Source organism: Protopterus annectens, chromosome 1.part0 (genome assembly GCF_019279795.1).
Source record: "Protopterus annectens isolate FY-2018-M chromosome 1.part0, PAN1.0, whole genome shotgun sequence".
In the NCBI taxonomy this organism is placed as follows: Eukaryota; Metazoa; Chordata; order Ceratodontiformes; family Protopteridae; genus Protopterus; species Protopterus annectens.
In genome coordinates, this window is record NC_056725.1 from 1,997,680,760 (window position 1) to 1,997,752,848 (window position 72,089).

Below are 72,089 nucleotides of genomic sequence, written 5' to 3' on the forward strand. Positions count from 1 at the left end.
CATGTCAGGTATGTCTGTTGACAAAGGTCAGTTTAAGGTGAAGTTGGATTCCAGTTTAACAGTTCTGGATAGGTTACACACAGGTATTTGGAGTAGGTATTTGGGGCAGTTTAGTTATTCCATATCTGTGTGGTACAGTTGAGGGGAATAGTGAAAGGGTAGGTAGGTAGTGGGGGTGACAATGTAACTGTATAGTAGCCTGTTGGAATAAGTGGATGGGGAGCAATACGGAAGGTTTGTCGGATGTTGGGATTTGTATGCTAGGCAGGACAGGAGGTGTCAGTTCCACTAGTTGATGTAGTGGTATAGAGTGTAAGTTGGGGGGGGACTATACAAGGTGGTGAGCCTGTGCTGATCCAAGTGTGCTTGTGGTGTTCCTTCATGTGTTATTTACATGTGTCCTGTGGGACAGCTGAAGTAATACATGTGGGTTGGTGGTTCCAGATTCTGTCAATATAGTTGGGGAAGAGAGTGTCATCTATGTGTAACGTTAAACATTAATAGAAATGGAACAGAGATTGATAGGTAAGTGGTGTTCATGGGGCACAAAGGGGGGAATTATCCATGGATGTGCAGGAAGGCTGCAGGGAAGGTCCACAGCTGGCCATGTCTTCTACAGCAACAGCTGTGCAAATACACTGCAGTTGGAGTTTGCGTTGGACACTCACAATCCTGGGTGGGGGTGAGGACTACAAAAATATATTGTGATGCCACTTAGATCGGCTTACATACCTACAGTGGTGTGTTGCGACCATGTGTTCTTTGGTGCTATGTAGTGGGTTTTGCAACAACACATATGGTTATACCGTACTTTGCCATATAAAATAGACTGTGCTGCAGTGGGACCCGTACCGGGAATGGCTGCTTGTTAGGTGAAGGCCCTGTCCAATTCGCACTATTGATTACATCCCCAGGGTGGTCCAAATAGAACCACACCAGCCAACACCTGCATGCCTAGGCCCATAATTGCTTACCCATAGTTCCCCCACCTGCCCCTCCTCTACAGCACTCATCCTTACTGTGGGTGCAGGTTGGGTCTAACCACACCACTACACACTGCCCACTCTCCACATCTCAGGACCCATGTGGTGCATTGTTTCGACCAATGGGTCATCAGGCTTGTCCAACCTGTGTACGTACTTTGCCTGCATAGATAAATCATTACAGGGATCGACTCCGATCATCATCAATTTTTGGGGTGTCCCGCAAGGGACGCTCTGGTCCCTGTTGCAAGATTAGACTTGGCGGGTCCACAGTGTTCCCCCCACTGGTTGTGTCCTGCCTGTGGTTTGAGGAGCAGTAGATCGTTTACATTGTTTGTGTGTTTGTTTGTATGTTTCCCCTGTCTGGCTGGAGGGGGGGATGCTACGTGTTATACGTTTGTTGATTGGGCCCCTCACCCCCATTGGCACGGCCTGTGAAAATATGTCATTCCTAAGTGCTGTATCATATCATAGCTATATATCTGTGTGTGTATATATATATATATATATATATATATATATATATATATACACACACACACACACACATATATATATATATATATATATATATATATTGCTGTATATATCTCTGACGATGTGTGACTGTACGGGTGTTTGCATATGTATATATCTGTATGTGGGTATTTATATATATGTCTGCCTACGTATGTATACATTTGTACTACAGAGAGGAAGAGATATATATATATATATATATATATATATATATATATATATATATATATATATATATATTTAGTTATAGGTAGATATACACATACACATACCTGTACGTGTTTAACTACATATCCTGTAATGTAGACTTGTATTGCTGGATACTGTGTTTTGTGTGCATGACAGACGACCTTGTGTACCACGTATGCTTTGTGATACCTACAACTACATCTGTTAGTGTAATCTATGTCATGCGTGAAATCTATTGTTAGTACCAGGGTAACAATTCGGCCCATGCAGGACAACCCAATCATTGGGTATTCAACTGTCGCCTACACCCAGAGTTACAAAGGTACGCATGGCTATGTGCATGGACTACAGCATGTGCCATACCTAGGATACTTAGGTCGGGACAACATACGGGATGGGTCCTGGGAGGTGGAGTGGAGGGAGGGCAATGTGTGGTGGTGTGGTAGCTACGGGCTGGTAACCAGGGTAGGGATGTTGGCTGCGTGTATGCAGTGGGTGGGGGGGAAGTGGAACTGTGGGTAATGAATGTATGGGTCGGGGATGGCCTTGGTTGGATGGGCCTGTACTGCTTGGCCCACCTAGTGGATGGGGGAGAGGGGGATGTGATGTCAACATGTGAAACATGATTGGGGGGGGGGCTCATTTAAATCCTTATTTCAATGACACACGTACAATTCAATGAGCTTGATAGTGTATTGCAGGGCGGACATGTTTGGCTGGGCGGGGGGATTGCAAATTTGTACATGACGTATATTGTTTGGGGCCTCTCAGGTCCATTCATAGTGCATGTGGACATATATGTGTCTGTTAATCTACCATTGCTATCTACAGATGTCTGGCCATATATATACCTTTGTGGGTATATATATCTGCTGACATATTTCTAACTATGTCCGTATATACCTACGGAGACATATATCTGCGTACATATATGTGACTTACTGTGTATATGTTGACATATATATGTGTAGTTGTCGGCATTTGCATGTAAATCTGTTCATATATTTGTGTGTGTGTGTATATATATATATATATATATATATATATATATATCTGGATATTTCTGATATATATATATATATATATATATATCTGTGACTACATCTATAGATATGTTGTATCTGTTTAGATAGTAATATATTTGCACACACACGCCCATCTAGCTGTAGGTATACATTCTCTGTGCTGTTGCATGACTGGACTGGATGATATGCTTCTGACAACATTTATGTAATTTGGATGTGTCATGGCTTAGAGGTAAACCCCTTTGTCTATGGTGTGCAGGGTCTTGGGTTTGAGCCTTGCAGAGGCAGGTTATTTTGTTGCTGGGCCGTTGGATACTGAGTGATTAAGGCACTTTAAAGCAGTTGTAAGAGGGTCTGAGCGGCTTTGCATGGAGCTAAGCAATGCTAACCTCCGGTTACAGTTTCTTGCACTCAGTTAGCTTCTACTTTGCTTAATCTGTGTAGGCAATGCTTACCTCCACAGAAACGCACTTAAACATGCTTACTAGTGCTTATATATCCTTACTATTGCTTATTTCTGCTTAGACCTACTTACTAGTGCCTTATTTATTATGACACTGACACTTCACATGTGCATTTAATACAGTACTCTAGTTCACATTTAAATGTTATTTAGTAGGTTAAACATCAAAAAACTGTAAGGAAATGTTCATATACAGATTTCACATGGAAAATAGTATGTGCTGCAGTGGGACTCGAACTGGAAATGCCTGCTTGTGAGGCAGATGCTCTGACCACTACACTATTGCTGTGCTGCTTCAGTTGCATATATCTTCCTTGTTATCCCCTTCAGCCTTTTAAGCTGCTTTAACCATAGCTAAGCAATGGGCACACCCACGCACCTATGATTAGCTGTACTCGGGAGTTTTAAAAAAAATAAAGAGATTTCTTCTTTTTATTTTTATGTCCTGTTGCTGTTGTACACATGGGGGACTGTTGGTGGGGATATGCAGACACCTTTGAGTGGTCTCGTTCATTTATTTACACTTTCTGCTGTTCTACTTTGCAGGGGCATGTTTATTCTGAGAGCTCTGCTCTCAAACACACCCTCTGCACTCATCCACACTCCGTGTATGATTAGGAATTCAGGCAACGCGCCTTCATTAATATGCATGGAGCACTGCCGTCCTCCTCCTAAATGGCCATTTCTGTGCAGGACTACACTAGTCCTGCACGGAAGATTAGTGAATCTGGGGGATTGTTTTTCTTTTTGTTGTAATGTTTATTTGTTGGCAGGCCATCAGGATGGCCTGTTTTTGAACTTCCCATTGCATTTTGTTCAGACTGGAACATCCAACTCTGTGCATTTATCTAAGTGGATGTAGAAGTCTTTTGTGAAGCTTCCTTTTAGGTCAACATTGGAGCTGGTGCTAGCATAAATGAATTTTGAAACATTGGCACAGGCCAACTAGGCAATTGCCTTGGGTGCTGCTGTAGCAGGGGCAGTTTTCCAGTAATCTGGATTGTGTAGGTGGACCAGGATGGGGGCATCGAGTGATGTTGGGGGGGCGCTGTGGAGATTGCCTAGGGCAGCAGTTGACCTAAGGCTGGCCCTGCTTGGCATGGAATTGTATGACGGTAATACATTTAAAATGCTTGATTTTAAGGATATTTGCTTTAACAGCTTTAGAGACTATGAAGATGAATGTCATTAGTTTAAGGTCTTATGTAAATGGGGATGGGGATACTGGAGAACAGTGCATGGACAACATAATGTCCTCTGGTAGGTTTAACTATCTGTTTCATGGAGTTCTTTTTAATTAAGTGTAAGGACTTCTGGGCTCACCCTGTGCTGAAGATATATGTGCTCCACTTTATTGACAGGTAGTTAAAGTAACCCAGTATAAAAGAATTTATGTAAATAGGGAGTTCTTGACTACATTTAGGAATCTTGCGTGAACATCAGGGGGCAAGGATGGTGTCCTGTATCAGGCTATAAGTTAATAGCGTGTCCTTTAAAGGATAATCTGGCAGTCTGAGTTCAGTTTGTGAGTCTCTGGGGATCTGCCTTGATGTGGTTGACAAAAATGGTGACATCATCACAGTTTCTATCTGGCCTGAGGGCATGGTAGACACAAAACCTAGGCATGGAGTTAGTGCTCCTTGCATTTAAACCAAGTCTTAGTAATTATGAAATCTGAGTGTTTTCCAAATACAAGACAGCTTCAAGATAGGACAACATATTGTTGAGTCTTCTAGCATTGAGAAAAGCCACCTTATTGTGATTCAGTTTTGGGTTAGATATTTTTGTTATGTCGGAATGTCTATTAACTGAACTTTGTTTTACAAATATATATATAATCATATAGTAGTCTATATCCATTTAAATATACATTTACTCATTAGGTTCATAAGCAGTTAGTGGGTATGTAGTCAAAGAGGCTATTGAGTCAACTGTCTTAGTGTCCCAAAATCCCCAGAGCACTGTCATATTAGGTGACCTGATCAGAATCACATAGTAGGCAGATAAAGGCTGAGGGGATCAAACCCTGGAAAAAAAAAACATCTTGTCAACAGTACATTTATTATTTATTTTACATTTGTTGACTGGGTTTGTCCGACTGAGCTAAAGAGTCCTTTTTCAGTGGAGGCCCAGGGAGAAAAGCTCCAACATATTATACAATTTTTATTATAAATTAGCATTAAACAGCAATGTTACAGGATTATTACAAGGCATTAAGCAGCAATACACTGTTATATAGTGTCAATAATCAGGAGTATAACAAAGCTCTTTCAGGATGTATAAAAAGAAATAATATGTCATTAAGGTGAATATAGTTTTTGGGGTAAGTTGTTACAAAAACCCAGTTTTATCATAATGTAGTTGCATGAAGGCAAGACAGTTACAATAAAATGTATGTCTGAGGTGATTTGTTTAATAGGTTTTAGAAGACAGTAGAAAGAGTAGTCAAGGAAGATTAGAGAGAGCTAGTGAGAAGAGTGAGTTAAGGGCAGAAAGTAGATTAAGGTATGAGAAGTAGGGGATGTTTAAGGAGGGAGAGTGCAGTGGAAGGACCAGTGACTTTTAAAGTGCTCTTTGGTGGCTGTCTTAAATTGTTTAGGATGTGTAAGGGTCCTGATTTCTAGTGGGAGCCTATTCCAGGCAATAGTGGGGTGATAGCTGTACATGTTGAGTCCAAATTTAGACTTGGGTTTGTAGATTTGTAGCAGGTCTTGGTTAGAGCTTCGGAGAGGTCTGGAGGGAGAATAATGGGAGATGAAAGGGATAGTGCTGGGCAGTAGTAAGGCTGGTATAGGATAGAATGAATTATCTGGAGCTGAGAGAGAAGAAGCTGGTGGGTAATTCAAGCCAGTTTAGGTGTTTCAGAGAGAGTGATGGGATTTGTAGGTTTGTTGGGCAGCAAATCTAGCTACCTTGTTGTAGGTAGATTCAGGTTTGGTCAGGAGTGCTGAGTTAAGATTTGTGAGAATTTGAGAAATGTACATCAGACTGGGTAGAAGGTAGGTAAGAGAGGGAGTAATCTTGGCTTCAGAGGTAAGGAATTTCTTGTTATGGTAAAGGAGCCCTAGTTCTGAATGAGTCTTTTCGATACAGTTATTAACATGCAAGTCAAATTTAAGCTGATCGTCAATGGTTACACCTAAGAGCTTAGTGCTGGACTCTACCTGAATGGGAGTGTTATTAAGGGACTGTATGGAGAAGAAAGGTTTAATATTGTTGAATTTTTTAGGTAGGAAGAGTAGCAGCTTTGTTTTTTTAGGATTAAGGATGAGCTGGTTGTTGGAGAGCCATGTTTAGACTAAGTTAAAAGATGCCTAAGTAGCTGAGAAGAGCTTAGAGGGAGAGTTGGCTATGGTGATGACTGCAGAGTCATCTGCGTATTGCACTAAAGATGACTGAGGACAAGAGCTATAGAGCTGATTAGTAAAGATATTAAAAATTAAAGGCCCTAGGTTAGACCCTTGAGGTACACCCATTCTGACAGGGAGAGGAGGGGAGATTGCAGAGTGCCATATCACTGATTGAGATCTATCAATGAGGTAGCTGGAGAACCATGCAACAGTATCAGAGGAGAAGTTGAGGTCATGCAGTTTGTGCAGCAGAAGTGTGTGTGAGACAGTATTGAAAGCTTTAAAGCTTTTGAGAGGTCCATGAATAGGCAAGAAATAAGTTTATGGTCAGGCATGGCTTTAGAGACAGTGTTGAGGAAGGATAATAGAGCTGTAGTGGGGATATATTTGGGTCTGAAGCCGTGTTGAGTGGGTGTAAGCAGATTTTCCTGTATTAGATACTGCATAACTTGTTTATGAATACATTTTTCTAGTACTTTAGAGAAAGAGGAGAGGATAGCAATAGGTCTAAAGTTGGAGATATCAGAGGAGTTTCCTCCTTTGTGTATAGGTAGAGTGTAGCATTATTTCCAGATGGAAAGGACTTTAGATTCAGAGATAGAGTGATTAATTAGGATAGATACAGGGAGAACAAGAGAGTCAGCTGCTAGTAGAAAAAAAGTGGAAGGAATATTGTCAGCTGATGCTGAGCATGGCTTTAATTTATAGAGTAGAGTTTTGATGTAGCTAGAAGGTACATGTTTGAGGGAGAAGGTATTTGAGGAGATAGAACTAGAAGTAGGTCCAGAAAGGTTGGAGATGTTAGTAGTAGAGGAGTTAGGTTAGGGTTGAGTAACTTAGATACAGAATCAATAAAATATGTATTGAAGATAGTGGCAGTTTCTTCAGATGTTGCGTCTGGGCATGGATTGGGGGAGCTAAGATTACCAGGATGTAATATTTGATTTGTAGAGTTCCAAAAAATTTTTAGAATTAGATCTTAGGGCTGTGGAGGGTTTGACGTAAAATTCCTTTTTATCTTTGTTTATGTTTTTTTTGTCAGATTTCTGAGTTCTTTATATTTTTGCAAGTCTGTAGGGAGCCTAGTTTGTGACCATTTTTTCCATAATTTGTCTCTAGTTATCATAAGGGTATGAATGGCTTTTGAAAGCCATGGAGATATGTTGGACTTAATTCAGACTTTGCGAGGGGGAGTAAGTGAGTCTAAAATACTAGGGAAGGTGGAGTTGAAAGGTAGGACTGCTTCTTCTAGTGGGAGCTGGGTAAGGCATTTCCAGTTTACTTTAGAGAGGAGGGCATTAAAACTTTCTGAATGGAAGTTAGAGAGTTTGTGACAAATAATAAATCTAGGAAGTTTTGAGAAGTAAGGAGTGAACCTAAGCACTTTTATAGGGGACTGATTGCTCAGGGTGTTTGGTAGGGTTTCAGGGTTATGATATTTGGAAGGATTAAATACAAGTACCCAGTCAATAAGAGTATTAGATGTGTGAGAGTTGTTTGTATGAGTAGTTTGGGAGATTAGCTGTGTAAAGCCATATCAATTAATATGAGTATTAGACTGTGGATTACTGAGAGTTAACCAGTTAATGTTGACATTCCCAAGGAGGATAGTTTCATTGGGGATGTACTGAGAAAAGTATGAAAGAATATTTTCGAGCAGAGGAATGTTGTCTTCTGGAGGAATATAGATGGCTGCTACTGTGATAGTGGTCTGGTCATTGATTTAAGGTTAGCTGTAAGTAGTTCAGCAGGAGAAAAGGATGGGATCATTTTTATAATACTTGTAAGAGTGAGGTGGTTGGAGTAAAGGATGGCTACCCCACCCCCCTTTTTTGTTTTGGCGATCTATGTGGATACATAGTTACTATACTATACATAGTGTTCCAATCCACTGCATTAACTGCCAGGCTTCAAACTTTCCCCAAATCTCACATTGTCATCTAACTAAAGAGTGTTCAAGCTCTATAAGTAAAGCCATACACCACTTGGTCTGACATCCAGAGGTATTACCAACCATTACTTATGTTAACCTCAGATACATTTATAACAATCATTTAATGACATACATTTTTCAAACTTCTTAGCTTCTTTTATGTCTGTTGTATAAAAAACTAATAAACCTTCATTCTTTCATCATATATTTGGTCTAAATAAAAATGCATTATAAACCACTATGAGCATGTGTTTAACATAATTTCAAATGAAGTATCCAAACATATAACCACTGTTATCATTTTTGTATTATACTATCCCTATAAGTTGTCTGAATATATTATTTCAGTCTAAATATGTTGTTATACCAGATCATAAATAATGCATATGTTAGACTGGTTAATCGTACCTGGTAATAACTATGCACTCTTTTGTTTCTGTATAACCATTCCCTACACTTCTGTTTTAAATGTCCCCATATTCTATAATAGTCACTATAATATATGAAAGATTTCAGTAATAACTATATCTAAATGTTTAAAGTATAGAATTTCTTGTTTTAATGTATGTGTGCTAATGATATTATGCAGCTAAAAAACACACATATTATTAAAATGCAGAGCCTAAGAAGTAACCTGGATATAAAATATTAAGGTTGCTGCCACTGGAGTCAGCAGAAATCTGAGAACACTTTTGATCCTCCTAAGTGGCTGCTAATGGCCACATTTCACACCTCCCAGGTTACCAGTTAAAATAAATGTTTATTCTGAAAACAAAATTAAAATGCAAATAAGGCTTTCATGTCTGTCAAGAAAAAAAATCCTAACAAGTGGCAACCACTTCTGGTTTTCCCACCAAGCAGCATTATAATAACTGGTTTGTTAGCTGTTTATAACATTCTTTAGAGTCTCCTTGCTGATTTTCTGTTGTTTTAAATGTTTTTTTTTTTTTTTGGTATCTCATTGCTATTTTTCTGCTGCACTAAAACATTTTCTAGTGGTTCCCACTGAAACTAGGGTAGCTAGAAGATGTGGCATAATCCAGATATAGGTTTGGTGTATCTAGGTCTGTTTCTAGTGGCTGTTTGTTCTGAGCATGTTTTTCAGGCCATATTGGATTGGAAGGGGCCTTTCTGAACTCTACTGAGAGGATTGTGTTGATTGGAACACATTTGGCCTCCAGTGGTTGGTCTAAGGCTTGGAATAAGCTTTCTCATTGGTCCTTTTGAAACGTTTGAAAATTTTTTCAAGTTTTTACCTTCTGGTATTTAAGCCCAGCACTTGGGCAGGTTTCTGCTTGTTTGCATGTCATGCAGCATCATGCACTGCCAAGCAACTATGTGCCATAGCCAACCGATTAATTCAACAGTTTTTCCCTTAGTTACATCTGTAGCACATTAGTGTAGCCCACATCCATAGTACTTTCACAGTCAAAGAAATACTGCTAGTGAGCTGAAATCTATTAAATTGCCAAAAAAAGGCGGAAATATCCATCCACTGAGCTGTTCCTTGATCAATCCTGAAAAGCCCCCTAGTGACAAGAGTCTTCAACCTAACATTATAGACAGGTGGACCACCTTTGTTTCTCCTGCCAACCTTGTTGACTTGGGTCTCTTGATGAAATGTAGCAATTGCCTCATGTACACTGACAGCCCTCTACTAATAGCTCACTCTAGTACAGAGTGTGATAAATGTATCTACATCAAGAATCTTGAATCCTTGCTCTCTCGCACTCAAAACAGTAACACAGAAGAGGCCCGCAACCCACCTACCACTACACATACACATACTACCACTACGCATACAAATAGTATGCATCCAGCACAAAAATCAACATATACGGAGGTTCTGTCAAAAAAACATACCGAGACACCAGAGACCTCCAAAACACGACTGCTACAACTAACACAGTCCCACAGCACCCATGACACATAACACCAGTGTCTCACCTACCAAGTCCATAAGGCATAACACTCAAAAAACTAATTTTCTAGTCATTGGCGACTCAATAGTGAGACACACAGATGTCCCACTCACCAGGATGGACAAGGAGAAAGTCAAAGTCAGCTGTGTGTCTGGTGTCAGGATTTATCAGATAATGCATGCACTCAGGTCTCTCAGCAACAAGTACTGTTATGACTCTGTCATAGTTCATGTTGGAGTGAACGACCTGAGACATTACTTCACTGGACTATAGGAAGAGAAACATGACTTAGCTCTCTGAGTACATGTCCCTAGCCTCCAGCAGCATACTACCCTCACCTAGAATGATGCCACAGTATAAATAGAAAAAATGACTGATTTCAATAATTGGCTTAGTTTTTGGTGTCATTCAAAGGGGATCCAGTTCCTGTTAGAGTGGGAAGCCATGGTCAACAAACCTCACTGCTTTGCCAGAGAAGGTTTGCACCTGGCACCTCTAGACTTTCAGCTGCTAGCAAAAGCTCTTGCCTCCCCCATAGTGCCTTTTTTAGGCAAAGTCTCGAAAACAAACTCACCAACGTGAAATTTGCCAATTATAACAAAATACGGGTCATGCTACTAAATGCTAGAAGCTTAAACCAAAAACTGCGCACCCTGGAAGCACTTCTATCACTGGAAGATTTAGATGTCTGTGCAGTCACAGAAACCTGGTTCAAGGCCTAAGACAGTACCCTAGCCTTGCAAGGCTACAATGTCTTCCACACCTTCAGACCACAAAATGAACATGTGAAAACCAAAAGAGACAGTATTTCTACCTATATTAGAGATAAATTCACCTCCCGTCTGGTTAGACTGGACAACTCCATGGAATCACTCCAAATTCAGGTTATGGTTGGAAAGGCCCACATTCATGTCATAGCAAGTTATAGATCCCTCTCCATGGGTCATGACACGCATGAAGCCTACTTGACCAAACTATAGACAATCCAAATATTACTGAACACTCTGGTTATGGGTGATTTTAATTATCCCACCATCAACTGGGAAAATTACTCTAGGCCAAACCTGCTAACAGAAAAGTTCCTTGACTTTGTTAACTCAAATGCCCTGGAACAAATTGTTCATACTCTCACAAGAGTAAAAAACATACTAGATCTGTTCCTCACTAACATGTCAAATGGATGCACTACCACAACTGTCAGACCCTCATTAGTTAAATCTGACCACAAATCAGTCACCTTTGAGCTGACACTAACACCAGAACTCATAAAGGGTGAAATCAGACTAAAAAACTTCACCAAGGCAAACTATACCCTCCTAGGTGAAGGTATGAATGCATTTTGAGCCCCACCCTGATCTATAAGTGGTAACTACACCAAGGCTTGCACTAAAGCCCTGTACAATCACTTGCATAAGTGTATAGACTTGGCTGTACCAGAAAGAATCAAAGCCAGAGCCCCAAGTAAAACAAGCTGCCATGGTGAACATCCAGCATCAACAAACTTTACAATAAATACAAAAAGTTCCTGTCCGTGAAAACAAAGGCGATACCCCAACAATGGAAAAGCATCATCCTCAACATCAACAGGCAAATGAGACAACTTGATAAATCCTCTAAGGACCTCTTTGAAAAATATTTATCTAGCACAGCCAAGGATAACCATAAGGCCTTTTAAAGCTACATACATAGCCTAAAAGGTAGGACCCAAGCATGTGCAGAAGTAGTTGCCAATGGTATTGCACACACTGACCCCACAGAGATAGTAAACATGCTAGCAGATAGGTTTGGTGAAAATTTCACCTCCCCATCCTCTCCAAATCTATCATAAACCTTGCCATAAGCTTTCCCCCCACCTGACATATATGAAAAACAAGTCATCAAAGCCTTGTCCAAGGCAAAAAACACAGCATGTGTGGGACCAGACAGCATCCCAGACTGTCTTCTAAACAGGCTAAAACATTACTTAGCATCACCATTAAATACCCTTTTCAATCATAGTCTAACCACAGGTTTTATTCCTGTGGAATAGAGAACAGCAACAGTTATTCCCCTCCACAAAGGTGGCCTAGCAACAGACCCTGGGAATTACAGACCCATATGCCTGACCAGCCTCATTTGTAAGGTCGTGGAACATATAATTATAGACCTCATAAATAAAGACATAGGCGACCCCCAAACCGTGGATCCTACCCAATTTGGCTTCGAGTGCAGATCCTGCCTGTTAAATCTTGTGGATTTTTTTCAAAAATGTAACCAGGGCCATTGATGAGGACAAATCTGCGCACACAGCATACCTTGACTTGGCAAAGGCTTTCAACACAATCCCACACTCAGACATTACTGATAAACTTAGCAAACTGAATGTAGACCCCTTCATTGAAAGATGGGTTGCTAACTGGCTCAAAAACTAGACACACACTATCAAAGTGGGTGACCCCACATCAACCATCAGATTTTTTACCAGCAGGGTGCCACAGGATCGCTGCTGGGCTCCCTACTGTTTGGTATATATATCTCAGACATTCAGGTCAAAAGTAAGGGGTTGCAGCTGACCAAGTTTGCAGATGATTGCAAACTGGGGGCAGTTATTAAAACCCCAAATGGTGTTAGTAGGTCTTACATAGGTCTTACATAGACCAACGACTGGCATCTTAATCATGGTCTCAAACTGAATACAAAGAAGTGCATCATCATTCTCTTCACCACAAACAATGTCTCTTCAAATTATCAACTCAAAAATAATACCCTAAGTAACCACAAAGTGATAAGGGACTTGGGTTCACAAGTTGACCACGACATTAACTTCGACTACCATGTGCCTGGTGTAGGAAGGAAGGCTTTCTACATAGCACACTTGATTAGTAAAGGCATCACCTTGGCAGCAAAACAGGTTATAACCCCTCTAAACCTGGCACTAATCTGGCTCATAATTGAGTATAACACTCCATTTGGCACTTACTGTACAAAACACCTGCAGCAATTGGAGAGACATCAGAGACTTCTAACAAAGAAGATCAAGGGACTCCAGCATGGACCATACACAGACAGATGTCCCTGTCACTTTACTCTGTATCATATAGACTTCTTAGGGGAGACTTATGCCTGGCTTACAGAGCAATCCAAGGCCCAAACCTAATGAACTTGCTGTATATCCATAAATAAAATGTGACCAGGGCTTCCCATTCCAGGGACCTAAATATAACATCTGACTTAAATAGGACATGCTGGAGGGACAGATTTATCTCCTAGTGGCTGCCACATCTTTGGAATAGGCTACCTATTCATGTAAAACAGAGCACCTCTATGACACTGTTCGAAAGGAATCTGGACGAGTGGATGGGGCACCATAAAGTCTTACCAGAAGTAGTGCCCACAACCCTCCTGAACATAGGCAGTCATTACTAAATGCATTCTCATTTCTATGATCCTATGAATATATATATATATATATATATATATATATATATATATATACACATATATATATATATATATATATATAAAATCATAGAATTTAACATTGTGAAAAAAGAAGAGCAAAATGAAGTGAATAGTTGTGTATAAAGATACTGACACATATGAGCATTCGAAAACAGTTGCACATACCTGTAATAGCAACATATATCCTAAATATTATATAATATCATATAAATACATCTTTAGCCATTATAATTCAATTAGCATATTCTGTAATTTGTATGAGACTATTAATGCTCATATCTTGCTTCATCAGAAAAAATGTGTTCAGCTCTTTTTATCTCACATAGCTGTAACTGTTTGAATATGTTTCTGCTACTTCACACTATGCTGTTTAATATTCCAGTGAGTAACCTATTTCTACAACAAATTCTAAACATATTTGAAAATACAAATATATACATATTTTATGACATTTAATGACTTCACTTTAATAAAATGAGCAACTAAATCAGCTAAACTCATTATTTTCTTTCTCTGCTTAATTCTTCACCAAACAGGAAGTTCAAGTCTGGAAGCTTCTCCTATGTATTTATCTTTTGTTAACAAGGTTTGTCCTATTAGGCTACTAACCAGTTTTCAGGGAAGACCCAAGCTGGTATTTATACTGCTAGGGGAAATTTTTCCAGGGCTTCAGGGAACTTCCCCTACTCTTGGTAGTCAGGGGTAGGCTTTGTGTGTGTTACACATCCTGACTTCTTGTTTCCTGTCCAGGTGCAGAGGCAGCCAGGAAGAACAGGGAGAAAACATGCCTAATTCAGCTTCTGCTGAAACTGGAGTGAGATTTGCTGAAAATGTAGTTGAAATAGTAGAATCTCTGCCAGAAGTTTTTTTTTCTGATGATGTCGGTGCAGAAAAAACAGTGACACTGGAGGAAAAGTAGCTGTAACATAGATGGATTCAGAGGAAATCTTTCCAAGGAGATTGTTTGAAGGAGAGACAGTTACCTCTGAAAACTGCATAATTGCAACCCTCCAATTGGGGGGAGGGTTGCGGGATGATTATTTGGAAGAAATGGTAAACCAAAGTGAGCCAGAAAGTGGAGCAGCAATTTCATGGAGTGACATCATGGAAATAATAGAAGAAGAAAAAGGAAAAGAAGAGACTGTGCCAGAAAAAGTACCAGAGACAAAACATATGCACAAGCTGTTGGAGAAGGAACAAAGAAGAAATAAAAGAAACAAAAAAGAACTATACAGTACATGTGAGCAGTAAAAAAGAAAAAAAAGTTTAGAGAGGTATGATGTTTGGGACTCTGTCATAGCACCTCTGGGTGTCAAAGCAAAAGATGTAAGAGCATTTATTTTAATTAATAAAAAGACTTTTGTGACTTGATATTTGAGACTGGGCAGGCCATGGAAATTTTTTTGTGTCCATATGAGCAAAAGAAAAATATTTATCCATGGTCAGAATACTTGGTGCAAGCTTTTTACAGACAAAAAAAAAGAATAATAATCTAGTTTAGAACTGAAAGTGAAGCAAAAGAACTGACAGAAAATGTGCTAACTATATGTAAAAAAGTAATGGATACTACAAAAATATATGATGAAAGAGGAATATGGACTGGGGGATGGGAATGTGGAGTAATACTGAAAATGGAAAATGATAATGTTATGTGCATACCTAGTATTATTAACGTTAATGGTAATAGAGGTTTTGTGAAATACAGGGAGTCAACCAAAAACTTCTTATTTTTGTGGAAAAAGTGATCATTTAATCAATGAATGTGATAAAAAATATATTATTTATGTGGTAAAACAGGGCATAATGCAAAAATGTGATTTAAAGTACAAAGAAATGTGGCAATACTGACCATTCATGGCTAGAATGTGAAATGAATGTGAAAGAAAATGAAAATGAAGTTATACAGGAGAAAGAGAAGAATGTGTTATACAAGAAAATGTACAAAAGATGTGACTTATAAAGAGGTTATACATGAAGTTAAAGAAGTGAACAAGGAAAAAGAAACAGATGAGACAAGTGAGGAAGAAGCTGAATTTGATAGGGAAAAGAGTTAAAGAAAGGAAAAGAAAATTCAAAAACATAATGCTTAGTGAAAATAAGAAAGGAAAGGGATAAACATTTTATTATACTAACTGTTCTTAAAAGCTGAAATATTAGCTTTAAATGTGAACAGTATGAAAAATCTTAAAAGGAGAATAGATATATTACAATGGTGTGCTGCAGTAGATGCACATATTATTGTTTTAGAAGATATCAGATTATTAACAGAGGAAGAAAGAACACAAACTTAAAAGCTGTGGACTGGTGTGGTAGTTTGGGACATGAGGAAAGAAACATGCAAGGGAATATGTATATTATGTCAGGAAAACATTAAAATATTAGATGTATCTGTAGTGGAACTAGTACGAATTACAGTAATAGATGTGAGATGGAAAAATATATGTATAGAATTATAGCTTTATATGCATAAGAAACAAAAAAGAGAGAGAAATGATGTTTAAAAATATTCTTGAATATGTTTGTGTAAATATAGACATTATAGTGGTGGGTGATTTTAATTGTAAGCTAATGAAAAATAAGACCAACTGTGATGTTAAAAGGTTAAAGAAATTTTGAGAAGTGGAAAGTTAAATGTATGGGCGAATAACCACTGGACCTATAAAAGGAATGAAATTAGGATAGAAATTGATTAGTTTTCAAATATATGATAGTTTAAAAGATATTAAAAAAGGAATTAAATATGCTGGATTTTCAGATCATGTGGCTATATGGGTTAAAGTACAGGAAAATGAAAAATATATAAGAATAGGAAAACGAATAAAGAGAATTAATGAAAATGAATTAGATTTATAAGAGAAAAAAGAAATTATGTAATTATGGAAAAATCATATGAATATGAGAGAGTTTTATGAGAACTGGACTGTTTGGCGGCTTAATTTTAAAGAGAAATATAAAAAATAGAATGTATATGGAAGAAAATAAGAAAATAAAAACAGAGATATAAGATATTAAGTCAAGAGACATTTAGAGACTTATTAGAAAAAAATTCCTTTTATGAAAAAGAAAGAAAAATATATAAAATGAATCAAATTAAAATTAACAACTTATTATATGTTGTTTACAAGGAAAGAAAGAAGAAGTAGCACCATATTTGAGTAAAATAATAAAATAAAGAGAAATAATAAGAGAATTAAAAAAATAAGGAAGGTAAGCAGATAAGGCAGCAAGAAGGAATATATGAAATAATTAAAAAATGTATTGGAATTATTTGTTAGAAGAAAACATAGAACACATTTATAAAGGTGAAAAATTAAATAATGAAGATAATGAGTATTTAGAACAAAAAAAAAACTATGAAAGAATTGAATGAAATTCTAAAAGATATTATAGTGAATTCTGCAACAGGACTGGATGGAATTGAATATGGTATGTATAAAGAAATGAAAGAGTGGCAAAAAGTAATTTTTATAAAAGGTATAAATGAATGGTTAGAAACTGGAATTAAAGGGAAAAAGATATGTACAGGAGTTATAAAATTTATATTTAAACAAGTAAATAAAGAGGAGATAAAAATGGAGACCTATAACACTGAATAATACGGAATATATACTTTTTTATGAGAATAACAAAATGTTTACAAAAAATGGATAGAATATATGACCAAATATATTTGGAAGAAAAGAAAAAGGAAGTCAAAAGTTATTATGGATAATAAGAAAAATAATGAATGATATCATAAATAAAAATGTAGAAGTGAAGGTTATGATTGGAGATATAAGTAAAGCCTATGATAATATTCAATATAAATCATTATGGGGAATCTTGCAGGCATATAAAGTAATAAAAAATACAAGTAATAAAATCTGTTTATGAAAGGAACTATGTGAAACTGAATTTAAATGGCTGGATTGGGGAAGAAATAAAAATAAAATGTGAAATAAAACACAGCTGCCCAGCTAGTAGTGTAATTTTCTCATTAGTTATGAATGTAATAGTAAAGAAAATTGATAAAATGTGAAGTAGTGGTGGGTACAAAATGATGAAGGAAGTACAATTGCCAATAATATATAATTATGTAGATGATATTGTATTAATTGTTAAAAAATAAAGTATGGCTGGAAAAAATAAATGAAAAATTGGTAATTCTATTTAATTTGAATGTTAATGAGTAAAGTGGGCAATAACTATTATTACATGCTTATGGTATGCACTCTGTAACATCAACTGTACCACATGTATATATCTTATCTTTTTTCGCATATTTTGTGAACAAATATTTAATAAAAAGAAATTTGATAAAAAAAATAAATGAAAAATTAAGTATAAATTTAAAAAATTGTTTAAGTATAAATAAAAAATAAAAGTAAAGGATTTGATTCTGAAGGTATGAAAGGTGGTTCTGAGGCCAATGAAAAATATATAGATATATTGGGAATAACATTTAGAAGGAATAAATACAGATAACGACAATGGGATAATGTACTCAACGAAGTAAAGGATATGCTAATTTGTGGAAATCATATATATTTTCATACAGAAAAAAGCACATTTGTTGAACACCATGGTAATAGCAAAAAATGCTTATGTTGCTAACATCTATATGATCCCTATTAAGTATGGAAAGGAACTAATGATGATTATATTTTCTTTTATATGGGATTCTAGACTGAATCCAGTCAACAGAGAGATTCTATATATGAAAGGAGAACAAGGAGGTCTATCTTTAATAAACCCAATACTACATGCAGCATTTTTAATTTTATATAAGGTAGTAAAATGATCTATGAAAGAAAGTAAAAGCTTGATAGAGGTGATACTATATTATAAATACAAATAATTGTGGGAAGGAATGGAAGTTAAAAGATGAAGTAAAAACATTGTGAATGAAGAAATGAAAGAGTACCAAAACAAAATTGTGATATGGAAAATAAAAAAGAATATATATGAAAAAATAGAAAGGAATGGTACTTAAGTATTATGAAAACATTTTATTGCATTGATCCATGGAAAGATTTATAAATAGATAAAAAGTCATAATGATGAGCTATAATAACTATAAAAAGATTAAAGAATGTAATGGTTTTCTATGGAGATTGTATATTAGAAAATTGTCGGTAAAGGCAAATATGCCATACAAAAAAAAAAACAAATAAAAAAAACAGAATGTGTAATAAATGCAGAGAGTTTGAGATGACTGAGCATGTGTTTTTGAAATGTGAAAAAGTTAATAATTTGTGGAAAGAAATATGTAAAGATAATAGGGTGAAAAGGTTATTAAATTTTGAACAAATAAATATAGACATAGAATTTGGTTATTATGGTGCACAAAAACAGGAAGAAGTGAAGAAAATGGACAGAGTAATATTTTATGCTTCATGGACTATATGGAACGAGAGACTAAATTAAATTCAATGGAAAATGGACTTTGACAAAGATTTTGGAAAAAATAATGTTTTGGTTGTGGATAAAAGGAGGATGATTAACTTGAAGTTTATAATTTATGGAGATTTGTAAATATGTAAATAATATGCAATGTATATATCAATAAAAAAACTCCTACTCTTTTTGATAGATGCCATGGGATCATTTATACCCGCCTAAGCTATCGGCAACTCAAGCAAATGGGGCCTTAATTTACTATCTCATCCATAGCATGGCACATTCAGGAGTGCAGCATTATGTTGCACTGTAGTCTCAGTGATTGATCTACCTGATGTAGGAATAAAACCTAAAGCCTTTTGCATCAAAGGTGAGTGTGCTACCAGTTGTACCGCTGACGCTGCTTTTGTGTATTGAAAGGTAAGAGAATGAGTCCACAACTTATTCCAAGACTTATTTTTTCTTTTATCTAGAACTTTTAAAATATTCTAAACTGGTATCTATGTTTTTAAACAAGTGAGGCAGCTTGAGCATTGTCTGAAAAAAATTACATTAACAGAAATTCAACAAAATTGCACAAAAACAAATATTGAGACAATTTAAAATTATTTTGAATATTCAAATTACTTAAAGCAATGGTATGACAACAGTAACATTGTATTTTTGAAAGAAAATAACTGTAAATTACTATAAAACAGTATATTTATATGTTACAGAATATGATAAAATGTTAAGAATGTTTTACACAAAAAGTGGCATATACTTGTAAACTAAACTTTATATATGCAAATAAAACATGTTAAAATATGGTAGAATTTTTGCCCTGGGGCAGAGCTTAACATATACAGTCATTGTCCTAAAGAATAAAGGACACAATTTGAATTGCTGTATTGCATTTAAGGTAATCAGTTAAAGGAATGATATACATTCTCAAGACCTGTATTTTAAATCCTCACAGAAAATGGATAATAATGTAAGTCTGAAATCTATAAATCTATATAGTTTTATATGAATTTTCTATATCTGCATCACTCCTTAGACAAACAGTATACTTTATTTAGATTAATGCACAAGCCCACTGCATTAATGTTTCATTTTCATGAATCTTTTTTTATATTTTGTTAGAGCAAATAGTCTTCCATCAAGATCTCTCTGCTTCTCTCTTTGGTTTTGTATGGTTCCATTTCATTTCTTACTGAAGATTCATGATCATTTTAGATTTAAGAAAGGAAAGGTCATCTTCGAAAAAATCAAAAGTACTTGCTCCTTCTGAAAGAAAGATTTTGAATCTTACTGTAAATAAAATGCGGCAAATATTATCACATTTTCATTAGATTTACCAATGGTAAACATGTCTTCCCTTTTTCCATAGATTTCTGTGAATAATCATGATCAAATCTGATAACAGAACTACAAAGTTTTAGAAGGGGATTTGCCAAGCAGTTTTAATAATAATCCAGAATGGAGATGAGTCTGATAATTTTAGACCTAAGCTGGAGGTGCTGTGAGAGATTTATGGGCTCTTTCTACACCATATAATAAACCTGTCTGAATATTTAACACTTTTGGAATCCCACTGGTGAGGAAATTACAAACATATTTCCGACTTCCGCTTTCTCATGTATACTAAATATATTTACATTATTTCTTCTTTCCTATAAGTTTGCTAAGTCATCCACCTTATCCACTAGCCAGTTATTTTGGTTTTGCAAGCTTCCAGTGTAGTTTTCTTGGTAATCCAGTTTTCCCTCAATTTTATTTTAAGCTTCTTTTCTGTATTGTTTGTATGAGCATTTTGTTGCTTGATCATAGTTTCTAGATGTTCAATGTGTCTGTTTACCATTTTCTTGTGTATGGTATTGTCTGTTTCAAGAATAATACTTGTATTGGTGACACTATCTTCTGGAAATCCTTATTAGTAGAGATGGTGTCTTGCTAGTAGTTTTGGAAACTGACAACTTTGTAGTGTTGTTTTGATATAGTTTTGAAAACTGACATGTTTAAAGTGATGTTTTGATATATAATATGAAAGGATTTTTGTAATTATTAATTTTTGACTGGTATAATTTGATCCTGAGACAAAACGCACATTTTCTTTGACTTGCAGTACTGACTAGATCAAATTTGATAATAAATTCCTGTTAAAAACTTTCCGGTACTACAGAGCAGCTAACATCACACTCAAGCCACCATCTTGCTCATCAATACTGCAATTTGGACATTAAGATCACATTATTTCTAAAAGATGCTATAAGACCTTGTACCTGTTTCTAAGATTTCACTAAGGCATTTCACCTTTAAACCAAAGTTTTTTCTTCATAAACTTAACAAAAACTTGTTTAGTAGCATTGCCATTATATGCTTTTCCAGCTATTAAAGATGGGTCCTCATTTCAAGCTTTTCCATTTATTGCTAGGTGTCCTTCACTGTTTCATATTTGTACCGCTCCTATATTCTGTTTATATCAAAAGCACTAACACCAAACTTCTCCTATATGATTTATATAAATTTCTATGTAAACTTCTCTTATGCAGAGTGTAACTCCTACAAATTCATAAATTAATACATGCACACACACACACACACACACACATATATATATATAATATATATATATATATATATATTATATAAAACATACATACATCTCTCTCTCTCTCTCTTTTGGCTTTTCCCAGTTAAGGGTCACCATAGCGAATCACCTTGTCTGCTCAAAAAATGTATAAAAGACATTAACATTAGATCACAATCCCAAATACAAATAATAGCCACTCACTGACCCATCAGACCTCCCTCAAAAATCTCAGCTGAAACAGCTTGCCAATTTAAATATTTCATGCCTCTGGAAGACCAATGCCTTGTAAGCATCAAATAGAAATAAAATGATTGAAAGTTAACTCACTGTCCTTGGTATGAAAAATGTACTCTTTCTAACACCTTTAGTGAGTAGCTTCCAACATAAAATGCATACTTCTAGCAAATTTTGATTATGGACTGTCAGGTTTTGCCTAGGCCATCCCCAAAATTCTTACAGAGTGTATGCAACAAATTGTGCAGTTTTATCACTTTCACCTCCAACCTACAGCGAATTACACTTTGCAGCAATGGAAAACGCAGATGGTTTGGCCCATCAAATAACAATTATCTCCTCTATAAATATTCAGGTTATGCAAATTACACTAATTTCTTTACTTGGTTGCTAAATTGTCACACTATTCACTACATCCTGCTGTCATGCAGTAATGATACACATGTGCTGAGATGCTCACAAAGCAAATTAAACTGTGGTGAACAGTCTCTCTCTCAGTATTAGGCCCTATCTCCTGGGATAACCTCCCTGCTGAACAAATAGGCCGAATAGATTAGACTGTATGGAGCTCAAAGAATGGCCATAGTACTGTTATTTCATCCACACTTGCATAAGCTGTGCAGACCCTACCTTTCTTTCAGCAGAATCATTATACTTCTGGCCCATTTTACACTCCACATATTTTCTTTTACTTGTAATAAAATCTGATGTTCCCAAAGTTTTAGGTATGTAACTTTAAAATCTTTACCACAGTTCACCCAATTAGCTATATCCTAAATTACAAAAATGGTTAAAATGATCTGCATTATAATTCTACCCTTCTCACTTATGAGCCTATCTGCAAAACAGCCTATTTGATAGTGCTGATAGATGCATACAGAAAAGAATGTATATACCTGTGTGATTCAGAGAATTGCTTTGAGTACTTAAAATGGCATGGCTAAAATGTTGCATTCAACCATTACATCTTTTGGAGAAGACTGCATTGCAGGTAAAATGAAGAGAGTTTAGCAGAGAGTTAGTGGCTGAGATATTTGAGTATGTGTATGGCATCATGTGTGCATGTCTGAAACAGTATGAGTGGTCTCATTTGAATGTGTGTGTGTGTGTGTGTGTGTGTGTGTGTGTGTGTGTGTGTGCATGCACACGCATGCGCATGTGTGATATATGGTGAATGGGTACCTGTGAGTATGTGCAGGCAAAAGAGTGAGTGAGGGGTTATGGTCATGGGAATTCAGGGACAGGAAAAATTAATGGAAGACACAATGACTGAAAATCAGGGGCAACTTTTAAATGTTAGTTATTTACTTTAAAAGGTAATCAAATAATTTTTGTACAACACATTCTTTGAACAATAAGAAATTCCAAACTCTAATGTATGGCATTACTGACTAGGTGTAATTGTCTGAATTTTTTTGAGTGACTCAACAAATATAAGAGGCAAAATCACCAGCATTCTATATAATCAGGTATAACTTAAAGGTATGAGGTCATGTTTGTGTGAATGTGAGCATGTGTGCACGAGTGTGTAGGTGTGTGTGTTTGAATATACACATGTGTGTGGGAAAGTGAAAGAGGGCATGATGCAATGGCCACCAATGGTTACGGTCTTCCTGGAAATGAAGAAGCAATTGTCTCTTCTCCTAAACTTGTATTATGATAAACATGCATAAAACAGTTTTACATTCTTGCTCCCACTGTACAAATATACCTGGCCAAAACTATTTGCACTTCACAATTAACAAGAAAGACTTGTATATTCTTGTCAACAGTACATTCCCTAATAATTTGACATTATTATTTTATCAGACTTAGGCATGAAGCTTTGTATTCAAGTAACACTCTTCTTAAATGAAAGACACATCAGTCTTTATTTCCTTGAAATTTCTGTTCTGAACAAATCTTTATAATTATTATTCAAAGCATTTGCATCTCAGGCTAAACCTTAGTACATTGTTTAAACTCCTATGTCTCTTTTCAGTCATAGACAATTGCAAAATTGCTCAGTTAACTCTCATTCTTCATAAAACAAATCTTCTTACTTCTCTAGCAAAAATAAATGTCTTAGCACTCAAGCAGTATGCATTTTTTTCTTTACTTTTCACGGTTATTTCTTTAATCCCAACAGTATTTTTGATTTATTGGCAGTGTTTTGTGCTGTATCGTCTTGAATATACTCTCTCATGGTTTATAACCAGTTTCCATTAGCAATCTTTTCCCATAAAAATAAACACAGAATATTTCATGATCATGTACTATAGCTAGCACCTTCTTCTCCATTTGAGAATATAGTTTATAAATCTCAGTAAAGGCAATGGACCTATATGCTTAACATTCTGCAGATTCACTGCACCAGTTCCATTTTAGCTTTCGTCTACATGTAACGGAACTGCCTTATTCACATTCTTGTAGACATTCAAAGGCTAGAGCTATGATCCCCGATGTGTAAATTTCTGACAAGCATGACAAAAAAAATAAATAAAGGTAAAAAAAAAAAAACAAGGCTGCTCATATCCCAGGGCATGCAATTAATCTTTGATTACTGATACAGTATAATACACATAAGTAAGTAATATGACCACTTTCATTTGTAGAAGAGATGTGTAAATGAATAGATAGATAGATAGATAGATAGATAGATAGATAGATAGATAGATAGATAGATAGATAGATACTACAGATGCAGTACCTCGGAGAATCCTACCTACTTTTTTATACAGCAATGTCAGAGTGGGTATATATAATAAGCAGTGAGGCTAGCAGGAGACAAAACATCATTGCAAAATTGATTTAAGGCCATTATTGTGAGTTTCAAAATTTGATACATTTTATTTAGATTCACAGAAGATTTTGTGAAGCATAGGGAATCACAATTAATGGGTTTCTTACTTCTAATAGGAAGTGGGAAAAGTCACATCCATTTTTTTCACTGTGAGCTCTTTTGTCATTACCTGTTTGAGCAACATAAAACTATTCTTTTTCTCTTTCCCTTCTAGTACCATTTCACATCTTTTTCCTGTAAGTTCCTTAATGGTACATTTATTTCTGATATATTCAGAATAAACTTTGAAAGATGCTACATCATACCAATAATTCTTCTGAGAGCTTTTTGTTTCAAGGAGGTACTTGCGCTACTTCACTGACTTTCTCATTATCTGGTTTCAAGCTTTCTGTTGTTAAAATATTAGCCATATATACTGACTTCATAACTGATTTTAGAGTTTTTTCAGATTAATGCTGTACAGTTTCAAGATCGTCAGTATTTCACCCAATATTTTATCGCATTTCTTTTGTCTAACCCTAAAGCAGCTCATCACAGAAACATATGAAACACCTAAAACCCCCACAATCAACATTGAAACACATTAGGTACTGAAGAAATGCAAAATGAAATTTGAGAAATCTTTTCCTCCCACCAACAAATTAAAATTACACAATTTAGAACTTTCCTCAGCAAGCTTAATTTGCCCAAAGCCCTGATTAACATCCATTAAAGAGAACCACTTCATCGTTGGCATACGTTACACTACTACTTCATTTTCTAGGATGGATAGAAGTACAGTTGTAACGTCAGTAAGTGCCTTCAGATCCATACAGACGCAATGTTTAGCCGGTTTTAAACCCTTACCATTTTCTTCACTTCCGCCAGGTCAGATATTCCTACTGCTAGCAACAGTCCCCAGCTTATCCTGTATGTTATCAAGGTATTCCCAGACAAGGTGAAATGTATAATATCTCCAGCATGATTTGGGTCTGCTGCAGGATTTCTCCCACTGGATCATGAGGAAAGCATCTAGGGGCCATCTACACTATGTCTACGACTCCTCACAACTTGATGAAGTGGCTGTTGATTACCAAGGTTCTCCTGAATTAATAACCTTTCACACTGTCACAGTGATCCCATCCAGGAGCTCTGCAAAGGAATCACATTTGTGTAAAAATTAGCTGCCATCTCATAATTTCATTCACTATCCAAAGTCAGTGGCCATAGAAGAAGATGTGGACAATAACTGTCTGGAAAAATGAAAGCTTTGTCCTATAGCTCCACCGCCTCTTCATCTCCATAGTCAAGTACAGCACCTGCTGCACTGCTCTGACTGAATTGTTGATCAGGTTTCTGATCCTCCTCCTCGGTCACTGCATATGAACATGACCAAAAAAAACAACTCCTCCACATGGGATAGCCGCATACCTCTCACAAGTAGAGAGCACTCTATGCTTTTCTGTGAAGGAATCTGCTCTTCAAAGGATTTAGCCTTCTTGGAGATTGTGGAAATGTTGGTTAACAAGATACCACCATATGACTCTGTAGTTCTGCTTGGAGCTACCAACCTTCCTGTGGCAAATGATGTGGATACCTGAAGTATCATGAATGCAAGGAATAGTTTTCATGATCTAAATGCAAATAGCAAATTACTATTGGACTTTTCTGCTGATCATGAATCATGCATAATGAATTCTTTGTTCATAGGTGTTTACTAGGCTAATGACAACAAGGGCCTTTTTAAGCCTAGCCATGCATCTCAAATCTCTGACAAGTTCTGATACCCTTGATAAGTATAAGCAGGGGCTTGGCAGATGAAACCTTTACAAGTAGGGGCCTGGGAGATGAACCATTTACAGGCTGCCTGTGTCCATTAGAGACATGGTGCCAAACCGGGGATGGATTTCCTGTTCCCCATCCAACTGTCCAAGTTACACTTGAATTCGGTTAAGGAGGAACTCTGCTTCACATGAAAGGTGAGCCTGTTCCAGAGAAGGGCTGGTCTCTGGGATACATGCCTGTATCGCCAGCAGGTCCTATTTATATCACAGACAAGGTTTTAAGTCTTTAGAATGGGTAATTCTGGTGCTGTCTGTTTTGCAGATATGCAGGAAATTCATCAGATCAGAGTGGAGTCGGACAATGCCTTCTATGCCAGGCATAGATTTCTACTCAACAGGCCTGTAGGAGACAGAATGCAGGAATAGGGCCTTGAGGTGGTCTGCATAAGACATGTTACTTACACCCTGTCTTCTTTTACCGAAGAACCTCCATGGATGTTCCAGTTGTTGGATATGCCTAGTTAGGTACATAACAAAGGGGGCACTATACTCAATGACAGGTCTGATGAATGCTAAATAGAGTGGCACAATGACTTTCTTGGACCTAGATGCCATACCTTTATTTATAAGTTGCACAACATAGGAGGATTTCTTCACAACTGTAGGCACATGATGAGCAAAGGCTAGATTACTGTCTATGTTTGTTCCCAAGTCCCTTACTACTTGATTAGCTCTTAGGGGTGTGTTGTCAATATGAGAGTTACAATGAGTGGATGACTTCCCGAAGGATACTATTATGCATTTCTTGGCATTTAGTTTTAGTCCACAGCTCTGGCACCAGTTGTTTGGCTATGTCAGCCCTACGTGGAGAATATTTGTGTCCGTGGGTGATTCAATGGCAGCTCCTAATTTGCAGTCATCTGCAAATTTAGTCATCCAGAGGCCACTGACATTGGCCATGACTTCAGAGAAGTAAATGTCAAAAAGGAAAGGTCCCAGGACTGATCTCTGAAGGACTCTGCTTGTGACAGTCTGTGAGCCAACTGGCTATCCACCAGGTGACATACAGGCATGTACCTAATCTCTTAAGTTTGTAAACAATGCCCGAGTGGGGAATTGTGTCAAATGCCTTGGCCAGGTCAAGGTAGGCAGTGTGAACCATTTTGCCCTCATCCATTGCTTTGGTGCCCTTCTCAAAGAAGTCCTCCGGATTCAGTAAGCATGACCTGCCATTGATGAAACCATATTCAGTTGAGTCCAGTGTCTGGAAGTTGACCATCTCCATGATAATTATTTCCATGGCTTTGCATACGAGACTAATGAGACTTATGGGTCTGTGTTTCACAAGGTCTGTAGATGGCCCATCATTGTGCAGAGAGATGACTGTTGCTGTTCTCCATTCATAAGGCATGAATCCTGTTTGGAGGCTATTATTAAATGACAATTTCAGGAGGCCTGATAGATCATGTTTTGTGCTATTTAGAAGGCATTCTGAGATATTGTCTGGGCCCATTGATGCAGTTATTTTGGCCTTAGAGAGAGCATTAAGGACATGTTCCCTTGTGATAGCAGGGGGAGTTATATTTAATTGTATTTCCTCAGCAAAGGTTGATGGGGAGAGAGAGGTAAAGTTAGAGCTGAATTCGTGAGTCCATAGGTTTGCTATATCTTCTGGTTCAATATTGGTGGCTCCATTTACAATGATCTCTGCACACAATTGCATTTGTCTTTGAAGTTGCTGACATAGCTAAAGCATGCCTTGTGCTTTCCTTGGTCTGGGAGTCCAAATTTACCTCACATTTGGCTTTGGTAGACTTTATTTGTCCTCTGAGTTGTTTGTTTAGTTTGATGAGAGTGCTTTTATCCTGCTGGGTTCTGCACATCCTAATTTTTATCAAGATTTACTTCCTTCAGTTATACAGCCTACTGATGCTGTGATCCCACCAGGGTGACTTGTTTTTTGAGTTAGTTCTGTACTTCTTCCTGGTGGGTACAGCTACCTCTAAGCAGCTATTAACTTGGTTACTATAACATATGGTTTCTGTGAACAGTTCTGTACACAGCAGTGTTCTCAGGGTTTATGTGGGCTTGAAATTTTGCCAGGTTATGCTTAATAGTAGGAAGTTAGCCTTAGAATAGCTCCTGAATATTTCAAGATTAGCTGGGGCTCCAGCTTTTATTTTTAATTCAAAGGAGACCATTTTGTGGTCTGACCTTGCCAGAGACGACATTACACAAGGGGGGTATGCAGCACTCTCCCATATTAGTGAGGACCAGATCCAGTATGGTTGTACCCCTTGTTGGTGCATTGACAATCTGGTGCAGGGAGTTTGCATTTACACAATCCAGGCATCTATGTGCCTGTACGTTTGGTGTTATATATAATTCCCAGTTAATAGTGTGGTCATTAAAGTCACCCATGAATATGGTATTGGGTTGGATGGTGAGTGTTTCCAATAAGTTTAAATACATGGTATATTCCTGGATCATAGAGGGGGACCTATTGCTTGCAAGGGAGTGGTATTGCATTTTTCCTGTGGTGATATGAACGTGGAGAAGCTCAAGTGCACTGTCCTGTTTGACAACCCTTGAGGTATATTTATTTTGATGTATATCGAGACACCTCCACCTTTATTCCCTGTCTGTGTAGTAGCTGGTCTAAATGTGTGGAAGACATTATGCCCTTGTACTGTCAATGTACTCTCTGAGGCTTTAAACCATGTCTAAGTGACTGCATAGACATCAGCATTCTCTCGGGTGAATGGACCTTCTAGGGAGTGGAGTTTTTTATTTAGAATCCTAGAATTGAGCAGTAGCACCTTCAGATTTTCTTGGTTTTGACTTGCCGTATTGGCAGTACTTTCAGTTTGGCATTGTCTAAAAGGGGGACTATGGTGTAGGATAGTGTTTTAGCTAATATTCAAAAGCCTAGAGGAGAGAGGTGCAAACCATCCCTGGCAAAGCAGCATGGTCTGTTGACCATCTGCTTCCATGCTGAAAAATATTGCACCCCCTTAGAATGACACTAGAAATGAAGCCAAATATTAAAATGAGTCATCTTTTGTTCATATTGTGGCATCATTCTTGGAAAAGGTAAAAGGCTGCTTAATGCTAGGGTCATACCAGCCTGGGACACATATTCAGAGAGCTCCATGATGCCTTTCTTCATATAGTCTAGGAAGGTATGTATCAGGTCATTTACACCCACATGGACTATGACTGAGTCAAACTGGTATTTGTGGTCCAATGACCCGAGTGCATGCATAATGTGGTGGATCCTAGGTCTGATAAGCGACTGACCATGACTTTCTCCATACTCAGCCTAGTGAGAGGGACATTGGTTTGTCTCTAAATAGAGTCTCCTATGACTAGAAGGTTGGATTCTGTGTTGGCTTGCCTTATGGGCTTAGAAGTAGAGGCTCCATGAGATGTGGCTGTATGTGTTGATGTGGATGTCATTTGGCAAGAGGGAATTCGAGGCTGCTGAGAGTATTCATTATGTGTACTTTTTCTAGGAGGTCTTTGGGGTTTAGGAATGTTACACACAAGTGCCTCAGCATATGTGGGTCTATGTGTCTGCTTGGATTGGGTGCAGAATGTGCACTACTGACAACCTTATTGACATTAAGAGTGCCACTATGTGAGAGCTTTGCCTCCAGTGACATTGTGTAAGTACATCTCTCACACATACCATATCACTTTGAGAATTAACTGGTTGTCAGTAAACATGAGGCAATCTCTACATTGCCTCAAGATCCCATATCCACCAAGCTGATAACAGTGATAGTGGGAAAGTTCATATCCATGGCAACAGACCATTTTTTATTGATTAGACTGTTGGAGTGAGATTATAAAGTAATGTTAGGAGTATCCCGTTTGCAACTCTGGGGGGCTGTGCTTGTCATGGCAAACAAGTTGTCCTGTATGCAACTAGGTATTGCTGAAATTTCAATGGTGCTTTTACAGGAAAAACATCAACTTACACTGTCTATGTCCATAAAGGGGACCACCAAACACTTGATGAGAAACTAATAAGTAGAGCTTGATTTATGGATAAAGTACTTAGTTTGAAGCAAATCAAGCAGTACTTACTGAAAAGAAAGAAAGAATTCTTGTCAAGAATGATGAAGATAGGGGAGTCAACTGACTGGTTACTGCCTGACTACTACTAGTGTTGGTCTCACCATAGCTTCACTCTGCTAGGATACAATGCTCATTTGCTTCTTCACTCACCAGAAGCAAAACAGTAGCACCAATCCCAAGATAAGAAGCAGGCCCCAACTTGTTTGGCAATCCACAGTCTTGTCCTGGATGATGTAAGAGTCCATAGACTTGTTGTATTCTTTTGCTAGTAGATGCCTTGAATAGCAACCAGACCAATCATGAAGGTCTAGCACCAACACTCACTTCCCAATTATAGAGAGTCAGGAATCTATGCACTCTGCTCCTTCTTTTACCAGGAGCAAAATATAAGCAGAAATTCTATACTGGCACCTTTGAAGCACTTATTAGGCTTTCCGGTAATCACAATATATCCAAATACAGCTGCCGTCCAAAGGTACTCGTCCCAAAAAAGAAAAATACTTGAAGCGAAAAGCTTTCCGGTAATCAGTAGTCCCCAGGAAGTGCTGTTTCTATGCTACTTCTCTCACCAGGGAGCAAAACAGAACCACCAATCCTAAGATGCCTACTGAGAGACAGAATGCAGACTCCTCATCAATTGTTGGTCCACGGAATGGAGTTTTAATAGGGGTGGTGGATAAACAATCCAAAAAGGCACTCATGAGGCCACTAGATGAGGCCACTAGATGGATGGAAAAAGGGTAAGGGAGAAAGTAGGAATAAAGGTTTGAAAGGTAAGGCACTTAAAAGTGTAGACTAGATACACTTGTTGTTTCCATCTGGTCTCAAGAAAATGTCACATAATGCACTTTGTACTCTACTACCTTCAGCTATGTGTCAATAATTGATTTTGTAGTCAGTCATTAGACCTGAGGCCATATTTTCTGGATACCAAGGCCAAGACGTGTTGAGCCATGAAATGATTAACACTTAGTTTTAACTTATCTCAGAAATCCAGAGTAGTGTCTGGACAACTCCAAGGTACCCAGAAGATGTGGGTATCATGGGCAAACGTAGTAGATATTTCTGTGCAAGATTAACTCATCTAACACATGTTGGAGAGCTTCTGCTATATACAAGAGAAGATCATGGCATAATCCCAAATGGGCACTATTCAAGGCCTCAGTAACTAAAGTAGCAGCAAGAAATTGTGGCTAAATGGGTGTCAGTGCATGTCATGGAGGTAAACCTAAGACCAACTGGTGGACACTGAAATTAAGCTGTCAATTTAAAGAAGCCTTCCATAAGATGAACTTTTTGGGTGTAAGTGCAAGACCATAGCAATATAAACCAGCAGGCCAAGAAGGGAATTGTCAAAGCAGATGCCTGAGTGTTGTTGAACTGGGTAATGGATCACTCATACAGCATCTTTGGGGGAGGGAGTTGACACTATTCTGGTTGTTCTCAGCAAGGGAAAAGAAACCAACTTTTGGAAATAATGCCATGAGGAGGAAAACTCTTTGAGAACACTTTGAGAAATTACTGGACCTGTTAAACATGTCCTCCTCAGAGGGTATAGTGCCTGAAGGAACTGTTGACACGGAGTCAACTTATGTAGATGAGGTCACTGCACCAATTAAACAGTTCTCCTGTGGCAAGATTGTGGCAATGGGTGATATCCAACTGTGAATGTTGAAGGGGCTAGATATGCTTCATCATGGTTAACATGTCTTTTCTGTGGTACCAGCAAGGTAGGGACAATACCACTGGATTGCCAAAAAGAGGTAGTGGTCTTCCTTTGAAAAGGGGGACAAGAGGATATAATCCAATTATAGAATGATGCCAGATAGACCTTTAATTTTTTTGGTCAATGAGGTAAGTGAATTGATATTTAAACCATTGGTCATTTATGAGCCAGGCCACAAAGGTAAGAATAAATAGAGCATGTATATGGACAATTTTTAATGGTCAAGTGCATGTTGTTGAGAGGCTGGATGAATCTTCAGTATCAGAGAAAATCCATGCAATCCCTAACAAGATGCTGCAAAGGCGATTTCATCAGATATTTGAACTTCTGTTTCAAGAAGAGCAATGTGTATTCTCCTGCTGCCATGGAACAGTGTATCATAGATAGTGGGCATGATACAGGAGCCTGTGTCATGTTTTCTGGGTTTGGAGAAGGCATTTGATCAAGTTCTGCCCATTTGGGATTTTCAACACAAGTATAGGGGTCTTAAGACCAATGTTTTATGCCATTTGGTCTAAATATTTGTGGAGTGAGATCTGGGCCTGGATTCTTAATGTTATGTAAAATTCATTTAAGGTGCATGTAGGAATTCATTATGAGGATATCCTGCCTCCCTTCTGTTCATGATTTTTATGGGCAAGCTTTCAAGGTGCAACTAAGGTTTGGACAGTATCCAGTCTGGGATGTGAGATTGCATCTTTGTTGCATGCAGATGATGTACCCTAATGGAAATTTAGCATGATGTGAACAGATTCACTGCTAAGTGTGATGCTACTAGGATGAAAATCATTTGCTCTGAATCAGAAGATATGGTTCCCTGTCTCTCTTAGAAGACAAATGGAGTGCTTTATGCAGTAGAGAGGTGAGTAACTGCCCAAAGTATAGGAAATTGAAGCAGTGTCTATGGGTGAATGGTAGGGACCAAGTATTCCTTGCTCATTTATGAATGTTCTGCAGTCATTAAACCAAAACTCATTTGCCAAATGGACCTATTTAACATAAGGGTTTCCACTCACCCCTACTACAGGAATGGATTATGTGGGCCTACCCCTTCTTCTTCTTATAAACCCTTTTAATGCTTTTAATTAGAGCCACAGCTAGGTCATCTGGTCTACTGGCCAGTTCTTTAGGCTTGCACCCCTCAACTTAAACTTGAGGACCAACAATAAAACTATTCCCAAAGCTGGGGAACAATCAACAGATCTTCCGTAACTGTAGTTGGTGGGTAGCACCAAGCACGATGGATGCAAGCAGCAATGTAATACTAGACTGGTACTGCTCTCACACCAATCACACCTTCTAACAGCTTCGGACTCATCAGCTACCACATTCACTGCATTCTTGTTATTACTCTGTTTTTAACCATTTCACACTAACCTCAGTCCCTGCCTCCACCACCCTTCTTTACCTATGTCATGTCCATTGATTCCTTTTTCAACACCCATTCTTTTTTAGTCATTTCACAACCATGTTAGTCATTGTGGTCTCACAACTATTTTAGCCATTTCACATCCTAGACCTAGTCATTACCAACATGAGTGGCCGGTGTTCCACACCTGAAGTCAACTCCTTGTTGGTCTGATCCGACCATAAGCAAATCACCCTAGATATCCACATCCCGCCCCCACCCCCCCACCCCCATTAAGGAAACCATGGTAAAATATTCTCCAAAGTCAACTTCCTGCTTCTTAAGACAGAAGTGGCGAACTTCATGACACCCATGCAGATGGACAATACAGTTACAACTGCTAAATCCTACACAAATGCACTCTACAAGCACTTACACGAGTGCATGGATCATGCTATCCCAAACAGAACCAAGATGCTATCCTCCAAAAAAAGGAAGCCAATCTGGTGGTCCCCTGCCATAAACAAACTGTACAACAGAAGGAAGAAACTGTTGCAAAGGAGAGTAAAATCCCATAAGTGGAAGAGCTCCCTGGTCAGCCTCAGTAAGAAGCTGAGATCCCTTATAAAATCCTCCAGAGCTAGCTATGAAAACAAAATTGCCACTAATTCTAAGGACAACCACAAAGCATTCTATAGTTATGCCAAGAATCTCAATGCCAGCACCCAGATCTGCTCTGAGTTGCAGCACAATGGCATGAAAATTACACACCCAACTGATATTGCCAACATCCTGGCAGATAGGTTCAGTGCCTAACTTTACCCTCCTCTCACCCCCTAAAGGGCTCATATCTATACAGGAAGAATGCAGAGTCCTTGTAATCACAACTACGCAGGTAAAAGCTGCACTCTCTAAAGCCAAAAACACAGCATCCATGGGACCGGACAACATCCCAGGCTGCGTTTTACATGAACTTCAGATTGAACTGGTTCCCCACCTAAGCACCATGTTCAATCATAGCCTCACATCAGGCTTTGTACCCACTGAATGGTGCACAGCAACAGTTATCCCACTCCACAAAGGGGGAGCCCCCACTAATCCCGGGAACTACTGCCCTATTAGCCTGATGAGCCTGATCTGTAAGGCCATGGAACGTATCATCATAGAACTCATAAACAAAGACATTGGTAACCTCCAAACTCTGGACCCCACCCAGTTCGGGTTTGTGAAAGGCAGATCATGCCTCCTGAACCTGATTGACTTCTTTGAGGCAGTCACCAAATCCGTAGACGAGGGTAAGGTGGTTCGCACAGCCTACCTTGACCTCGCCAAGGCTTTCGACACCATTCCCCATTCTGGAATTATAGCTAAACTCACTAAACTTGGCATAAATCCCTACGTCACAACATAGGTTGCCAACTGGCTCACTGACAAAACCCACACTGTAAAAGTTTCAGACTCCAAATCTGACTTCAAACCACTGACAAGTGGAGTACCACATGGTTCAGTTCTGGAACCTCTCCTGTTTGGTATCTACATCTCTGAAGTACAGGCTGACAAAGAAGGCCTTTGGCTAATGAAGTTTGCAGATGACTGCAAACTAAGAGCCATAGTCGAGTCCCCATATGATGTGGACATCCTACAGAAGGGCCTCACTGAGACAGATGCTTGGTGTCAGAGCCATGGACTCAAGCTCAATGCCAAAAAGTGCATTGTCATCCCCTTTGGTAAAAACTCTGTACCCATGAACTATCACATAGGCAGCAGTCTAGTTAACACTGAATTTATGATAAGAGGCCTTGAGACACAGGTGGACAGTAGTCTCGCCTTTGATAATCACATCGCCACAGTAGTCAGGAAATCCTTCTACATGGCACACCTCAACACAAAAGGGTTCTCATCCAGGAAAACGAGGTCAATGTTCCCCTCTACTCAACACTCATTAGGCCCATTATAGAGTACAATGCCCCTTTTGGAATGTACCTCACAAGACATCTCCAGCAGCTGGAAAGGCCACAGAAGTACCTCACAAAGAGTATTACTGGCCTCAAACAGATGCCCTACACTGACTGTCTCAAAAAACTCTAACTTTACTTCGTAGCATATCACCTACTCCGAGGTGATCTCTGCCTAACATATAAAGCTATGTCAAACCCAGAACTGTTGGACAGGCTACACCTAAAGAAATCCCAATCTCTCCAAGCTACACGCTTATCACCACAATAAACAGGACATGCTGGAGGGATAAATTCCTGTCCCAGAGACTTCCCATACTCTGGAACAAGCTACCCATCTATGTCAAGCAAAGTTCCTCATTAGCACTCTTCAAGAAAAATCTTGATGAGTGGAAGGGAAATAGGAAATACACCCCGGGGATCACTTCTGTGACTCTGCTTGACAGTGGCACAGGAAAATAACTTTCTTGGGTGGCGTAAGCCAGGGAACCTTGTTGGCTAGGCTTACTTAAGCCCTTGAGCTGATAGCCTAGTACCTACCTATGAACCTATGAACCTATGTTACAAAAAATACATTCACACATCCAGGGAATGGTTGGTCCCTACAATTTGGAACCTGTGTCCTCATCTCCCACCATGTCCTTTCTGTTTAATAATCCTTTCACATTTCATTAACATGATCTTGTGCATTGTGCTTAACACAGTCTTGTTTAATTATGTATGCAGAGTCTTTTTTTGGGGCTAATACTGATTTTGTCTTATTTCTTTAATACCCCTTACTCATTTTCTAATGAAAAGCACTCCATCTCTTCCAGGCTAGTCCCTGCTTATATCCTTTCACCTCCATCCACTGCATCCTTCTGGAGTGTTTATTTTTTTCTGGAGTCTTTCTAGCAGCCAAGGGTGGTTCTCTCTGCATGGCCTGTAGAACTGCACAGTAGTTTATGTCTGGCTTCTCTAGGACCAAAAGCACAGAAGTGTTTTTTCTTTGCTCCTTGAGTGACTGGTGTTCTGCCTGCTGCTGCCATGACGGAATACTGTAGCTGAGACTACAGAATCCTTGGTGAGAAGTATTAGCTGGGGAGGGGTTGGCATGGGACTGATGGCAACGTCACATGAAAATGATCTTAGAGTGATTGATCATGCATAAGTGAAATACCAATATCAGAATGAGGGGGTGGGCGGAGGGACAAAAGGAAGGCCAGGGTGTATCTTCTTGTTAAAATTGTAATTTGATTGCAAACTTAATATTTTTGTCATTTTTGCACCTTTGGCCTTAGTCATGGATGAAAAGGATTCTTGGATCAGTCTCCTAGTTAGTAAAAGGACTAAGTGAATAAACTAAGTAAAAAGAAATTAAGTGCAACATGTTAATGAAATATATACATTCCCTGATTTCAATTTATTTCCTAATATAAATGGATGTTTATGGATACTGTGTCAAAAAACCTCAAAACTAAATGAATATATGCTTGAAATATGTATGTAGAGCCTGGTTTTTGGCTCATACAGATCTTGTCTTATTTCTTTAATAGCAGGTTAAAATGGATAGAGACAAAGATATATAAAGCTTCTATATAAAACAACTTCTACAATCATTTGCAAAAGTCAACATATACAGTAAAAACTGTCACTGACCAATATGATAACCAATAAATAGTAAGTGCACCATGCTTTTCCTTGTGTTAGACTAAACAAAAAAACAGTAATGGGTCAGTGCTGATGCTGTAAGAGCGCTTATAATTTCGACTTACTTTTATCTATAGTTAACTGTTTACTACACAAAATATTGCCATAAAAGGACAGCACAGGAAGATTACACTGAATTCACACCAAAAATAATACCTTTAAAAAAAATTGTTTGAGCTAACAAAAATGGAAACGCTGCACTCATATGAATATTACTAAACTGTTGCCAAAATGCAAATCTGCATTAGAGTGCATAGTTTGGGCTGCCCTTATTCTTCAACCACCTCAGAAATTGTATGATGAATATCAAGGACTGTTCTCTGAACAGACAAGATAGTGTAGATTTTTAGGAAGTTTGTGCATTCTTAGTGATGTCAGAATATCACTAGTTCCCATTTCTGCAGGTGTGATATTGTAAAGGGAAGGACTTGTTTTAGCAGTTCCAGGAAGGCATACTCATTACTAACAGAAGACAGTCAGTACAGATTCAAAGAAAAAAAAAATAATTGCAGAAGTATCTAGCAACTCACAGAGAGGTTTAAAAGTTTTTGTACACTAAAGTACAGGAGTAAGACCAGAATGATGTAACAGTATAAAATCAGATCGTGCAAGCTAAATGTGGGATACATTTATGACAAAAGTGAATGGAGAAGAGAAAAGCATTTGAAGAATAAAACCTCAAACACAAACATATCTTCGGACAGTTTAAAAAACAACTTCATGATTAGTCTGCATAAATAAGGTTGTGCATAGTAGAGCAAAGTGTGACAGAGAGTGTGGCCTTTGCTTAGTAAGTCAATGTGCAGTCTTCTGAGAACCAGCGCATTTCCAGTGACAAACTCAAACCTGTAAAAAATGAATGCAAACACAAATGCCATCATGAGCCTTTACCAGAATTAAAGCAGTAAGAATGCATTTGGCCTGATACAGGATTATGTAACGGTTTCTAAGGCAAGACTTGTCTAATTTTTTTTATTCATATTCTACATCAAAACATGACTCTTGAAGACTTTTGGTACTGAAGCATAGAAATGACATTCATGTCAAACACAACTGTACCTTTTCTTAATGTTACCTTTAGGACTGCTGCAGTCTGTTAGAGTTGCTGAAAAGAGAATAGAGGCTAATAAGGAAAATGTGTTTACATTTTAAGTTTCATCTCCATATAATACATCCTTCAGCCAGTCCAGAATGTCCACATTAAATGGATGCAGTATATGACCAAGTCAGGCTAACATTAGAGCTAGCTGTCAATGTGTATAATACAATTCTTTGTCAAAGTATAGCTATATAGCAAAACAAATGATGTTGTTATAGAACAGCACAGATCACGGGACTGCAGACTTAATCCTAGTTGTACAATTATGTACTCAATATATAATTAAGGGGAGCGTGAGGTGTGAAACTCCTTACATCAGTGGGTCGATGAACGTATAGCCCCTGCAAAGAAAGGATTTTCTTGTTGTTTTATTAGCTATTAGTGTATATACTGTATCTATCAACAGTAACAATAATCTAGAGCTAATGTCACACTGTCAAGTGACTGTGTGTGTGTGTGTGTGTGTGTGTGTGTGTGTGTGTGTGTGTGTGTGTGTGTGTGTGTGTGTGTGTGTGTGTGACATTGTTCCATTCTTTGTGGTGTTTTGGTCTCAGTTTGTGCCTGAAGTACCACATCCTCATTCAGCAAGCCCTTACTATTCTGAATATCATGCATTTGCATTCAGTAAGCAGTTGAGTTAATAACACCAGTCTACTTAATGCTATTGCCCTGTACATTCAGTAACACAAATACACAACAGACACATATCACTAAAGGGAAGGAGATGGACAGGTCTACACATTATAAGGAAAGAATGGGTGAGTGAAATGATGTCACGGAAGGCAGTTTCAGTGTCAGTGGGTTGTCCACTTTGGCATGATGTTATGGTAGTAGGTGGGATCCCCACACTATGCACTTGTATTCATATTCCAGTAGTACAACTGCAGAGCAACAATACTGCCATTACTCACTAAAACACTAAAAATACACTGTCCTTCATGGATTTTAGAATGTTGCTATGCTTTATCAACATTAACCCTGTTACTTTCTAAAGCTTTTATCTCTGGAATAAGAACAGACTTTAAGAATGCACTTATTATGTTTTCACCGTGCCTCTTTTCATCATAGCAGCTCATCTGTAAACCCTTACTTCCCCATCTACCCTCATTAGTGTATAAAAATTCCAAGTTTTGTCATTGCCACAGCCATGAAACAGAAGTTCTATGTTCCACTCATATTGCTACACAAAATGTACAACAATGGCATCTCTTTGGTTCCTACATATCCCACAATATTTACTCTCCATGCAGTAACTGTTACATCTAATAGTGCCACAGAAAAAAAATGTAAGCAATCTTGGAGGATAGATTTATAAAATATGCTTGTTAAAATGTTGTAGTCATTTTCACAAAGAAGCTCTGATGAACAGAATATATAAGCTGGCCTTTAGTACAGAGGAATGGGGTGCAATGCAGCCGCATATGAAAATTTGAGAGCTGACATTGTTAATTTTGGGGGGGGGGTTATTTAATTTTTTTATTTATTAATTTATTTTGTTAACTGGATAGCCCACTGAGCAGCAGCCAAAAAGAGAATGAAGTAGTTTCTGAATATGATTCTCTTTACCCAAGAATCTGTTGCTGTGGCCATCTATGCCTGAGTATGTAAGCAGAAATATCCCCTGACTTGAAAACCTCAAAAGGACCCCCTAGCTCTTTCATTACTGGAACCACTTCTCCTTCTGGGGTTGTGTCCAGACAGAGATTCTCCTCTGCCCCAGGAAACTCTGTCCTGTTGATTTTTGTGTCTGCGATGATGAGACTTATGAAACCACAAGCTTTTTGATTCTGCTGCAACATCCTTTGTGTGGCAACAAATGTAATTCCAATAGCAGTGAGTGTTTTAATCTCCTGTTCACAGGTAGTTAGCCTCTCGTACTTGCTGCTTAAATAGCATATTGATCTCTAAGGGGGCTTTGGTGAGGGCCACTTTGAAGTAGTCCAGAAAATAAGTGAGATATAGAGACAGGCTTTTATCCTCATAGTCAGTCCTGACCATGTGCCTCTACCTGCCCCATCCATCTGATTAAGTAGAAATGGTACACATAGTGATCACCTGATGCTTCAGTTGAAATCAGAGTTTCCTGACTGATAGCTGTTTCAGATTCTTAGATGCTTTCTGGCTGATATCTCTCTGAAAATGAACTATATGCACCATGTAATTTAAAGCCCAGAATTCAAATATACCGGACAAATGCACTCTCTTTCCTAGCCTATCCATCTTCCTGGAATCCTTAATGACGGGATGGACAGCTTGAACATCTTCCAGGACATCCTTCCTTATAGCCACAGCCATCATGATAGAGTATACAAGAGGCTGTTTTCTCCAATAAAGCCTGCTTTTGGAGTATGGAGTTCTCTGTCAGGTTTCCTAGGGATGGACTCCACTATGTTCAACTCTTTCAAGCCCTTGTTGTAGACCATGTCCACAAGATTACCTTGGGAGGCACTACCCATCCTACTGGAGAAGAGCAGCTACAGGACTCATGTAAGATATGTTCCTCAGGGAGGTGAGGTCAGTGGGTCAAGATCCTCTCTGCCTCATCATTTTCAAAATCTTGCTGAAGGAATGATCCGCTGGAGGGGATTTTTAGAAACTATCACCCACACCCTGATCTGTATCCAGAGGGGGAGACTCCAAAAGTGAGTCCAGGTGCTTTCACTTTCACTACATTTTCCTCAGGGGGCTGTAATAGGACTCATCATCTGAACTCCCCTGGGAAGAGTGATCACAGGATATCACCAGTCATGGCCTAGAGCTCATCTAGTCCTAAGGGAGCCTAGGTGATTGCTGACTCAAGTCCACGACGTCGATGGTAGCATGAGGTGAAATTGTTGCCACTGACATGACAGATCCAAAAGAGCTAAGAGCAGTTCCCTTCTGCATTATGGCATCTACTGAAGTGCTCAGAGCCTAAACCGTTTGTGCAGACAAAGTCTGAATTGGTGCTGACACAGCAAGCAGCACATAGACTGCCTGCACCAAAGACTGTGGGGCCAATGCCAAACTGGGAGTCTTCGGTCCCAAGGTGTTGAATGATGTGTTCTTTGACTGCAAGAAAATCACAAATACCATCAGATCCAGCCACTCAAAGCTGAACACTCAACACTAACCACCTTGACTCTAGTAAATGCCTGTGCTGAAGAGTAAAGGTACTGGTGCCAAATCCATTGAAGAGGGCAAATTAAGGTCTATTCATGCAGAGAAACCCAAAATGACAGTCATATCAGCTTCCTTTGTTACTGGAGCCAATACTGGACCCAGTGGAAGAACAGACATAGGAATGTTCACTGTAAATTCTTGGCCAGAGGTAAAAACTGTCGGGGCTGACATGATACCATAACAAAGTTGGACCTTGACCAAGGCTGATCATGTTCCAATCAACCTGGATTGGATTCCTGAGGGATCTATCAGGCTTAACTGATGCCACTGGAGGAGGTCTGGAGGAGACCAATTTGGAAAGCTTTCCCTCTGAGAAAGGACTACCTGCATGTCTTCCAAGGTTGGAGTCCTCTGTAAGGACAGAAGAGTCATGTTCCTGGGGGCTAGAAGGCTTAGGAGGGGCAGCTAAGCTTTGAGTTTCATGAGACATAGTTGACGAAGAAGCCCTGGAGTTTTTAGCTGATGATATCTTCTCAAAAACTGTCTCAGCCTCAGTCTTTCTTTTTTTCTTTCTTTTCTCAGGAGTAGGCACCAAGGAGGTACACAGTCATACTGAGTCTAAAGGGATTATACCCTTCACTACCAATTTAATCATTCATTCTGCAGGAGTCCTAGAATTTAAATTCTTGCAAAAGACCCATTCACTAGATAAGTGGGAAGCCCCTAAGCATGCTAAGTCAAAATCATGTGAGTTCTGAGGTGGAATTTTGGACCACAGGACTTACTTTTTTAAAGCCACGTTTACCCTCCTTATTCATGATAATTTACCATGTGATTTCAATTATTCAGACATTGACTGTTGTATATTGAATGTTAATACCTATGAATAAAAGATGTATTGACATTTAATGTAAATGTGGTGGAGCAATCGTTTCCTCAACTACGCATAACAGTAATATTTTAGATCTTATTATTACCAACTGCTTAGAATTTATACCTGACCTAGAGGTCATTAAGTGCTTAAGTACATCTGACCATAATGCAATCACATTTCAAATAACAGCAAAGTAAGCTCTGCGGTTAATAGAGTAAGATTTACTAACATAGTAAGATAAACAATAAAACACAAACTATCTAACACACCATAGCAATTCCAAAGCTTTACAACATAAGGAAGGTGGTAGATGGAATTTGCTTAGGTCCATCTATATATCAGAACTAGATTCTATTATTAAGAATACATATGGTGGACTTCCAAGATAGCTGTGCACTAATTAACACCTTAATTTCAGCTTTCCCAGTGTGAAATAAGTAACTGAGAGATAAGGGCCAGTAACTCAGTCAGTTTTAGTAAATTCAGTTACTGGCTAGTAACTGCAATGCCTAAATGCCAGCAAAAAAGAAACATTGAGAGCCTAAAAGAAAATCAACTAGAAAAGGTGAACAAAAAAACTGACTGGGAAGAATATTGCAGTTGTTCAGCAAAAAGCAGTTAAAGCTCCAGCTTTGGCATGAGACATGGCTTTGAGTAATCTAGAGGAACAAATAAATCAAATATGCTCAGACCTGATTAAAATTAAAAAAAAAACATTGACAGAATATATAAACTCAAATAACAAAAGACTGAAAAAATAGAAGAAGCACTAAACCACTATTCTGTTAAACTGGTAAAACTGGAAAAATCAGAGGCTGGAATGAAGCAAAGACTGGCTGAGTATGAAACTGCTCAAGAAGAGCTATCTCAAAAAATGTTAAGAGTTAGAGGACAGAACATGCAGGGAAAACCTGAGATTTTCTGCTGCACCAGCCACACTAGAAGGAACAGACTGTGTTAATTTTATGAAAGCACAAATAAGCAACTACACTGGTATTCCATAGTAGGATTTGTAAATTGAAAGGGCACATCATGTATATGCTCCAAACCTGGTCATAACCAAGACCTGTATTTGTAAAGATGCAATCATACCAGCAGAAAGAGTTGATCCTGACAAAATTGTGGCAAAAGGGCAATGTATCAAAAATTCTAGACAGTAGATTGTTTCTGTGAAATGATTATCATCTCTACACCAGGCAGAAGAGAAGCAAATTTATCCCAGAAATCAGGAAATGTCAATAGGCAGGTGGGAGATTTATTCTGCTGCATCCAGTTGTCTTCAGAATATTTTTTCCTGAAGGATCCATCATTTTTGATGCAGAACAGACTAAGGAGGAAATACAAAAGTTTGCCAACAAAAACTGAGCCACCAAACAGAAGAAAACTCTGCTTCTCATTTTCCTGATAATAAAGCTCATAGAAAGACTTTGCCAGTGAAATATTTTCAAATGTTCCAAAGGAGAATGCTTGAGAGACAGAAAAGAAAACACAGTAGTTGACTAGGGGAATTGGGAGTACTTTGGACTTCAATTAGAATGTGGGATTGGGGAGGGAAATTAATAGGAAGAAGACCAGCAACGTTAAATGTGATATTATAAAGCCTCAGTCACATTTGTGAAGCATGGCTTTACAAGAAAAAGTGGAAGGATTGGACATTTGTTGACTTTGTTAAACTTGTGAAGGACTGAAAAGCATACCCCACTTCATGTCATTAAACTTTAGAATGATGTGAAAAAGAAAATAACAGTAAGTAAAACAATTTTTGTTTTTAACAATATTTGTATAAAACATTTCATGATACAAAATGTGTTATATAGTAAAGCATTTTCAGTTACTGTTGCATATGATAAAGATACTAGAATAAACAAGTGCCTTTTTTCTTCTTTTTTTACTTTAAAGAAATGCAGACATTACAACTTAAAAAGAAAACAATGCCTGGACAAAAACATGTTTAAGTTAATATTCTGTAATCTTGGGTTGTAGAGGAGGGGGATGGGGTATTGTTATAGATTATAGTACATGTATAGTTGATATGTTTTATCTTACTTTTGCTGAGGGGAATGTCTGGATTAAGGCTGCTGGCTTAATGTAATAATAATTTTGTGTAAGCAACTAAATAAAAATGAATGCAATGAAAAGTTTTCCTTCTGTAAGTAAATGTTCAGTGTGAACTGAGAAGTCTTCAGCTGAAGGCAGCTGTACATTTTGTTCTTATGTTTTCATGGAGACAAGCTGAATACAGGTCCAGGCCATAAAAGTCAGAGCACATTTTTAAAGTTAAAAGCTAATGTTTTCTGAATGCATACAAGCTGTTTTCATATCTGGGAGGGGAAAAAAGATAAGATAAGAGCAGACACCAATTAGTATAAGTATGAACACAGGCTGTAACATGTGCCTTAGCACTGATAACCTTAATTTTAGGTTAGTTAATACATGCAGTTGCAGCAGATTGTTTGGGATTTGTTCCTATCAGGGGAATTAAACTTCATTATTTGAAGATGCATTTAAAGTTAATAGGTTATGGGGCCATTCTAGGGGTATTTGCTTTTTGTTCTATTTGAGGGTTTTCATTAAAATAAAAAGTCTTGCAAAATATGACAGAGGTTCAAATAGAGATGACAAAAAAACAACTGTATAAAAGTTCAACCTTGCAAACATTAGTGGATGCGTGTAATACAAAAGCTGGAAATAAACATTAAAAACTGTCATTTGTAACATATAGGAATAATAACTTCTTATAATGGCTACTCTATCCATATTATTGTGGAATGTGAATGGTCTCACAAATAGAAACAAAAAGGAAACAGTACTGAATTATATTAAGAAATGCAGAGTACAAATGGCAATGCTATAGGAGACACATTTGGAAAGAAGTGAGCATCTGAGTTTGATAAAGAAAGGATTTCAGGATAGATATTTAGCAGAGTAGCAGGGACAAATGAAAAGAGGTGTATTTGTACAAACTACTAGAGGAGCTCCAGTAGTGATAGAAGAGGAAAACATAACATCAGTAGATTTGCAGTAGTAAGGGGCTACTGGCAAGGGAAGAGGATTGCAATGGAATGTATTTATATTCCATCTAAAACTGCTATTATGGACCATAAGAAGTTTTTGGGAGAAATAATCAGCTTTCACCAGGGAATATTATAGCAATAACCCACGCCTGGGTGTGGGTAATGCTAAATTTACCCACGGTTGGCGTGGTTTGGTCCCGAGGGCGAAGCCCGAGGGACCAAACAAAGCCAACCGTGGGTAAATTTAGCATTACCCACACCCAGGCGTGGGTTATTGCTATTATATTATGACATTATTTAAGAAAAGAAACTGTTACTTTTCTTAAATAATAGCATAGTATAATGCCTGTTTACTGCCCTTCCGCAGATGTCTGGCATCCGCGGCAGTTCTGATGTACTGCGCCTGCGCAGTACATCAGAGTTGAGCAAAAGCAACGGAGAAAGCAAGATCTCCGTTGCTTTTTAGTGTCTCGCTATGTTAAATGAGTTTAACATAGCGAGACAGTTTTAAAATAAGCAACGGACATCTCCGTTGCTTATTTTAAACTGTCTCGCTATGTTAAACTCATTTAACATAGCGAGACACTAAAAAAAGCAACAGAGATCTTGCTTTCTCCGTTGCTTTTTTTTTAAACACTGTCTCGCTATGTTAAATGGGTTTAACATAGCGAGACAGTTTAAAATAAGCAACGGAGATCTCCGTTGCTTATTTTAAAGCTGTCTCGCTATGTTAAACCCATTTAACATAGCGAGACAGTGTTTAAAAAAAACGAGTTATGCTAATGGAAAAAAGTCCGGGCGACCGGACCTTTTTCCATTAGTATAACTCGATTTACAACGGGCACGCTGGCCAATCAGCGTGCACGTTTTGGGGGGGTCATGGTATAATACTTATATATGGGGACTAGAATTTGATTTGGAAAAGAGACAATGTATCTGGGCACCTAGAAGGGAAAATATAACAAAAGAGGGTAGATTTCTGAAGAAACTTTATAGAACTAGTTTGTTTGGAAGATGTGAATTGAGTAATAGTAATTCAAAGAGAAGTTACATATTATTTCCCAAAGTGCAAAAAATAACTTAAATTTTATTCTCCAAAGTATTGAAAAAATAATTGGGATAGACTAGATGGAACTTATATTAAACAGAAACATGTGTGTTTAATTAAAAGCTTAGACAAACATCCAATAACTATTTCAAATCATGTGCCAATAACAACTAATATAAACATGTAGGGCAATGAAGTAGAAATGAGACACTGGCAATTACCCATCTACCTGTTAAAAAGAGAATAATTTAAGGAATGGGTAGTTGAAATTAGTCAAGAGTTATAAGGAAAGATAGAAATGACTTTAAATGTTATAGCTAGTAAGTGGGATAAAATGAAAGTGAAGTTTAAAGCAAGGTTGAAAAATAAATATATATTGTTAAGATAGTTATAGGGACTGACAAATGTTAAAGTACTACAAAATAAGGGGATTCTCACAGAACAAAAACAGGCACAAATGCAGAGTGCTGAAGAGAAAATAAGGGAGTATCTCGCAATATGCACGAGTTTAGAAAGATCACTGTTAAGTAACTGTTTTTTTAATACTAACTCCAGAGCACAAAACCCTTTATCAAAATGACTTAGGCAACAGAATGTAGAGAGGCTTGTTGCCAAACTTAGAGAGCATTTAACAAGAAAAATTACCAGAGATACTGTAGAGGTATTAGACATATTTCAGAAATTTTATGAAAATGTGTATAAAGCAGAAAAATGTGGAAATCAAGAAAGAGCACAAATGGAAATATTAATGGAAGACTTAAATATGTCAAGGCTAGAAGTAGATAAGGCTCAATAATTAGCAGTTAAGAGAAGATGTGATAAAAACAGTGACATGCAATCAAACTGTAGGAAAGTCTCCAAAAATAGATGGTATTCCTGTGGACATTTGGAAGCTAGGAGAGAAAAAATTATAATGATGTGAAAGGTTTTATTTAACAGCATTTTTAAAAGAGGTAAAGCATCAATATCCTGGAAGAAAGCTGTGGTGTCTACAATACATAAAGATGTTAAAGACCCATCAGACCTACCTTCATCTAGGCCCATTTCAATTTTAAACCATGATTATAAAGTGTTTATGCCTATAATATATAAAAGTATGGCAAAAGAGTTGCTAAAATTGATAGATATTGATTGCTGTGTTTTTTCCTGGTGGGGAGGCAAACATTTGACAACATTAATAGAACAATGATGATATAAAGTGAAGCAGGGTGTAAGAAAATATTTCAGTTGTTGATGGGTCTTGATGCAGAGAAAGCATTCAGCAGAGTAAGCTGGGGTTTTATGAGTAGGGCAATGGAAGCATTTGTATTCTCTGTTACAGTAATAAGGTTAATTAAGAGGATGCATGAGGAATCAGTGGCAAATATTACAGTGGGAGCCTTCCTCTCTGACAAGTTGTATCTGAAGAGAGAGGAGCCCCTTTGTTATTTGCTTTATGTTTAGAGCCATTGGCAAAGAAAATAAGGGATTCAGAAATTCAAGGCTATGATTGGCATGTTAAACAAGAAAAGTTGGCTTTATTTGCAGACAATATTAAGCTGGCTTTATTTGCAGACAATTGTATTTATTGTTTATTTATTTATTTATTACAATATATTACAATTTAAATTGGTTTTATTTGCAGACAATATTATTTTATACCTGATAAAACAAGAAAATGACATCTTGAGACAGTTTCAAGTCTTTTCAGGATATAACAATAATGAATATAAAACAAAGACTATAGTTCTAAAATATGTACCCAAAAATGATTTGGTCCACCAAAACCCATGTTTATGGGAACACGATAAAATGAAGTATGAAGTATTTAAGAGTATGAATTAAAAAGGATTCTGTTATGGTACCTAAGGATATGTGGGAGGAGAATAAACAAAATATAATACAAAAACTAAGACACTGGAACCTCTTGTTTATAGATATCACTACTGAAATGCAGGCAGTGAGCTTTTTTTTCAGTTTCTTTGCTTTTATATGCAGGTCAGGTATATTTTTATCATCCAGTGGCAAAGTTGTGGACAATAATTAATAGAGTTGAAGGAATTTATCTGGGAGGAGGAGAAGGCAAATGTGAAGTGGGATAAGTTGATCCTTCCAATACAACAAGATGGCTGAGGATTACCTGATCTGAAAGGATATTTTAGAGCTACACCATTAAGGCTCATATATAGAACACAAGCAGAAAGCTATAATTCAAATTGGAATGGAATGATGGCAATGAAATGGGGTGGGGATTCAAGAAATAAGAAGAGAGTGGAATTTCGGATGAAGATCCTTAAGGAGAATAACAACAGACATGTTGAATATTATATACATTAAGTAGCAGAAAGTATTCTAACAACTAAGCCAACAGTGGAATGGAGAAAGGAGATTTTGCCATCAGGGATGATAATTAGGGGTACAGAGAACAGGCAAGAGGAGGCAGGAATTTACTATAGAAAACTGGTGAAAGAATCAAGGTATTGTGAGCAAATAACTACAGAGGGAAAGGTAATAGAATGGGAAGATGCCAAGAAGACATTTGGGCTACAGGCTACACCCTGTCTTCCATATCAGGGATTGATATCAGAGTATGAATAATGAGAAATTGATAAGGGAATCCTAAGTGAAAGACCTGCTCTGGTAGAGTTTTTAGATTAATCTAAAACAGAAGTTGTAGTTTGAGAAGGGATAATTAGTAGAACATATAACCTAGTGCACAGTAACTATAGGAATCTGGTATAAAAGCCTCACACAAATGTGGTTCCCTGTGCTTGCATATAAACAAACCTCTCTGGTTCAAAATCCTCTATAGGAAGTGCTCTTCATAGCCTCCCACTGTTCACAGCTGCTTGAAGAGCTGCCAATTTGTGTGGAGGGCTGTACCACTGTAGGTCATCTAATAGTATACTACTAAACACTCTCACTTAGACCTTTAAGTGACTCTCCCTTAGTCCTTCCCATCTACAAATTGTGTTTCCTTGTCTTACATAGCAAAGGCTAGATTCAGGCCTGCTGAGTCTAGACTGTTTGGTAACACTGAGCTCTTAAACCAACCATCTTACATTAAGAGGGTCCCCCTATACCCTTGTGGCAGAAGTGTGTAGCTCAGGACCCATCTGAGCTGGGGATTGATGGAGAAAGGATCAGTTTGGGGTGTTCCATTGGTAGTTGTGTTAACACATTTTAAATTTGCCTGTATATAAGCCTTGCATTTGTGCATGTTTGTGCTCAGTATACCTGAACTGCTTAACATTTGGAAACTTTAGCCAGAGGTCTGGAGTCATCTGCGTTGAAATCCAAGGCATCCACTGAAAGAAACTGAAAAATAAGTATATTTTAAGAGAACACTGCACTTTGTTAACTGTATCTAATTGAATTACAGCTTCATTTTTGCTGTTTGTGACTAAGTCCAGCTAGCCCACTTCCTTCCCAAATACCACATTCAGAAAAATCCTCCCACAATGGATGGGCAGTTTCCCATCATTTCTCCTGCCAGCTTGATTGATATGGGCATCTTGAGGCAATGCAGCAATTACCTCATGTTTACTGACAATCATTTACTCCTAAAGCAAACTAACACCATATGTGAGAAATGCAAATACACTGTGGAACGGAAGTCAACTCTCTCATGTAAAAACAAACTAGACATCAAACAGGCTGTCAGCACATGCTTCACCTCTCATGCAAACCTCACCTCTCACACAAAATAAGGTCATAACACATAAACCAATATACACAGAGGTACTTACTAAAAGCCTGCCAAAAGAACAAACACCTCCCAAACACACACCATCCACACTCACCACTAACCAAAAGAAATCACTGCACATATTAACACACACACCCATGTTTCAACAAATAAGACCCTAAGTCAAAACACATCAAATGCCTTAGTCAAAGGCAATTCCATAGTGAGACACACTGATATCTCTCTCACCAGACTGGACAAGGAGAAGGTCACAGTCAGCTGCTTATCAGGTGCCAGGATCTGACAAATCACACATGCACCCAAGTCACTCAACATGTACTGTTATGATTCTGTCATACTCCATGTTGAAGTAAATGAATTGAGATGTACCTCTCTAGATTATATTGATTATGTGTCCCAGACAGGTCTGTCCCTAGCCCTAATCAGTATCCTACTCTTACCCAGGATGATGTCACCATATAAACAAAATATGATTGACTTCAACAATTGGCTCAGCTTCTGGTGTCAGTCTAGGAGTATCCAGTATCTGTCAGCCTGAGAGGATATAGTAGACAAATCTTCTTGCTTTGCTAAAGATGGTCTGCATCTGTCCCCCTAGGCTTTCGGATACTGGCAAAGGCCTTTGCCTCCCCCATAGTGCCTTTTTAGGCAATGTCAAAACAACAAATTTTCCAATGTAACAAAATCTAGTAAAGACAAACTCAGAGACATGCTGCTTAATGCTAGGAGTTTAAACATGAAACTGCACTCCCTGGAAGCACTTCTCATCTTAGAGGATATTGACGAATGTGCAGTTACCAAAACATGGTTCACACCCTGACCGTGCAAGGCTACAATGCCTTCCACACATTCAGATCTCAAAATGAGTGTGAAGGAACCAAAGGTGGAGGTGCACCCATCTTCATTAAAACCAAATACGCTTTGAGACTGATCAAACAACATGACTATCTCAAATTACTCCATGTCCAGTTAACTATTTGGAAAGCACCATACTTCATAATTTCTAGCTATAGATCCCCCACCATGAACCAGGATAAACACACCTCCTACCTCGATTTACTGGAATCCCTCACCATACATCCCAATTCCTTAGTCATGGGAGATTTCAACTACTCTTCCATAGACTTGGGGACATACACAAGCAAAAACACATTCATCCAGAGGTTCCTGAACTTTGTCATCACAAATGCTCTGGAACAGATAATCTGCACCCCTACTAGGGGCTCTAATGTTCTGGACGTAGTACTCACTAGCATGGGGGGGGTCACTGTAATTCTCTGTGCGTGATGCCCTCCCTGGTTAGGTCAGACCACAAATCAGTTTTGTTTGAAATAACTACTGGAACGGATACCCTCACAGGAACAAAAATTATAAAAAATGTTACCAAAGCTTACTACTGCTTACTATGTGATGGTATAAAAAGCTTCATAACACCTGCAGTCACAGACATCAATGATCACTATGCAGAAATGTATGCAAGTGCCCTGTACAAACACTTAAGCCACTGAGTAAACTCTGCTGTACCTAACTGTATCAAAACCAGGTCTTCCCATTAAAACAAGCCACCATGGTGGACTTCAAGTATAAACAGATTATATAACAAGAGGAAGAAACTGTTGTCCAAAAGCAAGAGGGATGTCACTCTGCAGAGGAAGAGTTCCCTCCTAAACATAAACAAGAAAATCGGAGATCTTGTAAAGTCTTCTAAAACAAATTACAAAATTAAAATCATATCCCTATCCAAGGATAATCATAAGGCATTGTTTAACTACATCTGAAGTCTAATAGGGAATGCCCAGCTATGTGCCGAACTGGTTGTAGATGGGATCACTCATACTACACTGGAAGATAACACCAACCTGCTAGCTGACAGATTCAGTGCAAACTTCACCCTCTATCCCCAACTATCATATCCTAAATCATACCTGACACCAGTCCTCTGCCTAGTATCTCCTACAACAGGTCACCTCTGCACTCACCAAGGCCAAAAACACAGCCTCAGTGGGACCAGATAATATCCCAGGTTGTTTACTAAACAATCTAAAACAAGATCTAGAGGACTCACTTGATGTTCTCTTTAATCAAAGCATGAGAACTGGCTATGATCCTGCAGAATAGAGAACAGCAACAGTAATCCCCTGCACAAAGGGGTGCCACCAACTGACCCTGGGAACTACAGACCTACAAATCTAACTAGCCTCCTCTGCAAAGCCATGGAAAGAATTATCACGGACCTTATCAACAGGGACAGAGGTGACCTCCTAACTCTGGGCCCAAGCCAGTTTGACTTTGTTAAGGGTAGATCATGCTTATTAAACCTGGTGGACTTCTTTGAAAATATCACCAAAGCCATGGATGAAGATAAGACAGTGCACATTGTCTATCTCAACCTTGCCAAGACTTTTGACACAATTCCCCACTTTGGCATCATTGAGAAACTCTCCAGATAAAGATTAACCCTTACAATACTAGATGGGTAGCCAATTGGCTCACTGACAGAACACACTCCATCAAAACTGGTGATTCCACCTCCACCAGTAGACTCATCACCAGTGGAGTACCACAGTGGTCTGTGCTGAGCCCCTTACTGTTTGGCATCTATTTCTCAGAAGTCCAGGCCAAAGTAGATGGCCTTTGGCTCACCAAGTTCACTGATGATTGCAAACTGGGAGGAATCATTGAATCCTCCAATGATGTCAACATATTACAAGAAGGACTAACAGAAACAAATGATTGGTGCCAAAGCCATGGTCTAAAACTAAATGCAAAAAATGCATTATTATTCCCTTTGGTAAAACAGAATTCTCTACAAATTACAATATTGACAGCACCTCCTGAGTTCCAACTCAGTGGTGTAAGACTTGGGAACACAGGTTGATAGCAATCTGAACTTTGACCACCAAGTTTTCAGAGTAGTAAGGAAAACATTCTACATTACACTCTTCATAAGCAAGGGCATAGGCATTTATATCACGCTATTGAAAGATGAAAATAGCGAATGCTATTTCATCCAACCTAAAATATCTAAACCACATAATATCAAACATTCAGAACAGCGAAATTTTTCCTTGGGAAAAAAGTTGCTATTCCGAAACACATACACACAACACAAGCACACCTAAAAAACATCAATTCACACACATACACTTATAATCCTACAACTAACCTTACACTAAACTGTACATACACTACTATCTATCCACTTACCTTAACCCAAACCCTAACCCTAAGGTCTGTCACTATCGCACACTCACCTAACCCACGCCCTAACCCTAACTCACTTAACCTGCCCCAGCCCTAATTCACCTAACCCGCGCCCTAACCCTAACTCACCTAACCTGCACCCTAACCCTAACTCACCTAACACCCTAACCTTAACGACCACACAATCGCACACTTACCTGAACCTGACCCGTAACTTTCCACCACAGCTCTGAAAATAGCGAAGCCACAGCATCGGCCAACTGAATTCTTTCCCTAGGAAAGAATTTGGTGTTCTGCAGCTTTGCTATTTTTAGCATTCGCTCAAAATGGGTCAATATTAGAACATTCAAAGTTTTAAAACTTCGATGTTCTGATATAGACCCAGGTCATAGCATCCAGGTCAATGGATGTTCCAATTCTACTGTATTCAATGCACCCTTTTGCATGTACCTCACCAGACACCTACAGCAGCTGGACAGACATCGGAGGTTTATCACTAAGAAAGTACAGGGACTTCAAAACATGCCCTACATGGATAGGCTGAAAGCCCTGTCACATTACTCTGTATCTTATAGGCTGCTGACAGGTGACTGTGCCTGGCCTACAGGGCAATCTCCAACCCTGCCCTCATGGAAATGCTGCACATCCACAAGTTAAATGGCACAAGAGTTACTCACACGAGGGATCTCAACCTAACTTCTGACATTAACAGAACATGCTGGAGAGACAGTTGTGTCTCCCAGAGGCTGCCACTTCTCTGGAATAGACTTCCTATTCAGATAAAACAGAGTTCCTTACTGGCCCTATTTAATCGCAACTTAGATAACTGGATGGGAGACTGCAAATTCGCCCCTGGGGTGGCATCCATATCTCTCATGGACAGGGGTAGCTGCTGTTGATCACAGACCCACTCTGTTCACAATTTCATTCTATGAACTACCTAAAAAAATGGGGATAATGGGGATTAACATGGCTAGGCTTGTAATGGGTCTAGATCCACTAGCCTAGTAACCTCCTATGAACTTATGAAGCTATCAATCAATCTGAGGAGGTTAGAAAAGACTGGGAAGAGGGAATGGATAGGCAAGTCAAAGGAAACAATGGGAGGACATATGTATAACTCCCAAGTATGCAACAAAGTCAGGGGAATTTAGGGTTTTTGCTTGAAGTCTTTGCATTGGTATTTTTCTTACCCCAAACAGACTCCATAGATTTTTTCCTCAGGTAGATGGGAAATGTTGGAGGTGTAATGGGGAGAAAAAGGTAACTGGGAAAATAGTTTTTTGGAGTGTAATGAGTTGGCAGACCTCAAAAATTCCCTACAGATTACACTGTCAGAAATATTGGGTAAACACATGGGTGTAACTAAGAAAATGTTTTTTTTCAGCTGGGATACATAATCTGAATTGTCTAAACTTAGTAAGGCCTGTTGGCTGCCAAAAACAATTACTAGTAAATGTAAATCAATGTCTAAAGCAAGTGTATTCAAAGTATCGAATATTGTAACGGGGATAAAAGAACTAAAAGTGGGATCTTTAGAAAAGGATTGGAACAAATCACATACACAAAAATAGGAATTATGGAACAATACATGTAGAACAATGTTTTGGAGGAGGAGTCAGATTTAAGGGAAGGCAGGAATTGAGCAATTTATGTAATGCTGGATTGATGATAGGCAAAAAGCATATGACATATATAATGTTTGCAACTAGGAATTTGTTAAAATGGTTGTTTTCTATTATATAAATGTTTATGTCTTAAGTGATAATTCAATAAAGATTTTAAAAAACAATGCATATGACAACTCATTAAAAAGGAAATTTTTTTTTTTGTGGAACAAGAATTACAAAACTTTGCAAGAAGACATAGAGACTGCATGCTATTTACAGGCAGTTCCCAACTAGATATAATAAAATTAAATGATATCACTAAGAAAGTTAAAGGAGAAATCAAATCTTACAAAACAAGACTTGAGAAAATATTGGGGGATATTTATGACAAAAAATATGTACCACTAATACATCAATACAGAAAGACAAAGTCATTCAAATGTAGGCTCATTAGCAATCAACAATTAACAAAAAGTGGATTATTGAAGTATGTCTAGTAGCAGAGGAATTTAATAAGTATTTTACAACCATCAGCTACTTACAATCAACTTTTGTTCATTGCAGAACTTAATTTTGATATTAGCACAATACGTTATTTCTGTTTCTTTTGTTTATTGTACTCTCTCATGAATTTTTGAAGACATTGATAACATACATTTTTGTTAGAGTTGTTTCCTGCTTACTACTTTTAAGTTCTACAACCAGTCAGCACTGTTCATCTGCTACTAAAGGTTTTGGCTCTATGAGCACATATTACACTGCATTTATTATCCTACTCCTGCTGTCCTTTTAAGTGCAATAGGGAAGGATTATTTCTGCTTTTTTGATTTATATGCTATCTCACATCTATTTAAAGAGGATATTACATTGCATTTATTATTCTATACCTGCTGCCCTTTTAAGGGCATTATTTTGATTTCTTTTGATTTATGTGATCCTCATGTCTTTTTAAAGATGCTGAGAACACACAATCTTGTTTGAGCTGTTTCCTGTTGAATACTGTTGGGTACTGCAGCCAATCAGCACATTTTTTCTGTTATTAAAGGTTTTGACTTAATGAGCAAATATTACTTTGCACTTAGAAATGGCAGTGCTGTGGATTTGACTTTTAAGGACAACTTGAGATGGATAGCTTTAATATCAGTAATGGGTAAAAGTTTTGAAAAATATCTCATGAGCAGGTTGATGAACCAGAATGTATATTATAACATTACTGACAGTACCCAGCATGGAGCTTTGAAAGGTTATTCTACTCTGACTATTCTCACAAAGTTTTATGATATGGTCAGGCTGGAAATCTATTTGGGTCTGATGACGGTTGTTGTTTATTTTAATAATTGAAATAATAGCATTGCATTTATTGAAGGCAGCACTGTATGTTTGATTTTTATTTTATGCCATATCTCCTACCCTTTTATGAAAAATAGGACAGCATTATTTCTATTTCTTTTGTTTTATGTGCTCTCTCCTGTCTTTTTAAACATGCTGAGAACAAACACTTTTGCTTAATCTGTTTCTTGTTGGATGCTGCAGCCAATCACCACAATTCCTCTGTTATTAAGAGTTTGGACTCTACAAGCAGCTTTAAATAGAGTGGTCTTTGTTTGCCTTTGTGTGACTTAATGAGTAAGTAAAGGACTAAAATACTGTATTTAGTACATAGAGCAATTTTTAGATAACAAAAAAAATGTTTCAAAAATATTTGTAAGTAAACTGGTAAATAGTAATTTCTATTTTTGATATTTTTGCAATAAGGCATATTCTTATAATTATTTGTATTACAAATCCTTGTTTAGAATATACATTGCAATTACTAGGTAACAGAATTATTAATAATTTTCCTTAGGTTTGGATAGGAAGTTTCATAAGTTCTCAGTGCAAAGTATAATTGTTTTAAAAATTCTTACTTTGTGCATTTGTTGTTAGTGTAAATACACTTGGTTGAGTATTTTTATTTAACGTCTGTGTATAGTATTAATATTTTTATTTAAGTTTTAACTGAGAATGTAATAATTATTTTAGAGTTATTCATGACAGATACATTTTTATGTGTTGTCTGTTGGTGAATAATAATACTATTAATAGCAAAAACAATAATAATAATAATAATAATAATACCTATCAGCATAGAATCATTGAATATTTATATGTTTGAGTACATTCGAAAAAATAATTGCCTCACAAGATGTGCTATGTGTGATGTGTTTTTGAAAAGGTTATGTAGAGGATTTATGTCTGAGCTGCATTGTCTTGAAGGAATTGAAAGATATTGTTGAGAGTAAACATTTAGAAGCAGATCACAATTGTCCATGCCATTTTGGTAAAACATTTGTGTCTATATTTGAATTTATAAATAAATGGTTAGATGATATCAAAAATATAGTGACACCAGTATGCAAAGATCATTCCCTACGGTATAAAAAACAAGTTGGATAAGATATAGATTGCCAAAATCTTTATTGTTACACAAAAAAGGTAAAGTTAGTAAAATTAAAAAGGGGGCATCTTTAATAAAGTATAAAGGTTAATATAAAAAGACCAATATAAAAATAAAATCAGAAGTATTAGGTGAGGGTGTTGAGGGATTTAAAACTAGAGAACAAACAGTGAAAAGTATAAAAAGTATGATGGCAGATGAAATAATAAATAACAATATTGATAGTTATTTCATTAATTTAGATTTAGAAACTATGGGCCTACTAATTTATGTACATGGGAAGAGGATACTTGTACTGAACAAGAAGCAGGGGATGTAAAATAATCTTAAATCAGAAGTCATAGATGCATTAAAGAAAAGGATATAAAGCAAAATGATAAGAAATAAATCTCAAGTGTTTTATCTTAATACAAAAAATCCTGATGCAATGTGTAATGATAAGAATCATTCTTCACCAAGTACAAGATGTGTTAATTCACAAGATGATATTTTGATAGCTGATGAAAATATTACAAAAAGAAAATTAAGAGAAATACGTAAGATTGAAAGTAATGTAGAGTCACTTGAAAATGAAATGAAAAGGACTAAAATAAAATTGCTGTTGAAGCGTATATGTTATCAGTTGAATCCATGTTAAAGTTGGCTGATATTTTGATCTTAATTGACTCTATGTTAAAGACAGCTATCAGTAAAATAAGTAATGTTGACAAAGAGTATGTTACAAGTTCTGTTTTACTAGGTTTAAAACTTACAGATGTAATGTATCTACTGAATTGGTTAACTATTGCCAAATTAAAGCACATAATATATCTTATCCAGATAGGTACCTATTACTTAAGAAACACCCTACTGAATTACATGAACATTTCAATACAGGATGCTATAGAATATTTGGAATGTCATAATATTGATTTTGTGTTAAGTAAAATCACTCTAACTTTGTCTGACTATATGTACACTAAGGCATTAAAATTTAAAAATCAGTTGAAGCACATAACATTCGCTTATACTATAAAACTTATTATGAATTAAGAAAACTGTTTTATGATTATAGGATATACTCAAGGTATTAGATGCATTTAAATTCCTATGGTGCTTTATATTTTTCTAGTAAAATAATGGCGTACCTAACAGAAATTTAGGAAAAATAAGGTCATAACATCAGAAAAGCATTGTAACAAATTTAAAACAATTATGAAATGTTACTAGTGTAATGCTTAAATCTTAACAAATAAATTTGAAGTTCTTAAATGGATAATTTATATTTATAAAGAAAATGATAAAATAGTAGCCATAACTGAATCATGGGATATGAAAGGCTATCATAATACACATTATGTGAAATATGGACACCTGAGGCAAGATTGGTGTACAATGGGGTAATTCTGTGAGCTCATAATACTATTCTATCAACTTAAACAAAGATAAAAGAAACAGAATGGGCAATAGTTCAAATTGTGGATTACAATAACACTTCAGATATGAATAGAATAGCACAGAGGGAATATATTGATACTTTGAATAAGCATCTTGTTTTTAAGAAACCATATATTGTTGAGAGATTTTAATTACCATTCAATTTCTTTGTCTAACTTAATATCTATGACAAGCTTTGAATGAAATTTTATGAAAATTATCTGTATATATGACACAAATTATTAATAAAAATACTACAGGAAATAATTTATCAGAAATTGTAGTAACAAGGGGCGTGGCCAAGCATGAGCACAGGATAGCAGTAGATTTTTGTAGCTCCACCAAAACAACATAATAAACAGGGAAATTTATCATCAAAACTTGTCTAATGGAAATTATTTATTCATAAAATCATTTGGAACATCATTTTCTACAATAATATCCAAAAAAGAAAGAAAACTTGACTGATTTTTCTGTCAGAAATCTTCTTGGAAATTTTTCACTCATCTCAACTCCTCAGAATGAGCTACAGTAAAGCTAACAACCAGGATTCTACCCTTAAGAAAGAACTTCAGGCATTACTACTAAACATACAGGAACTGACAACTAAAATAGAATTGATTCTAAAATAGACAGTGTCAAAGAAAAAAACTACCAAACAAATGGATATATTACATGAAGACTTACAACAGCAAAAAACACAGATTTCAGGTATAGGGGATGCTCTCAATGACATGGACAATAGAATTAAAGAAGGAGAAATGAACATTTAATTTCTACTCAAACAAAACACTCATCTCCAGTCTAAATTGGATGATTTGGAAAACAGATCTTGATGTAATAATATAAGGATTTTTGGACTACCAGAAGGCATAAAAGGTAATAACATTATAACTTTTTTAAATACTTGGCTACCAAAAACTCTAGATCTATCTGAGGCATTTTCTTTTGGTATAGAGAGAGCCCATAGATCTCTATCTTCTTCTGCCATTAACAAGAACACTCCCAGATCAGTTATAGTAAAATTTTCTATCTTCATTCGATAAAGAGATATTGTTAAAATCAGCATGGGCAAAAGCACTTTTAAAAGTTAATGCTGCAGTAGTGCACTTTGATAATGATTATTCCACTCTGTTGATATCTAAAAGGAAAACCTTCTTGCCACTGATAAGAGAACTAAAAAGGCACAACTGAAAACACATATTTTGTTCCCTGCCAGACTAAAAATCTTCTTACCTGATGGTCCTAAAATGTATGAGGATTTGAACACTGCATTGGCTTATATTAAAAAACATAAAATATTGGACAAGATAGAAGAAATGGAATGGGCAAGCCCTTTGTCAAAAAGACTGGCATCAGGCACAACTTGGATGACAACAGACAAGCAAAAGAGACTAAAAAATAAATGAATGACTTGCTTTACAGCATTCTGATTATTTTATGTAAACTTCATTGTTCCCTCAAGTAATCCACAAACAACATAAGATCACCACAAAGCTTCTAAAGTCCTTAAAGTATGCAACTTGTTATACTAACAATTTCTTTCCCCAAGAAACAAGTAACCAGATACAATTTTTATTTGTTGCTTTTTAATCTCTCTTTGTGAGATCAAAGGTTACTAACAAGTTATATTCATTTAATTTTACTAAAAAATATTTTCCCCCTTTTTTAATTTTTATTATTTTTAATCTGTTCAGAATATTGCTATGTTTAGTACTGTTTAGTTATAATTGCTTAGCATTATAAAACTGAGACAGTTTAAACTCATTACAACAACTAACATGCTATGAAGTATAAACAGCTGATTAAAAATATATATATATAAATGCAGTATTTTATGCTTAGATACATTAGCAGATGAATGATTAATATATGCACCATTGTATTCCTTGATATAGTAATAGATGAATGATATAGTATAACATGCATTTTGTTTGGGGGGGGGAGTTATACCTTTACAGCTTTGGTATGCGTGTGCTTATAACATTGTGTAGCTTAGGAAATGCTATAGGGTTCATTTATGTTGTAAATAGACTTATAGTGTTTTCTATGACCTGATATTATTGAGGCTTTGATTCCCAAGGCTTGTGGAACACCACAAGCTGTCTCTACAGTACACAGAGTTGAATGATATAGTATAAGCATGCATTTTGTTTGGTGGGGGGAGTTATACCTTTACAGCTTTGGTATGCGTGTGCTTATAACATTGTGTAGCTTAGGAAATGCTATAAGGTTCATTTATGTTGTAAATAGACTTATAGTGTTTTCTATGACCTGATATTATTGAGGCTTTGATTCCCAAGGCTTGTGGAACACCACAAGCTGTCTCTACAGTACACAGAGCCTTATTACACTCAAAATGTATTATTTTCACTTACTTTCATCAAATTTCCTGCTGGAATCCCTCAGGAGACAACTTTAGACACTGGCAACCTCGAGAATAGTGCTTGCAAACCATTTTCTAAACCTTCATGTTCTAACTGTTCATCTGAGTTGAAGAAAGTAGCCATCATGAACTTTGACCTCTGACCTCGCTCACACACAATGTAATGCTGCAAAGTAAGCCAGTTCCAGGAAGCAGAACAGTCACAAATGGGGAAATATGACAGAAACTCACTATTTAACACATAAAAATGAGTTTTATCATTATAATAGCACTTTATTGATATAATTTATGTTTAGTAAAGCTACAGCATTATCTTACTGTCTAACCCATTTACTGATGTTTTATAATGTGCAGCAGCTGAATTCAGTAGTATATTAGTTAGAATGTTCTTAAAGGTGCTTTACACAAAAAGCAGTTGTTTCAATGCACATACTGCAACATGCTTTTGCTACCAAACAATGTATGATAATCTTATATTTTGTACTTTTTTAATTCAGAACTAGTATGTAATATATACCATATATGAAGCCATTGCATACTGTTTTCTATATAATGTCATGACTTCCCTTTGATTAATGCAATGTTTTTTTACTATTCTGCTTTTGCTTTGGTAATTAATTCTCCCAACATAGCTTCATGAACAAGCAGATAATACATCTCTATAGCTGCATATGTATAAATCATTTACATTACTATCTTCACAGCAACTGTAATGAATAATTTGATCTGAGTAATATATTGTGTCAGAGAATCATTAGTTAACAGGTATTTCTAAGCTCAGGGAAGCTATGTATACACAAAGCACCTATATGTACTATATATATATATATATATATAAATATATATATATATATATATATATATATATATATATATGTTTTTTTTTTCTTCTTCTTTTCTCATTCTCCTTCCAAGTTGTGTTGCAGTTATTACTAGGTTTTTATATAAAACAGTTTTATATATATATATATATATATATATATATATATATATATATATATATCATAGATGCTCATTTATATTATTTATTTATTTATTTATTTATTTATTGACATTTGTTAACCTGGTTTGTCCAACTGGGCTTGTGGTCCATTTTCAGTGGAGACCCGAGGAGAAAAGCTCCAGTAATGCATTTTAAAACAAGTACAATTTTAAACAATATTTATATAATGGCAGTTATAGCAAAATGATTCATATATGTTGGGATATATGCATAAAGTTAAAGTTGCATTAAAAAGAAGCTAAGTAACAATTTTACATTGATATAGTTCAATAGGTCAACAATGAACATTTTTTGTTTGTATAAAATTGTGCAAATGCATAGTAGACACATTGGAGAGAGAGAGGTGTAATGAGGTACTAAGTATGGTCCTTTTGAGGGTACATAAAGGGAAGGAAGACTAGGTAGGGTCATGGCAAAGGCAGCTTCTTGAATTGAGAAAATAAGCTTTTAGTTCATTTTTAAAGTGTGAGGTGTGGGAGATTGAACATAAGTCAAGGGGAAGTTTGTTCCAAGCATGGGCAAGGGAGTTTTTGTAGAGTAGTTTGCCTACTGACCTTTTTGGGTGATAGATATCAAGTAATTGTTGGTTAGAAGTGCGGAGGGTCCAGAATGGGATGTAAATGGAGACTAAGGAAGACAGAGATGGACAGAAGGAGGGTTTATAAAGAATAGAGTGTAGCATATGAAGTTGATAAGATAGCAGAAACTAGGGAAGTTCAAGCCATTGAAGAGAGTTTAAAGAAATGCAGTGGTGTGAGTTGTATGGGGAGTTAGTAATGAATCTGGCTATTTTATGGTAAGTCCGTTGCAGTTTGTTTAGAGTGGAGGGAGGGGAGGAGGAGTGCCTGGCCCAGGGTAAGTCTAAATTCAGGGGATAGGAATGTTTTGTTCCGATATAGCAGACCTAGTTTCTGTTTTTTTTTTTTTTTTTTTTTTATACATTGGAGTATGTGTAGGTTGAACTTGAGTTTTTTTTTTATACATTGGAGTATGTGTAGGTTGAACTTGAGTTTGTCATCTATAATGAACCCTAGGAGTTTTGTGTGGGTGTCAGGTTGGATATTTGTATTGTTAGAAGATGTAATAAAAAAGGAGATTTTGTGATGAGAAAAAGAACGGGGAAGGAAAAGTAGGAGTTTGGTCTTTTTGGGATTTAGGATCAGTAGGTTGTGAGTGAGCCATTGTTCAGTGGATATTAGGGCCTGTTGGGTCAGGGAGTGTAGTTCAGGAATGTTATTTGAGATGGATATAAGTGTGGAGTCGTCGGCATACTGAATAAGGGAGGATTCTTTGCATGGGGTGTAAAGATCATTGGTGAAGATGTTAAACAAAAGGGGTCCCAAGATGGAGCCTTGGGGAACACCAGTGGAGATGGGAAGGAAAGGTGAGGAGGATGAGAGCCATTTGACAGATTGTTCCCTGCCAGACAGGTAACTATTAAACCAGGCAAGTGTGGAGGGGGATAGGTGGAGATTTTCAAGTTTGGATAGTAGTAGAGGATGAGACACAGTATCGAAGGCTTTGGAGAGATCTAGGAAGAGACAGGAAATGAGTTTGTTGTTGTCTAGGGCCTCTGCAATGATATGAGTGAAGGAGAGGAGGGCAGTGGTGGTGCTATGGTGAGGATGAAATCCATGTTGGGTAGGGGTAAGTAAGTGGTGTGTGAGGAGGTGATTGAGAAGCTGTGAGTGAATAAATTTTTCTAATATCTTGGAGAGGGGGGACAGACTGGCAATGGGTTGGTAGTTTGAGGGTTCAGTGGAGTTTCTGCCTTTATGAAGAGGGATAGTGAAGAAAGATTTCCAAAGGGTGGGGACAGTTGATTCCAGAATAGATCTATTAATTAGCATAGATACAGGATAGGCAATTGAGTCAGCAGCAAGTTTGAGGAATGTAGAAGATAGATTGTCAGTGGAAGGAGAGCAAGGTTTTAGCTTGAGTAGTAGAGATTTGATGTAAGTAATGGAAACTGGCTCAAAAGAAAACAAAGTTGTGTTAGTGGGACTTGGAGAGGTGGGTGTCAAAGTAAAGTTTGGCTTAGAGGTTACCAGATTTTGGATGGAAGAGAAAGTGTTTATTCAGGAGGGTAGCTGTTTCCTGAGAGGAAGAGTTAGGGTATGGGGAGGGATTAGAGGGCTTTCCAGGATAGAGGATGTTGTTGAGAGTTGACAAAAATTTTCGAGGATTGGATTTGTTGTTAAGCTGAGCAGAGCTATAGTATAACTTTTTGTCATTAGTTGTATGTTTTTTGCAAGGTTCCTCAGTTGCCTGTATTTTTGAAGAAAAGGTGGTTGTTTAGTTTTAGTCCAGGTTTTCCAAGCACGATCTCTTTGTTTCATAAGGGACCTAGTCTCTTTGGAGAGACAGGAAGCGTGGTTTGATTTTATTCTGATTTTCCTAGAGGGAGCTAAGGAGTTTAGAGTATTCTTGAAGATGTTATTGAAAGTGCTTACAGCATCGTTTAGGAGGAGGTGTTTTAGAATGGACCAATCTATGCTGTGGAGAATGGAGTTAAATTGGGATGAATTGAAAGTCGATAGTTTTCGACAATATTTGATAAGGTGGGGTTTAGGAATATGGGAGTAGTGTCTTAAGATGGTGGTAGGGAGATGATCACTGAGGGAGTCGGGTAAGGTGGTGGGATTGTGGTATTGGTGGGGGGAATTGTTAAGGATCCAGTCTATGATGGAGCTGGAAGTGGAATTTTTATGGAAGCAAGTAGAAGATGTTATAAGTTGGTGGAAGCCGTGTAGGTGGATACTGAGTTGGGGGGAGTCAGTTGTGAGTTTGGACCAATCAATCTAGTTAAAAATGTTTAATTCTGCTTAATAATAGGTCAAATTGGTTTTGCTCATACACATGATTTGAGCTATTTACTTTCTTAAGAAATGGATCTCCTGTTATATCCCAATTCCTTTAAAATGTTTCAAATGTGTAATTTACTTAGTAATGTTCCTATTGTTAATAAGCTATTCTAGTTATTAATACATATCCTTTACAACAGTAGAAAATTTTAAGTTGAATTTATATAGTCTATACAAACTGTATTAGTTAAAGTCTCTATTTCTAATTTATATATATGTTCATACAAACAAGTCAATGAAAAGTTTCAATGATCTATCATTCTGATATATACAATGTTACTGTTAGCTTAAACTGTTCTTTCTAGTAATAAAGATATGATATCAACAAGTCTTTAATGAAATCTTGACACATACTAAGAAATAAGTGTATAAATTGTATAATTTATTTTATAATACATAGTAATACAGATGAGTTTAACTTTGGTTTTGAAAGTTTTAATATATATACAACATTAGGTGGTAGCTAGAGTTCTGCTGTTATATTACAGAGGTAATTCAAGTAGCTGTAACTACTCAAATTCAGTGTTTATAACTCCAGGCTGGGTGCGAAGATCAATCCTAACACTATTTTATTTGATTATTGTTACAGTATGATTACAGTTCTGACATCCACATCATATCTCATAATCACGTTTTTATTTCTAATAAAAATTAAAGTCCAACATATTCTTACAGATACTTCACAAATCAAAGCCTTGATTAATGTAACATCTATAGGAGGAAATAGATTACTAATCTGTATAAAAAATGATAAACTAAACATATTTTGCCTTATGCTATATATGTCAAATGGCAACCTTGAGAAGAATCTCCCTAAACATTAATAGGTTAAATAATCCATGTAAGAGGAGAAGTTTAATCAGATATTTTAACCTGCATAGATCTAACCTAATATTTCTTCAAGAAACTCATCTTCTTAAAAAAGACATAGATAAACTAGAAACCAACAAGTACATTACTTTAGTCATCTCAGAACATACACAGAAAAAAGGGGGTAGCTATCCTGTGGAACAAATCCATACCTATTCCCAAAATTATTAAGACATACAAGGATGACAAGGGAATGTTTTGCATGGTTACAGTATAGATTAACAGAAATATTTTTACATTTATCAACATATATTGGATACCAGGCATAGGTATTATCACAGTGAAACATCATTTCAATCAAAGAGTACTCCACTCTAAAGGAGACATCATATTAGCAGGTGATTTCAATTGTACTCTATATGATAACTATACTACTGCCCTTGAGAAGAGGAAAATTAGAGCTAGTGCAAAACATCTAGAAGACTTTATTAACTTATATAATTTGAATGACGTTAATAATCACACTGATACTAAGTCATTACCATATACTTTTTTTCCAACAGACACAAGTCTTACTCTAGAATAGATAAGAGTTCTGATCTCTAACCAACTTGTAAAAGATTTATCTAAATCTATGGTCATTTCCTGCCCAATATCAGACCATAATTCTATCACTTTTGAACTTATGGTAAATGTAACACACAATACCCAGATTAGAAGAATTCCTGCCTACTTAACTCAACTAAAAAACTTCAAAGAATTTATAAATAAGGAGACACAAAACTTCCTAGAAATAAACACTACACCAGATGTTTCGATTATATACATATAGGATGCTCTGAAATAATATCTATATGGGCAAAGTATAAGATGGTATAATAATAAAAGGAAACATGGGACAAATATCTTTTAGACATACAGAATAAGATAGACACTTTTAAACTCAATAGTAAGGGAGATATCACAAATAAAAATATTATAGAAGAAATAATAAGTTAAATGAGAAGTACAAAGAAATTTTTAATCACAAAATCAAAATAACCCTAGAGAAATATAAATTCCTAAAATATTCAATAAATCCCAAATATTTAAATAAACTTAAAAATAAAAAAAAAGACAACAAACAAAATCATATCAAAGAGATTTTTTCCTCGGGGGGGGGATTTCTAATTTATCAGAAATTCTAGATGAGTTTATTAAAGATTAGTTTCATAAAATAAACAATGACAGAGTTAATATGGACCCAAAAGATAAAATAAAGAAATTCATTACCACATACATGGACAAAAATCTTAATAAACAACAAATTGAGTAATTGGATAGGAACATTTCATATACATTGTCACGCAAATAAACAAACCCAAGTTAAACAAAGTACCAGGTACCGATGGTATAATTCCCGAGATTTACAAATTATTCTCTAAAAATGTCCACACATTGATACATAATGTTTTCCTGGCAGCTCCGACTAAATTTACTATCGTCCCATCCTGGAAATACACATTTTTTCTCACCAGTTCTGAAATCCAATAAAGACCCTACAAGATGCTCGTCATATAGGCCCATCTCATTGCTCAATGTTGACTACAAGATGTTTATGAACATATTTGCTGAAATATTAAAGACAATTCTTCCAAACATTATTGACATAGATCAAACAGGCTTTATTATAAATAGAAATACTTTTGACAACATAAGAAGAACATTAACTTTAATAGATTATGCAAATAGAAATAAGAAGGGTCTGACACTAATTAGCCTTGACATAAACTCAGCCTTTGACTCTGTAAGCTGGGAATACTTGTTTTTCTTGCTAAGGTGTACAAAATTCTCTGATGCATTTGTAAATCTGATTGAAAATCTATATAAAGGAGCACTGACATACATAAAAACTGGCACATATGTCTCTCAAAAGATACCCATATTGAAAAGAACTAAACAGGGATGTCCACTCTCCCCTTTATTATTTACCCTAATAATGGAGTCCTGGGCCAGTTTAATTAGAAACAATAATGACATAGAAGGATTTAAAATAAATGAAAATACAGTATCTAAAATTCAGCTTTTCGCTGGTGATGTATTAATTACATCAACAGGAAACAACTCTTCTATACAGTCATTATTTGACACAATTGCAGAAAATCTCAGGTCTGATGTTTAATGAAGAAAAAACAAAGATTCTGCCAATACATTTAGGAAAAAATATTTTTAAAAAAGCTTATAAATATATACCCAATTCAGGTCATATAACTTATCTAGGAATTATCTTAGCAAGAGATATTAAATCAATTATTCAATATAACTATAATAAATGTCTTGAAAACATACAAACCCTGTTTAAAAGTTGGAATAATATCCTATTTTCCATGGAAGAAAGGCTTACAATTATAAAATGATTATATTCCCAAAGATATTATATGTAATACAATCAATACTCATCTCACCTACCAAAACAATCATTAAAAAATTAAACACATTAATTTTGAAATTCATTTGGGCACCTCATAGACCTAGATTGGCATTGAGGACACATATCAATAATTGGTCCCAAGGAGGTATAGCCTTTCCTGATTTTGATCTACACTCTATATCCTCTGTTTTCAAAACTGTAGCTCTACTAATTGATAATTCATATGTTGCAAAGTGGAAAAAATATTGGGAATTAATAGTCATGGAATTAACTAGCATACCACTAACATATAAAAACATTATTATAAATAATCCCATACTATGGATACTCAAATAATTTTGCACTGCACCCATAACATCGAGACACACATCAAATTACCCAATACATATTATTATTACTTTTCGTAACTTTATATATAAACATTCCAAATATAAGGAATGAGTCTTCATTTTATTTCCCATAACTTATACACAAGGTATACTCTTATCATCTAACCCTGATAAAACTTTGATATTCAGGCAAAATAATTTAATGTACTGGCATCAGATGCTGCAGGATAATAAAGTTAAAAATCTAGATTTTTTAACTCAAGAATTTGATTTGGATGAAACTTGTTGGTTAGAGATGTAGGCTTTCAGACAATATCTTTCTAATAAACTAGACTTGATAACACTGATAACTAAAGAATCTGTTCCAATACTGATAGATTACATGATATTAAATATACAACAGAAGGTTTCAGATAAAGGCAAGCTTTCTCACATACACAAAATTATTAGAGATGAAACCTTCAACTGTACATAAAATTACTGGAACTACTTCGATTCCATAAATAGAAAACACCCAGAACAACATGATAAAAGTCATATACTGGAATCAGCTTCTAAAACAATTTCCTCAATTAAATGGAAACTTTATGCCTGGAAATTCTTACACAGGTCTTTCTACACCCCTCTAATAATGAACAAAATTAATAAAAAAGATAACATATGTAAGTGATGTACCACAGAAATAAATGCTAACTGGGCACATATGTTCCATGATAATATAAAACTGAAGGAGTATTGTATATCAATAAACAATTTTCTATAGGTTTTTTTACAGATAATTTTACAATATCTAAATTACTAATCCTCTTCAGTACCCCCATACCAAAATGTGTTAAAAATGTTAGACTTCCCCTATTATGGTCAGTTCTAGCAGTGGCTAGAAAGATTATAACTAGAAATTGGATATCAGATACCCCTCCTTCTTTTAATGAGTTTAAAAATGTTTTGCTAGAGTAATGCCAAATGGAACTAATGACTATTAAATCAAGAAATTCTAGGAAAACAACCAGTTATAATATGTGGAATACTTTACAAAGTTTGTTAAAAAAAGACTTGGAACCTTTATAATGTATTATAGTTATGTTAGACGATGTATTAACCTGTGGATGTCTTTGTAAATACTTTTGTTGTTTTATGATTGTTAACATTTTCTATTTGTTAACTGCTTGTATAAATTACTATGTTTTATTGATTGTATGTTAAAACCAATAAACATGTTTTAAAAAAAAGAAATTGCAGTAACAGACTTTCCATGGAAAATTAACAACATTAAAATCATAACACCTTTAGGGCAGTCTGATCTTAATGCAACTAAATTTGATTTGCAATTTTCTATATAAAAAAGAAAACAATAAGTATGAAATGTAATTATGGGTTAATTAATTACGACAAATTATCAACTGAAATTATTAGTAGTAACTGGGATTTGCTGTCAAATTCATCAGTTTTTGATTATGGTTATAACCATCTAGAAAATGCATTATATGAGTGTGTTAAACTTACTTAATGTGACAAACTTATAAAAGTTAGACTTCTACTGTGTAGAGCAATTAACTAGGATGTATAGAAGGAAAAAGAAGGAAATGAAACTAATACAAGGAATATCTGACAAGAATTAATGAGAAAGCATTAAATAAAAAAGTAAGGAATTAAAATCAAGTATTAAAACATCAAAATTAATTATGAAAAATACTAATTAATTACCTCATTATTTATTTATTTATTTATTTGTCATTTGTTATTTGTTAACTGGGTTAGTCCAGCTGAGCCAAAGGCCCATTTTCAGTGGAGACCCGATGAGAAAAGTTCCAGAAAATAACAAGATATTAACATGCATTGATTCAAGAAACAAACTGTTAACATGCATAAATTAAAAAACAAGAATATTACATAGTTATATCATACAGTGAAATGCAGGAAAATTTACATAATTATATTATTGCACGTATTTACAGTAACAGAAACAGAAAAAAAGTATGTAGAAAACTAAAAATGCTGAGAGAACAGCAGATGAGAGTTTAGAGAAAAAAAAAAGAGTTGGACTTAGGTTCACCCAAGTATGACATAATATTACAGAAAACAGAGCTAGAGCGGCAATAGATTCATGATATTGTTTCTGTTAACATAGATTATAGGTAGTAGAAGGCCAAAAGATTTAGAGCAATGACAGGTAAAGAGAGGTATGGAGGGGGAATTAAGTAGGGTCCTGGCATGGGCAGGAGTTAGTATTAAGAAGGCAGTTTTTAAGTTCAATTCTGAAACGGGTTGCACAGTTAATGTTACAAATATTTGGTGAGAGGTGGTTCCGGGCTTGGGACACTTTTATAGAGAAGTTTACTAATGATTTTGCTGGTTTTATAGATATTAAGAAGATATTGACCAGAGCTACATAGAGTTTGACAGAGGGCGTAAAGACATATGAGAAAGGAGAGAGAAGGACAAGCTGAGGGTTCATATAGTAAGGTATTTGTAAGCTGCAGCTGGGAAAAGAGAAGAAGCTGGGGCAACTCAAGCCATTTAAGCTGTTTTAAAGCAAGGTAGTGATGGTATTTGTATGGTTGGGTGCTGGCAAATTGAGCTATGTTGTTATAAGTTTGTTCCAGTTTGGTAATTAAGGTAGCTAGTAGAAATGTAAGTATAGGAGAGGCATAGAAAAGACAGGGCATCAGGAAAGCCTGTGCCAGAGAGGGTTTGGAATTAGAGACAAGTAATTTTTTTGTTTCTACAAAGTAGTCCTGTTTTTTTATTTGTCTTTTTAATACAGTGTTGGATATGGAGGTCAAATTTTAATTGGTCATCAATTATGATACCCAGAAGTTTAATGTGGGAATCAGCTTTGATAAGGGTATTGTCATGTGATGAGATGGAGAATATTATTTTATGGTGGGAGAGTGATTTAGTTAAGAAAAGGAGGAGTTTGTTTTTTTTGGGGGGTTAAGGATGAGTTGGTATCAGTTAGCCATTGTCTGACATTGTGGAATGTGTTTTGACTAATAGAGTGAGGTGAGAGATGTCACCGGAACAGGTGATAAGAGTAGAGTCATTTGCATATTTTATCAGGAAGGAGGTGGTACAAGAAGAGTGGAGGTCATTTGTGAAGATGTTGAAAAGGAGAGGTCCCAGAATAGAGCCTTGGACCACACCACTCTGGATGGGTAAGAATGGGGAGCAGGTAGAAAGCCATCTGACTGACTGTAGCCTGTTGGAAAGGTAGTTAGAAATTCAGAGAATAGCAGAAGAGGAGTGGTTGAGGTTAGATAGTTTACTTAGTAGTTTAAAGTATGAAACAGTGTCAAAAGCTTTTGAGAGGTCAAGGGAAAAACATGACACCAATAGTTTTTTGTCTCTGGCCTCTGCTACAGTATGTGTAAAAGACAAAAGGGCATCGGATGTGCTATTGTTTTGGTCTAAAGCCATGTTGAGTGGGGTTCAGAAG